Raw genomic sequence first — 72,089 nt, 5'->3', positions numbered from 1 at the left:
CCTCCTCACAATCCTGTTGAAATAGTCCCGTAATGCAGCTGGCGGGAGAGGTATTGGGCGTTTGGGCGGAAGTGCTACGCTTGGAAGCCTACGCCTAGCATGATGGGATTGCTCAAAGCTGGATGGTTACGGCCGTGTAAACGACACGGCCATTTTGGAAAGGTAATTTCGCCATGTCAAAGGGTAGGGTAATCGGTGTTAAGTAATTCTCAGGGGTGACAAAGTCGAATAGTATAAAGGAAAAACACAAGACTGTAGTGAGGAAAGGCATCAAATCAGAAGTGAATGTCTGACAAAAAGCTCATATGTGTAATGTATATGTATGTACATGTAATCGATTAATAGGTCTCCAATAAACAGCTAAAGCAGTCTGTAGCCGAGTCCAAAAATGAATGTAAGGAGTACGAAAGAAATCACATGAACCAAAAAGTAACACATGCAGGAGACCGTTAAAAACACAACATAGAGAGATCTGTAATGTACTTTAGGGGAAACACTTTCCTATGATGTTGTTTGGTTAGCCATTCGCTTGAAGCACACAGTAGAGCTCTAATCCCTTCTGTTTGAGTAATTCCTTGAGTGATTGGCTGCAGGCCATGCTACAATTTGAAAGGAGCAGACCAATTATCGTATTTGTCAATGAAAATAAAACAAAAAAAGTAGAAATTCAAACAATGTTTGAATGTTCTTTTGTACATGAAATTAGTGCTCACATATCTATTCCTGTGCAAAATAATTGACATATGGCACTATTAAGACACATATATTTTAGTGAATGAGAGAAAAAATAAGGAAGCACAACCATTATTGTAAAAATAGTTTAAAAAACATTGTTAATGAGCAAATTGTAATGTATGTAATACTATTCATTTATTGATCCATTTACTATGGACATAGAGAAAGTCTTGTTTTAATGTGATAAAATGCTAAATTTTGCTTCTATTATGATTTTTACATGATTTTTGTGCAGATTTCCTTATTGGTGCTCCAGATTTTCGGGTCTTGGTTGAATTTTGATTTTAGTAGATGCGATAGCATACAACCAATAGGAGGCTCACAGGGTGGATAACGAGTCACATTTACTTTTTAATGTGCTCTGAATTAGCTGGCATGTACGTAGAGCATGGAAGATGGAAAGGTGTATACTAGGGTATATTTGAAACGTTCTAAAGAGCCTGGCCAGAGTTTACATGATAAACGTTGCTAATAAGGGCACCCAGCTGCAAAGCATCTGACCTGTTTCCTGTGCATTATTCCACTCCATATGTGCCTTGCCTCCTAGGACGGTATCCCGTGAAATCATTTCTCCTGATGCTAGGCCTTGGTAGTCCCTATGGGATAGACCCACTGACAACGAACACATGCACTAAACTATTAATAGCTCTACCTCCCACCGATAAAGCTGATGCTATGAAAGAGCATACTCCAGACTCATAGCAGTCATCGCAGCCAACACAATTTACACAACTTGTATACCGAAAATGTAGTAAAACATGTTCACAGTGTATTATTTTATGACCAGATGTCTTACTCTTAGCCCTAAGGAATGTCATTTAATTTAACTTCTATGAATATTTATCACAAACCATCTAAATAAGATTCAAGTTTTTATACCCACTAAAACATGCATGCATTGTGTCACAAGTACATAAATACGAGGGGGCAGATTTACAAGCCCCTTGCGTGACTTTTGCGCTGCAGTTGCGTCACTTTTTTGACGCAACAGCGGCGCAAACAATGCGGCCTATTTACAACGTGACACATCTAGGGAGATGCGTCACGTTGTAAAGCCCTGCGTCACATTATACCTGCGTCACGTATAATGTATGCAGGGGGGCATTCACATGCAGGAAGGCCTCATAAAAGTGACTCAGTGAAATCTACAAGATGTCACTGCGCCACTTTTAGGACGCCACTGCGTCAAAAACTTAGGCCTCAACACGCATTGCTGGAGTTGCGCCGTGCTTGCGACACGACTCTAGCAATGCGTGACTTTTCCGCCAACAGATGCATCAGAATTTCTGATGCATCTGTCAGTCCTTGCGCCATAGTGCGCCGTATTGTAAATAAGGTGCATCTATGGTGGCGCAAGGGTTTCTAAGGGTGGCGCAGGGAAAGTCACGCATCTCTACAGATGCGTCACTTTCTTGTAAATCTGCCCCGAGATGCATAAAACTAAACAGCATGGACAAAAACAATATCAAATGTATATATCACAAGGTAAATTGTGGATCAGATGCTCAAATCCGTCCAGCTGTCTGGTTTTAAGTGGTTGGTGAGGCCTGTTCTCGGAAGCTGAAAGTTTAAATAGCAATTCCCGTGGTGAATGCTGCTCTGGTATTATCCAAACAAGTTGACACAACTAAAATATGTTTCCTGACATTGCGCGCGAGGAACTATTGATCCCTACGCCACCCGAGCAATGATGGAAACCGTAGTTGTCGTTTCAGATGCGCTGACAGAAAACAATATATAAACACGAGTAAGCAATAATCCCAAAACAAAGCCCGTGGGTAAGTCAAATAGCCAACTGCTATTTGATCTAAGGCCTCGGAAGAAAAGGCACTGATGCCCCAAGGACCTATAACTGATCTGACCTCTGGAAAACCGATAACGTAGTCTAGGAGGGGAGTACAATTAACAATAATTCACAATAGTATACCAATAACTTAAACAGCTGCAGCCATATTTAATGAACGTGCTATCTGTTAAGAAAAATGGCGCTGGCCCGCGGTGTGGCGTAAACACACACAGGAGCGCGAGACTCCTGGCGCGTGAACTTTCCTCAGAAACAGTGCGGCCCAGAAACCTCTCCCGGGGAACGAGGTGAAAGGCGGCAGTGCTTCATTTCCACTTTGAGCGAATATCAGCGCGTGGGACAGCCTCGATTCAAAGGTTGAAAGACACTTTATTTTTAGTCCGTTGCTTGCCTTGTGTTCCAGCTCTCAGGGGCTCATAGTGTGCTGAAGTAGTCACTTTTGTCTGGCGTTTCCGCCTGCATACAAAGGGAAAACTAAAAGAATTGTGTAGAGAAAACAACGTGTTCTCAGAGATGAAGCAGGGATGATTCTATATTGCCAAAATAATCTAAAAAAGAAATAACGGTTATTCTCTTGGTCTGTTTTAAGACACGCTGGCATGTGGGTGAGTTGGCAATTGCTTATGCTCTCAGCACGCCCCAAGTAGACACCAGAAAACACTATCAATGCAAATGTTAACTCATACAGGGCCTACTGGTAAATATTATGGGATCGCATTTTCCAGATCGGATGTATGTCGTTACAACGCACACTTTTACAACGCATGCACTTACAACGCATTTTTTACAACGCAACATCCAATACAACGCATTCCATTACATAGCATGACACTACAACGCATGTTTAAAAACTACCTTTACAACGCATTCCATTACATCGCATACTACCTTTACAACACATACCATTACAACGCATAATATTTAATTGCATTAAAGGTAAGTATTGGATAGTATAGGGGTAAAAATTACTATTCTAACTCAAGGGGGTGCAACAGTAGGGTAAGTGTTGGATTGCGTTGTAATGGTATACGTTGTAAAGGTAGTATGCGATGTAATGGGATGCGTTGTAAAGGTAGTTTTTAAACATGCGTTGTAGTGTCATGCGATGTAATGGAATGCGTTGTAGTGGATGTTGCGTTGTAAAAATTTCGTTGTAAGTGTAGTGCGTTGTAATAGTTGCGTTGTAAAGGTTGTTCACCTCCAGATCTAATTCATACCGGGGCAAACCATATTCTGGGCTGTCTTTACCATGCACCATGCACAAACGGAACGCCCAGCTCAAACTGTGAGAGTACAAACAACTGCAGTCCACTATCAGGCTTGTTGGGCCTTATCAGTGATGTGCAGATAGGGTTTTCATGTCATACACCAAGTAATGCACATGAAACAGCTGCTCTGTGTTTTACTGTGCAGGCGGCAACCCGCCTGAACATTTAAAAGGGATTACAGATCCCCTTCGAGGCAGGTGTAGTGAGTGACTTCACCCGCCTGCAAGGGGATGTCCGGGGGTCCATCTGACCCACTTTCCCCCTCAAGAGTGCTACTATCAGGGGGGTCACTGACAGTGCGCCCACTGACAGCTTCTTTGCCTCTGTGCCGTGTCTATAAGACGACACGGGCACAGAGGCATAAGGATTCCCTCATTTGCATGGGTCCACACCCCGTGCAAATGAGGGAATGCCCTCTTGAGACAGTGGTGGTGCTGTATGCACACCAGCGTTTTCAGTATTACAGAAGGGGCCGCACAAGAATCTGCGGACCCCTTCTGTAATACCAAAGTTCCCCTTGGACATGTAAGTGGGCGCAAACACCCGTTGCGTCCCCGTCGTACTTTATGTAATATGATCATACTTTTTTAATTGAAGTAAAGGCTGTTGGAAGTATCATGAATTAAGAGACCAAGGGGGGTAATAATATTTCATGGATCTTGTGCTGTTTTAATGACACGCTTGCTTGTTTTATGGAAAATGTTTACAATTGATGTATGTGTAGCCCAAACTGTCTCTTTAATGGTCATATTTTTATATGCTGAATAAAGATTATTATTAATATGGCCCCTGGCAGCTTGGCGCAGAGCAATCAGGCTTATCATCAGCGGCAATGTGTAAAGTACTTGCTCAGCACACTCATACAGAGACCCGCAGAGATATCACAGCACTCACCACTCACTGAGTGAAAACTCCTTCTGAATCCTTAAAGATCCCAAAAGAGCATGGAGGGGGAAAGCCATCCAGTCCCTGAAGAACACTTAGGGGGAGCATCAAAGTAGTCTCAGGGAGAAGCAGGCTGCAGGGTAACAGGCAGAAAAGCAGTCCAGTTGAGTCCTTTGAGCAACACAGCGGCATCAGGGCAACAAACAGGAAAGCAGTCCAGATGAATGCTTTAAGCAGCACAGCAGTCCTTTTGGCAATGTGCTGATGTGGAGCCAGTAGCAGCTGGTTACAAGTTCCACGCGGTGTCTAAAATCATGGGATCATAGCCCCTGTACTTATACTTTAAATTGTCTTTGTTGAAGAGGTGACTTCAAAAGAAACTGCAGAAGTGCACAATGCTCCCTTTCAACCCCAGCCCTGCCTCCAGACATCAGTAGGGGGTAAACCAGCCCTTTGTGTGAGGGCAGGACACTGCCTATACAAATGTAAGGTGTGAAAGCCCCTTTCTCTCCCATCCCAGGACGATCATCCGTATGCAGATAAATGCAGATGTAAACCTATCACACCCACTTCGGTAACAATGCAATAATGTCTACAGCCCTACCATTGTACCCTGGCTGTTGTGGTTTAAAACAGCAAATAAGACCTGTCAAAATAACCCCTTTTAACAAGCTTAAATCTTCCTCTTAAATATAAATCAGTCACCCCTAAGTAGCCCTCCTCCCCATAAGGCTGGGTGATTTGTATTTAAAAGTAGGGCATTCAATGTTACACATGTCCTTACGATGACAAAGCCTCAAAAGCTATTTTCACTGTATCAAACCTGGCGGTTCCATAGAAAAGGTCTGGATTACAGTTTTGCACTTAATAATGCTGATTTTGGTTAGTAGAAAGTTAGAAATATAAGTAAGACTCTTTATATAGTTATTTTGAATTCCATTTAATTGTAAAAAAGAATTTGTAATAACTATTAAGAAAAAGTTACTTTTGGAAAGTTATGCTTTCCCTGCCCAAAGCCTCTAAAGGCACATTTGCATGAGCTCCAACTGTTACCTGGTAATTTAATGAAGTGTGAAAACTGCCCCAAAGAACGACAAGACCTTGGGTGTTAGGAGAAATGTTTTGCTATGTTGGATTTAGGCAGAGATGTGCACTGTGGGAGTGTTTACTGTAAGGCAAACAGGAGCTGTTGCTAAACTGGGTAGGGTTACTCCTGGAAATGTTTTCTCTATTGGTGAGGGAGGGTCCCAGGAGTCCCCCCTCACAAGCCAGTGCCAGGCATTATTGTGACATCACCCCCAGCAATGGTGGATCGTTCCCGGCGTACAGCAGGCTGGCGTTTCATGATTCCTGAGTCCTGTTGAGCGAGTGCGGCTTTCGTGTTGAAATTTGCCTCGGACCTGCCGCGGAGCGTTTCTCGCTTCTCAGGGTGTCTTTTCCCCTGTTTAGCCATTTGTGACGGTAAGGCTCCCAGGGCGGGTTCGGATGGTGCCCGCAGTAGGTGAGGAGAGGGAGGCTGTTTCGAGCGGCGGCGGCAGCCCCTTTGATCTGCGAGCACAGACGCCTAGTGCTGGGCGTAAAGTCGCAAGCTCCCGCTGATGGTGAAAATCTCCCTGGAGGTTGTGTGGAGATAGGGGAAGCCGGACTCAAGTAGCTGATATAAGATCGTTTGCCTGTTCGATTGCAGACTAAATATGGTGCTACTTTCGAGCGCTTTGTACAGAGTATTTGCAATTTTCACCAACTAAAAATAACATTTAAAAGAGCACAGCGCCCCTTAATTCCACGGCTGCCCTTACCGCAGACTTCAAAGGGTCATCAGTTTGTTTGGTTTGGTCCCGCTTCGTTCCTGGCTGCCATTGTTTATTGACCTACCGTGAACCCTGCAAATGCACCTAACTCTTACCTGATTCCCGGCGCTTCTCCTGGTGTCCCGCTGAGCCCTCCTGCCGCCGCCGCAACTCCATCGCACCGCGGCCGCAGAGTGCAGGACCACAGCCCCCAGGAGCCTCAGCGGCGGAAGTCCGCCAAAGCAGTCAGCGCGCACGGAGGCGCTTAAATTTGAATCTCGCCCACGCGACGTGGGACGGCGCCGGGCTAAGCCCGTGGACCGACGAGACCGTGCCAGGCACAGCACTCTGATCAGACGGACTGCCTTAGGAATACGTCTCACTGTAAGTTGCATCTACACTTTATTGTAGTTATCTGAATACTTGACACAGCTACTATTATGACCACCTGTGTGACGAGCACGTTTTCCGTAGTGGCTGACAGACTGGGAACTACAATGAATGGCACTTTGGACAATTATCTTATCAAGACCCCACTTGCTGGAACAGCCGAGTCTTCCCTAGCAGAGCGTAGACTTGAGCGTAGACGCTCTATTGAAAGCATCAAAACCAGGGCATTGCTCGAGCTTAATCCCACAGCTACTCCTTTAAATGAGTATATTCCTGTACCAGCCCCTGTCGATGATACTCTAAGTACAGAAGGTGTACCACTCCTGTTGAGAGAATGTGTAGTACCCAGTGCTCTTCCCACTGGAATCGTTATTACCAACTCGTTACTTGAACTACCTAGCTCCCCAGGAATTTCGAAAATAGTGTCACCTACCCCTCACAAGTCAAAAAAAACTAAGAAAGTTGTACAATCCGCCAAGCAAGTTCCACCACCTGCTAAGAGGAGACGCAAAGGGATGGAACTCACTAAACAGAGGATGAGCCACACTGAATTCGGGATGAAGGCAATACCCTCCAGTTCTAAAGTTAAATCCACTGTAATTACTAAGGACGCGACCAGATCAGTCATTGTTCCCATACCAGCGTCGACCCCTGCACATATCGAGGGGGAACATAGTACTGAACACTGCCCCAAAGACAATGGGTCTAACATTAAACTTACTAGTAATCTTTTGGACATTTTTGAGCTGATATTGCGTTCTTATACTCTTGCAATTGTGGAGAGACTGGAAAAAATTGAGAATCGACTAGGGAAAATTGAAGCAGACCTGAATAGGAAGTCTAGTCCTACACAATTAGAAGCCCACTCGGAGCCCAACCAGGCCCAAGCCCACCCCTCTGGGGGAAATCTTATTGATAAATCCCGACCATTATTGATTGAAAATGGGCTAGCTGCAAACACAGCTCTAACCAATCTATCATTAGGTGACCCGTCCTCTAGTAGCAATTTAACAAGAGGGCCAGCCCCAGCCTCTAATCTTACTGTGAGCAACTTCACCTCCAACCAGTCAAACGCTCCTGTGCGCAATGTGTTAGCCAATACTATTTGTCATCCTATAATCCCTGTAAACAATAATACTAATGACATGGGTAATTGTTCGGACGGGCCACAGAGACATGAGGAGGGAGGCATGAGGCAGCCCAGAGGGAATCAGTCTAGGGGACCCTTACCGTATCTCCCACCTGAGGCCGCTCCCTATGTTGTGATCCTAACGGGCGTTCCTGAGCTCCCAGTGAATAAGAAAGAGGGTTTCTCCCAACTAAAGAATAAAATAACACACTGGCTGGCACTACATAGGCCAATCGCCAGTAATATCGATGGCGAAATAATCTATGTACGCCGGCTTCAGTGGTTGGGGGGTAGACCCAAAAAAACTGGGGGGGATGTGGTTGTGATAAATTTTAGAGATCAAAACGCAGTACGCCATATCCTGAATTGGCCAGGGGTCAATTCAGTTAGCTCCATTATCCCACGCCCTCTGACTTATTTCTACCCACGCTCTGCAGTATTTTCCCATCAGACTAGGGGTTATACCTTATCTAGCACTAAATTTCCCGACACGTTGAATATCAGGAACCCAGCCAAAATGTCAGAATTCTTTGGGTGGAATACGGTACCTACTAGGCCGGGTTTCCCTGCACATAGGAGCCGGGATTACCCGGCACATTTCACTCCACTGGAAGTATCTAACCGGTTTGACATCTTTAGTGGTTTGGATGCTTGTGATTGAAGCTTACAGCTACCCGGGGAGGAGCCAGCGGGTATGGCAGAGGCCTTGGATAGGACTTCTCCCACCGATTTAAATACACCTGATAGAGATCTCAATTTGATTGGTGTTACTATCAATGTCCCAATTAATTTTGCGCGCAGCATAAAAGTAATTACACAAGGAGATCGTATATACGATACTTCTAATTACGGTCTAAATAATTATGAGATATATGCTGGGGCCACAGGCTCTTCCAAGCCAAGCAACCTTCCAGGGAGGTCAATTCACACTGACCGCCCGGGAGTTGGTAGCGAAATTGAGTCTGGTGAAAAGTTGGATACTAATGGTATAGGAGTCTCTGCAACTGTCCCAAATAATATAACCTGCAATGCGGAGACCCAGTTTCTGGTCTCATGGAATGTGGCTGGTCTAAAAAATAAGCTGATTTCCAGCGACTGGGCTACCTTTATTGATAACTTTATGATAGTTAACATGCAAGAAACATGGGCTTTAGAGCCCCAACACAGAACAGGGTATCTCCACTTTGCAATACCTGCAATGAAAACAAATAGAGGGAGACCCAAGGGGGGACTGACTACCTGGGTAAAGCAGGATGATGGCTTCACTATTTCACAACTTGAAATTAATTCAAGGGATATCCTGGCGGTTAAGCTGAAATCTCCATTGTTTGGTGAGCTTATTATCTTTAACGTGTATGCAAGAGGAAAGCCAGGAGGGAAACCTTCAGAAGTTGTGACGATGTTGGGACACTATGCTAGTATTTGGAGGGGTCGGGCCAATTTGCTATTTTGTGGTGATTTCAACTGCTCCTACGAGCCCCTGGATCAAACAGACTTGGAGCTCACGGAGGCAGAGGACATCTGCTGGCAAATCCCCACCCTCAACCTTACCCCTATCAAACGGTGGACCCAGGCTGCCCTACAACTTAAGACTTTTAGTCTTGAGTATGGACTGAGAGCAGTGAATGGTAGGACACGAGGTGATAGGCAGGGTAATCCAACTTTTAACAACGGATTGTGCACCAGTAGAATCGACTATATACTGGTCAACCTCGAATTTTGGTCCGCCATACTTGATATGACTGTTATACAGCGTATCGAAAGTGACCATAATCCTCTAAGCCTTGAGTTGCAGTTATATAAAGGGCAGGGGTCATTACATGCTGACTTGATAAATGACATCATCATGACAAATGATACCCGGCGGCTTAGATGGGCTGAGTGTCTGGGTAAGCCTGAATCTATTAACATAATGAATGACATGGTAAATGAAGCAACAATCGAAATGCTGGGGCAGTCGAATTTTAAGGATTGCTGCAGTAGGGTAATTCATATTCACTCGACCCTTTTTCTTAAACTTAGTACTTTTTTTAATACCTCCAGGAAAAAGCACCCTGCCAAGGGGAAAAAAAAACAAGCATCATGTTATGATAAAAACTGTAGGCTCGCATATAAATCCTTAGCTGATGCTGTGCGATCCACTGATAGGGAAGTTATAAGGGCGGCAAGGATCCACTATAAAAAGACACAAAATGTGGCGAAAAAAACTTGGGACACTAAATTCTGGGATGAACTACTGGCAGCCAGTCAGTCCAGAGATTTAACGGACTTCTGGCATCTTGTGAGGTGGGGCATGGGGAACCAAAAACCAGCCCCGGTCAATCATGTCCCACCAGAACAATGGGTAATGCACTTTAAGTCCCAGTTTGCCAACGTAAATAATGTCCCGCCACCCGCCCTAGCTTCTCTTAGCCCCTTTTTGCCAGCTACTACGCTAGTGTTCACCAAAAAGGATGTCGAATGTGCCCTCAATCTAATTCCTAAAGGCAGGGCCCCGGGCCTAGACAAAATTCCTGCAGACTTGTTCTTGCATAGTAGATCAGTCTGGGTCCCTTACATCGAATTATTGGCGAACACTCTGGCTAAAGGCACCACGGTGCCAGATATATGGCGGGGAGCCGAAATCATACCAATTTATAAGAAGGGTGATAGAGCTGACCCGGGAAACTACAGGCCAATTAGCCTAATAGCTTGCATTCAAAAAGTTGTGGCTAGAATGGTTCTTCTCAGGGTCCAGACCTGGATTGAGGAATCGGGAATTATGTCCACTTTACAGGCTGGTTTTCGACCCCTGACCAGCACGGTGGACCAAGTTTTTAGATTTTCCACAATATACTGGAAATGGGTGGTTCTGGGGGGAGGCACACTCTATGCAGCCTTTGTTGATTTAAAGGCTGCATTTGACTTAGTACCGAGAGACAGGCAGTGGAGAGCGCTCCATGACCAGGGCATCCCACCTGAACTACTTGCAATTTTGATTACACTACATGAAAATAATTATGCACAGGTCAGGTGGGGTAACCAGAGCCAAGTGACTGACTGAAGGATCACGGAACGCTGCTCACGGAGGGCGCATTGCCACTTGTCTTGATCACGAAGGGTCGTGCCGCTGGTGGGAGCTTCTCCGCAATCGGCGGACAGCCTGCACGCTCCCAGCGTGCACTAGACTCCAGGGCTACCTGTTGGCTTCACCGGGGGACTGCGAGGACCAGCAGCCCCTACATCCAACAGCTGGTGCCTCTTCCCCCGGAGGCCACGCCCCCCTCAGACGCCTACTTACTTTTCGCGACACCCGCTTCGCGGGTGCCGCTCATTTTGTAATCACTCTACCTGCCACAAGGAAGGATCACGGAACGCTGCTCACGGAGGGCGCATTGCCACTTGTCTTGATCACGAAGGGTCGTGCCGCTGGTGGGAGCTTCTCCGCAATCGGCGGACAGCCTGCACGCTCCCAGCGTGCACTAGACTCCAGGGCTACCTGTTGGCTTCACCGGGGGATTGCGAGGACCAGCAGCCCCTACATCCAACAGCTGGTGCCTCTTCCCCCGGAGGCCACGCCCCCCTCAGACGCCTACTTACTTTTCGCGACACCCGCTTCGCGGGTGCCGCTCATTTTGTAATCACTCTACCTGCCACAAGGGAGGATCACGGAACGCTGCTCACGGATGGCGCATTGCCACTTGTCTTGATCACGAAGGGTCGTGCCGCTGGTGGGAGCTTCTCCGCAATCGGCGGACAGCCTGCACGCTCCCAGCGTGCACTAGACTCCAGGGCTACCTGTTGGCTTCACCGGGGGACTGCGAGGACCAGCAGCCCCTACATCCAACAGCTGGTGCCTCTTCCCCCGGAGGCCACGCCCCCTAACTGTCTTATTATAAACTGACCAGCCCCAAACGCAACGCGGGACGCGCGCGGGGAGAAGCGCGGGCGAAGCCCGGGCCAAGGGCGGGCCCGTTTAAGCCCGTTCAAGACCGGGCAGGACTGGACTGGACCACCCCATTTGCAGTTTGTGCTTTAATATTCTGCCATTGTCATTTCACATTAACTTTTTACTATTGGCTTGAGAATATTCATTGTTCCTCACTATCGTAATAATTTTCACGGTACAATGTCCCCGAGAACCACTAGGAACACAGTTAAAAAGCAGGCTCAATCCGCTGGTGAGGTCATTGGCCCAATTGACCAATTTATAACTAAAGCCAACGATGCTATTGAGCAGGGCATTATCCTACTGGATCGGAGGATCTCACAGGACTTGGTGATTGCCAGACGCTCTTCGATGGGCCTACTGGCCACTGCAAAAACCCCCTTACGTCCTGTTGATCTACCTCCTCCAGTGACAGTGCATGCAGAAACGCACACTGTTCCCTGCACAGTGGACCTTTCTGCATCTTTAGACTTGTCTGATTCCCATCTCTTCCTGGAAAAATTTCCTGCTATTTTTGTTACTCAACTAGATAACACCCCCTCTTCCTCAATGGCTAGGGGTATACGAGAAGGAGCAATCCCTAAAAAATCAAAGAGGAAGACAACCACTAAGCTCCCCCATTCCACCATTCCTCCTGTTACAACCATCCCTGCAACTCCTCTTGCCTCTAATTTTCCCCCGCAAAACCCTAACCCTTCATCCCTCCATCATTCTCCTTCACTGTTAAATGTTCAAATAGTGGATTCTATTCCTGCTAATCTGAACATCAGCTGCACCAGCTCAAGTAGCAATTACAGCGGAGGAGATATGGTAAATGGTAATCTTACAATCAATGCATGTAGCAACGACAGCCTATTGCTCACCAGAATTGGCGATCTATTTAAATTTCACTTGGAACCCATAGAAAAGGCCCTACACATGGTTCAGTCTCAACTTACCCAACTGTCCCTTGCACTATCCCAAAGTACAGGAAACAAGAAGGATTCCAATTTGGCGAAAGGCAGGCCCATTACTTCAAACACTCCAAACGCCAAAGCGTTAAAACCTGGAACCTTCGCGCAGAACCCCAATTCTAACAAACAAAAAGTCCCTGAGAAGCCTACTCAAAATTATTCCCTAGCATCTACAAACAAGCCGCAACCACCTCCTAAATCCTCTAACCCTTTACCACCCCGCCCCGTAACCAATCCTAAACCAACAGCACTTTCCCTACCAAACCCTCCTTCTTCCCTTCCCACCTCTACAGCCCCCACTCCCGCTCCTGTTCAATCCAATAATGCTACTGGATTCAACACCATTCCTAATAATCGTAAGAGAAGGATTCCCCCTATCCATCTCCCACCTGAGGCCTCTCCATATGTAGTAATAATGACTGGGGTTCCGGAACTCCCCCCAAACCAAGATGAACCGGTTTGGTCCCTAAAAAATAAAGTAATATTCTGGTTGTCCAACAATAGACCGCTTCCAATCTTTATGGACAACAGAGTTACTACAGTGCGTAGAGTGCCTTGGTTAGGCAACCTACCAAAAAACACACAGGGCGACTGTATTATAGTAAATTTTGAAGATCCAAATACAGTCGAGCATATTTGCTCCTGGGGTGATCAAATCTCTACTGAAGGGATAGCTACCCATAATTTGTCGTATTTCTATCCCCCTAATACACGACGTAACGCAGGTCCTCCGTGGTCCTGGACGAGGGTAGGAAACTGGGGCGGAATCAGAGACCGAAACCAGTGGTTGGGGTATGGCTTTAGCAACCCACCACCAGGCCACTTTAGCAATTGGAGAGGTCCACTACTATCCAATCGATATGATTGCCTGGATATGGTGGACTGACTACCATCTCTACCCATGACAGACAGCAGTTACAACAGCGTCTTTCCTAACCCAAAAGACCCCTGTAAGAGCATTCGGGCGGCTGGCTCCTTCTCGCCATCTTTGTATGGTACCCAGCTTGAGTCTTCCCCTCCCCAGTACACCCTGACCCAACAGCAGTCATCTTCTCCTCACCAGGTCGCGTGTCACACCATGTCAGCTACCCCCGCAGACCCGCTCCCAAATCTACAATCTACTACTCCCCAACCCAGTGAGCCTAAACCCAACCCTCCTCTTTCTGCTATAACCACTCAGTCCCCGTCCCAACTCCCACATTCCTCTGCTGAACCTCAGCCTCCAAATTCTACTTTTTCATCAACCCAGGACCTTCCAATTTTATTCTGGAACGTAGCTGGCTTAAGATCGAAAATCCATCTTCAGTCTTGGGTGGAAGTAACCAACAAATTTAAGTTAATCTGCCTAGAAGAAACTTGGGCAATTGACCCTATTCATATTCAGGGTTTTAAAACATTTCACCTCCCTTCCTTACCGTCCACTCATGGTAGATCCAAGGGCGGCTTAGCCATCTATGTTTCCAACTTAATTCCCTTTACGATCACGGAAGTTCCGTTAGTCTCGTCAATTTCTCAAATCCTCAAAATAGTTCCAGACAATAACTCCTGTTATTATCTCATCAATATGTATAATAACTCTTCACCCAGCGACTGTGTAAAATCTCTGTCGGAAATTACTTTGTATTTACAAGACCAAAAAGCTACGAATCAAGAGTTAAATTGTCATATTGTGTGGGGTGGGGATTTCAATGTGTATTTGTGTAACAATCATAGCAAAGGTATTTGTGGGCTTTTAGACGAGCATGATGTCCCCCTGGCCCACTTCACCCACAGTACAGTGGGTCACGCACTAAACATCTGTATTTTCGCACTAGAACTTGAATTCGCGAACATTTTAGTGTGTCCTGCTGTAGAGTTCAAGACGACTTTTCATGGTAGAGGTGCTACCACAATCATCGATTTTATTTTATGCTCTCAATCCCTAAACAACTGACTGAAGCAATTTACAACTGGCACCGACCCCTCAAGCGACCACTACTCAAATAGCATAACCATAGCATTAAATACTCCATCCTCAGCCTGCCCAAAAACAAGCCTCTTAGCGCAGCACTCTCTGGAGATGAATAAAATTAACGGTTATACTGTTAAGTGGACGATGACCAACCCCACAGAGATCACCAGTAAGATCATCCAAAAAACCCTTCCTTTAATCCACCACTGTCTGGAGACGTCATCTTCCCCCCAGCTGATCCTCTCCAGCTTTGTCAAGATATTAGAAGTCATCAGACAAGAGCTTACCCGTCCCCATAGGACTCACAACAATGATAAGGACTCAAGAGGGTGGTTTGATTCCCGTTGCCGTAAAGCGCAGCGTGCACTGAAAAATGCTCTACACAATCAGACTAGGGACCAGCCCCAAATCGCCTCCTTAAGGAAAAACTATAAGATGGCACAGCAATCCCGTAAACGGGAAATAAAAAATAATCTCTGGGCCCAACTACACCAGAGCACTCTAACCAAGGACTCCACCATGTTTTGGAGAACAGTTAAGGCCCCTTTCCTAGCTGATAAAACCGCGATACAGCATCTAGATGTGGCAGTACCCGCTGATAAATGGGTAGCACACTACTCGCAGATCTTCGGGGACAACCCCTTGACAACCGAGGCTCCCAGACCAGATGCGGAAGCTCCCACTAGCAATAACATCTTCCCTATTGACCTCCACTTCGATCTAGAGGAGATAATCACAGCACTGACTGCCTCAAAGACCGGTAAGGCGCCCGGTCCAGACGGGGTCCCCTTAGACATATTTGTGAGCAATATAGATCTTTGGTCTCCAATTGTCACACAGGTCATGTCTGCAGTTACCCAGATCGGCCTTATTGATTCTTGGTCTACTTCTGTGCTCCTGCCCATTTTCAAAAAGGGAGATCGGGACAACCCAGCCTGCTACAGGCCCATCTCCCTTTTGGATTCCCTAGGTAAGGTTGCTGGCAGACTAATCCTGGAGCGATTAAGGGACTGGGCCACAGAGAATAAGATCTTAACTGACTTACAGTTTGGGTTCCAGGAGGGCCTGGGCACTGTGGAACAGGCCTTAAACCTGACTTTACTCATAGGCAAATACGCTGGGGCCAAAGGCGGTAAACTTCATCTAGTCTATGTGGACTTGAGTTCCGCATTTGATTGCGTAATTCATTCCAAGCTATGGGCGATCCTGAAAAATCTGGGCATAGATCTTGCACTGCTGAATTTTCTCCGAGAGCTATACTCGGACGCAAAAGCTTGTGTGAGATACGGTATCAAAGGGGAGCTTACTGAATCCTTTAACATCGAAAAAGGCGTAAGGCAGGGATGTGTCCTTGCTCCATTCCTATTTAACATCTATACTAATGGACTGGAGCAAGCGATGCTAGCTGATAGCAAAGATCTCCCCTGCATAAGCTCCCGCCCTATCCCTGCATTACTGTATGCAGACGATTCAGTCATCCTAGCAAGGACACCTAATCAACTTCAGACCCAACTAGAAAAATACTGCGAATTTATGTCTTCTCTTGGTCTCAAAGTCAATAAGTCCAAGACTTTCATTATGAATATTGGGAAGAGAGCCCAAAAATGTAAATCTCTCTTTATTGAGAAGACCAGATTAGAAACTGCCACTACCTACCCCTATCTAGGTATCCTTATTGATAACCACCTGTCCTGGAAATCTGCCATATCCAGCAAAAAACTGCAGTTTCAACGCACAACATCTGCACTGACTTCGTTCTCTAGGAAACTGGGTAAGCCCGCTCCTACTGTGCTTTTGAAGATCTACCAAGCTAAATGCATGAGTGTGGCTACATACGGCGCCGGAGTCTGGGGCTATGTGTCCGCAGACGAGCTACAAATTATAGAAAACTACTTTCTGAAATACATATTAGCCCTCCCCCGTAGTGCTCCTACTTTCGGCACCCATGTGGAACTCGGTTGGGAGTATCTGACTGACATCATTAGTTACCAGCCGATTCTACTATGGCATCGTATATGGACTCAGGAGCAATGTCATCTAACTAGGTCACTAATATCTGACTGTCTCACTTTGTCCCATTGGAAAAAGATTCCTTGGCTGTTATATGTTTCAAAATTTTTGACAGATTTGAATCACCCTGCATATTTCACTGACCCTGAATCTCTATTGGACATATCCAGAAAATCTTTGAAAAAGCTATGTGCTGACCACCTAAGCGATCTTCGTTTGTGTTCTGAACTTGTCAAAAAGCCAAATGTTCATTTAACGATGGTCCAATCTTCTTATGGCATTCAACCTTATTTGTCATTTTTTCTGTCAAATTATGAGAGGTATGTTTTAACCAGATTTCGGTTTGATGTATTTTATCGCCTTGTCTCACTGCCTGTGCCCTTAGACTGGTCACGGGAACTAACAAACTGTCCCTGTGACGGTCTTACTCGCCAGTCAACTCTGCACGTAACCTTTTTCTGCGGTTTCTATAAATCCCCGCGGAAACGATGGCTGGTTCCATTGCTCCGACACTTAGGACTGAGAAGATGCAGACCGGCCCTTTTGGCACTTCAATACCTAGACACCCCGTACGTTGCCAAAACCGTAGCCTGCTTTCTCAAAGCCTGCTTGAAAACTCATTCCCAACTATTGGCAACTGTTTCCTAAGATTTTACTGACTACTGTGCTATTATTCTTGTATATAGAGTGTTAGTGTTTACTTGTAAAATGCCTGCCTTCCTTAGCAGCCAATGAGCAAACCGAATTTTTACTGACTACTGTGTTATTATTCTTGTATTTAGAGTGTTAGTGTTTACATGTAAAATGCCTGCCTTCCTTAGCAGTCAATGAGCAAACTGAATTTTTATAATGTTGTAATGTTTTAAATGTACTTTTTATGATTGTAAATTCAATCGAAATAAAGTATAAAGTTAAAAAAAGTGACTGACAGTTTCCCAACGGATAGGGGTGTCCGGCAAGGTTGTGTGCTGGCACCCACACTATTCACACTGTATATAAATAGAGTTATCGAATATTATAAGGACTCTATAACTGATCCGCCCAAACAGAATGGCATCCCCGTCCCCCTTTTGATGTTTGCCGATGACACCCTCCTACTATCCAAGACACAGGAAGGGCTACAGAAGGCAATAGACTGCTTTGAAAAGTTTTGTAACGATTTTGGCCTCTCTGTTAATGTCTCCAAAACTAAATTTATGACAATGCACAGGCATCGGAACATCAGGGGCAGAGTTTATATGAATGGGGAATTGTTAGAGCAGACTGACAGCTTTAACTATTTGGGTATCACATTGGGCTCCAGGTTACAGTGGAAGCCTCATGTGGCCCATTTAGTCTCCAAGCATGCGCAACTTTCTGGCGCATTGTTAAGAGAATTTAAGCTATCAGCCACCAAACCCATAGCCCCAGTATTAAAAATCTATGACTCGAGAGTAAGATCTTCCATGCTGTATGGAGCTGAATTATGGGGGTCGTCTGAAATAGCAGGCTTACAAAAAGCACATAATAGGTTTCTTCGCTGTATCACAGGCCTCCCACAATCTACACCATTAATACCTCTTCGCATGGATTTGGGGTGTCAGAGTCTAGAAAATATTTGTAGATTTAGACCAATTGCCTACTGGAGAAGACTGTGGGTTACCCCTGAATTGAACCACTATGCGTTAGCACTTTTGGAGACGCGTAATATGGATACTGGGGAAAAAATTCCTTGGTTCAGAAAGGTAAAAATCCTTTTAAAGTCCTTAGGAATGGGGGATCTATGGGACAATCCACAGGGGACAATAATTCCTACTAAACAAGAGTTGAAAGAGGCTTACTGGTCACATATATCCCAGGTGGAGTTCCAGTCACACACAAATCCATCACATACCAAGGTTTTTTTGGAGCTGAAACATTCTACTGGGTATGAGATGTACTGGGATTTGATCACATTGCCTCTAGATAGGAAATTATATCATCAGTTCAGGGTAGGTACTCTTCCACTGAACACGGTCACCTGTAATTGGGCTTCCAGTAAAAACGATCAAATGTGCCCTTTTTGTAAAATATATCGTGAAACCATAGCACATATTTTGCTTATTTGCCCAGTATATAAGGCCCCCCGCCTAAGATGGATAAGAGCAGTCTGTATTCAGAAGGGTATTAGGACGGGGATCACTGCACTAAGAATATTTCAATCCGATACTTCTGAAACGATAGTGATAGCCATAGCTAAATTTCTGAAACGGATGTGGCTAATTAGAGCTGGGAAACTGAAAGCCCTCCAGCAGCCCTAAAAGTAATCCAGTATAACGGTGGAATCTCTTGTACTCTTTTAGCTTGTTTTTATGAAAGTCAGTTATTTTTTTTTTATCTGGTCGACTAGGAATACCACTCATGTAGCAAAACTAATCATGTTGCTCCTAGCCTTAGTACCATGAATCTTATATGTATAGTCCAAATTGGAAACACTTGATGATGAAATGTTTTTAAATGTGATTTTTGTAAATGATTGGTGTGCTTTGTTTTTAATATTGTCTTTTATGACATGAAGTCGAAATAAAGACTGTTTTGATTGATTGACATCACTGTGTACTCTTAGAAGAACACTACTGGACCTGTGGAAGACAGAAGAAGGACTACCCCTGCAGTTGAGACTGGGGTGGGCGTAACTCACTTAATTTGCTGTGGCATAGCTACATAAAATATCAGCAAATTTATGCAAGATTTTGCTCAATTATGTGAGGAGTTTAAACCTCTTTAAACACATTTTTCAACACAGAACACACCCTCACATCAAAAATTAGCCCAAGGGTACATTTTGCACTAAGAAAATATTGCTAAATGCAACAGAACACGAACAACAGCAGCCAGCTGCCACTCATGCTCTATTCCTATGTTCAATTCCTCTGTAAATACCCTGGAGAATTGTTAAGATTTTTGATTTGAACTACAATAGATGCTGACATCTTTGTTACTGGGGGATTTTGCATCTGGGTTTTCGACACCCAGGGGAGTGTATGATGGTGTGGTTTGCATGGATTACACTATGTTTTCCTTTCCAGAATGCAATGAAGATTTCAAACTTTGGAGAAAATCAAAGAATATCCTTACATATCTGTCAGGGAAAGATTCAGATCTTGTGGGGACAACAGAAGCCCTACCACCTAGTATTTCCACAAGATGCTAAAGTAAATTATGGACACATCAAACATTTTGCTTGAGGTGTGGGTTGTTGCAGTATTTTGGTCAATGTCAACTCCATGTATTTCTGAAAACTAGACACAAAGGAGAGTTCAGTGTTACTTCTTTTTCATGTATCAAACTACATTTTCTTCTACAGAATGCTCTGCAAACCTCAAACTTGTGCCAAAAACTTCCAATTGTCACTGACTTTCCATAGCAAATGGTTGCAGTATTTGGATTTGAGATGAGCCTGCACCCAATCTGAACAATCATGGGCTTCTCTCAAACAAGAGAAAAGCAGGGGGAATCAAGGATGTGGATTCCCGAATGTCTTCTTACACAGAATACCCTACAAACATCATACCCAATGCTAAAAAAATGATTCCCATTTTCCTTGGGGATGGTTGCAGTATTGGACATGAGGTTAGCAAGCATTTATGGAAAACTCCCACTCCCAAACCTTTCTGAAAACTCGACATCTGGGGTAGTCGACGGAGGTTGATCATACAACTTTCTTAACCAGGGTTGTACGACAGCCCAATGCTGTTAAAGGACAGCCACTCACCAATTGTTTTAAAATGTTTTGTCTGCCAGCTAGTTCACTTTTTGTCCTCCCCACTAGGTTGAGCAGGTTGGGGGTAACTGCCCCCACTTTGCACCCAAAGTGTGCCCGATACAACACCCAATTAATTTATAAAAAGTATTTTCATTGGCATCCGGGGATGCTGAAGGACTTTCTAGGGCGAGGTGTGCGGGCAGCCTAAAGCCAGAACATGCTGGTTCACCACAGATTCCTTGAAAAAAATATTTCCAGCAGAATCTAGTGACCTTTCTGCCCCATGAAGTGGGCAAATTGAGGGGTGAAGCATGCAATCTGTTCACCCTCATGAGGAGAAAGACTGTCGGGGACTTTGGGAACTTTGAAGGGCAGAGAATTTTACCATACTGTGGGGCTGCTTCCCACATAAAAATCCCTGGTGTCTAGTGGGTGGATCATGCTCAAAGAATTTCCCCTTTGCAACAGCACCTCTTGAACTATGAGCAGTGCTCGAGGGATGAGCTGTGACACAGAACACTGCACAAATTGTAACCAGAAGCAGCTGGGAGGGTCCTTCTATGTTCAACAGACGTCAGTGTACCTTACACAATGACTATCATTTTTCAGGAAAAAGCATCAGGTTGCAGGGAAAGGTTTTCCACAGCAGTACAAAATGGGGCCTGGTAAGCGAAGAATTCTAGTGCAAGCTCCATGCTGTTTCTTCATACTTGATGTGAGGACATAACATTTGCATTCTGCACACAGGTAGTGTGAATGACAAGAATGTCTTTTCCTTCGAACAATAAGGGGTTAAATCACATATCAATTCACAGGGCATTCCATCAAACATCTAACGTTCATAGCCTTTCTGAATGTCAAATGATCATAGAGAGAATACAAGCATTGTTGGATTAAGTTTTTTTTTATGGCTGCCTCTTGAATGCAAGTAATTTTTCTGAGCACCTATGATTCAGTAAAGAGTTCCAGAGATCAGTGGTTTGAATGGAGAATACTATTTCTCTGAGTATTAGCCTGAGTCTGAGTCTAGGAGCATACAAGCCAGAGAACTTTGCCACTAATAAACAGGAGCATGTGAGCTAAAATGTCTGGGGATAAGTGGCAGAAATATCTAAACGTTACCCACCTGCTGCAATTCTGGGCTGACAGGGTTGTCTTATTCAAATCTGAATATGGTGGTGTTGCTTATGAGCAGTGTCCTTTGGTATACAAAGCAGTAATAAGAGCAACCTATTTGGGATTCCAGGAAAACAGGCAAGTCCAGATGGCTTAGATGCTTTAAAGTTATAGTTTTCGGCTAAATATGGTCCATACTCTACTGATATCGATGTAGAAATGGCTGAATATCAGCCAAAATCTGTCTACTTTTTTAACAAAATTATTAAAAGTGATTTACATATGCGTTCAGAACATGAATGATGACGCATGTACCACTACAGAGAATGCTGTGACAGAGAAAGTTACCAAGAATAATAAAAGATCTTTAAGATGATGTGTAATGCTCTCAAGAAGAACTTTAGATAAAAGCAATTTATGAATTCAGACCTTACAAGAGGGTTGTAGTGATCACTCCAGGCAGGTAGATGAGATTAAAGAGGATTTATTCAAGTTGGTTACAAGATCAGTAATACCGTAGTATTCAGCCCCACCAGGAGCAGCCAGCAAGGCGTGCAGCCCTTCTTCAACTGTGTTATTCATACACCAACATTCGATGTTACATCATCTCTAGAGTGTTCCACTGTTGAAGCAGTGGATGACATGTAAAGCATAATAACCAAGATACTACATATCCTCCTTTCTTCCAGAAGGAAAACAGAAAAGAGAAATAAAGAATTAGATGTAGAAGCTAGAAGAACAAAATAGAGAGGAGAGTACTAGGGAGAACAGAGCGGAGGATAAAAAGAAAGAAAACAAGCAAAAGTCTTAAAGAAACAGATAAATAACCTGTTTCCCATTCTCGTTTCTATAAATGAGAAAAATAAATAATGAAAAGAAAGAAAAATCATCAATGAGTACTCTCTGTACACCAACTGGCCAGGTAAGTATGTGAGAGAGCAATCCACATCAGGAATAAACAAGAAGACAGAGAAGAGAAATACAAAGGATTACTCATGCTTCCCTGTAATAAAAAAATATTAAGACAATAAAATGTTAACAGCACTGGGTGAAACAGTCTACTAAAACAAGAAGCAATACGTAGAGGATAAACATAACACCCTGTGTACTGAAATCCTGCACCATAGAAATAGGACAAGAACCCAAACTATGCACCCAGTAAGGGTAGAAATAAGCGTGTGCAGGAATGACCTCGAGTGGAGATCTAAATATTGTGCACTGTAGAATAAAACAAACAACCCACACTAGACACCTTAAGTAAGGTAGGAACGGGCACTGCAGTGAAGGTATAAGTCATGTAATGACATGTATACTGTCATGTCCGTGTAAGGACGCACCTCGACTGGAGGTACAATGTTATGCACAAGATGATGGGGAGACCCAAAAAACATACCTCCGGAGAGGTCAAGAGATTGTGCATTGTAAATGCGGTACAGAAGCCACGCAACGTGTGAACCTAGATAGGTGTGTATTGAAACAAAAGAGATAAATACCTTGTGGAGAGGTCAACGTTGTGCACTAGAGTAGCAGGACAAAAACCCTTGCGAGACACCTCGTGTGGAGGCAAGAACAATGTGCACTGTAATGGCGGGACTAAAACCCTTGTGAGACACATCGAGTTGAGGTACAGATTGTGCACTGTGTGAAGGTAAAAACCTTAGACACCCTATGGAGGGTAAAATGTAAACATAACAAGTTACACCTTGACTGGAGGTCAATGTGTATGCACATGAGAATGGGAGAGACCCAACAGACACACCTCACGGAGAGGTCAGACACACCTCACAGAGAGCTCAAGAGACATTGTGCATAGGAAATGCAGGACTAAAGCCTCACAACGTGTGAACCATTTGGTAAAATGTGCACAGTACAACACTGAAGCTATTGTGCACCATTTATTGAGTATTTATAGTTAAGACTCAGGTAGAGGAAAAAACGTTTAAAACTCATCCCTAAACAAAGGAAATCAAAATGTATGTGTGTGTACCAAAATGTCCACAGAAAAGCTCTAATCCAACCTTGGAGGCGAAAATGTTCTTAAAAAAAGATATATTTAAAGTTGCCCAAAACTTACAGAACAGTGAGGCATTGAACACAGAGCTTGAAACAACAGATTACACTTTCCGTGTAAAAGAATTCCAGATCAGCTAAAACAACGAGCACATGACATGTCATTCAAAAATACACAGTACATTTTTTGTTTGATGAGTGCAACTAGGAACAACATTAAATATGCACTAAAAGCAATTAAATACGCACTCTAAACTTATCATAACAAAAATGTCACAAGTGTGCCTGTCACCGCAATCGTGTGAAACAGGCAGTCGAAAGACTCCAAGGAACATGAGACAAGGAAGTTCCATACTGCTCAGACGACGCTGAGCGGAAACCAAAGGGAACTTGCGTGAGTTGTCCTCCAGCAATGCACAAGTGCTCTATTATGAAGTTTATTGTTGCCCTCAACAGTGGACATGCGCTCCAATGTGCACAAAATTCAACAAAATTCAACAAAGTTAAGACCTGTTTGTCGTGTGAGACACAGACCTTCCTTTCTTGTCATGACGTCCGTGTTAGAGCTCAGAGAATCTTCGTTGAAAATGAAACATGTTTGAAGGAAACGTGGTTGGCAATATGGAATCACCTGCCAACTAAAAAATGGCTGCACGTAGGATCACGCCATGCCGGGTGGTTCACGGCATGAGCGTGCTTCAAAGCGCCAAAAAGGAATCACATTTGACGAGGAAGGTCGAACTGAGTTCTGCAAATCCCGTGGTGCAGAGGAGAGAAGAGACTGCACGCGAAACTTAATGCCGGTAAGACTGCACGCTGCCAACAATGCACGCTCACTTTTCAAACCACAAACCAAGCGGTTAAATTAACGGCATTGAAGTGTGGCTTAATATGGGCCTAACAAAATTTTGTCTCTGTTTTTTTTTTAAACGTGAATTCTCACCCGAAATCCAGCTCCGCCTTTGTAGATGGCAATTGTCCAAAATTCATGTGATGGCTCAAGATAGAAGCAGGCACAAAGTTTCAAACGGAACAGGGCTGACAGTAAGGCTCACTGGTTCCAATATATACCACATTTGTTGAATAACACGAGCATGCCCTCATTAAGCTCCTGAAACAGACACATGTGTGCTTCCAAAATCAGTCACAGTGAGGTCACAGTTTTTTTTGTACATCACTCGCTTCTTCAAACTTGGCAGTTAGGATTCTACCACATCCATTAAAATGTCATTGTACAAGGTAAGTAAAACTGCAATGACATCAGCATTTGGCACAAAGTGACACACGGTGATTAAAACAGCAAATCCATAAACAAGAAGCTGTACAAAACACTTCCAGAGCCCATGCAGTATTAAAGTCTATTTTGAGTGCACAGCCACAAATTGAAAACTGGATGCCTTTCACCAAAAAGTACATTTTAACCCCGCACTGGTGGGCGAAAACACAAACAGCCACTGATTACCTTGATTAGTGATGCACTGTATACGTTTCTTGTTGCAGCATAGGCTTTTGTTGTGGCTTTGTAGACTTTAGAAGAGGCGAAAACATAGGCAGCTTGATGACTTATTACCAGCTGATGAGAGTACACGAAAACAAACACAGCCCGCCTGGTCTTGCGTTGTCCGGTGTAGTGGACACAGGTGGGGCAAACAGGCATGTTTGACCGGTTTCTTGTACTTGAGTTGCTTGTTACATGTTTCAAAGTTCATGCTTCTTGGTCCCATCAGCTTTATCTTGACTCCTGTTACTCTGCACGTTGAGTTGAAGAAAAATCCCATCCTCGTCGCCATAAAATTGTAGTGATCACTCCAGGCAGGTAGATGAAATTAAAGAGGATTTATTCAAGTTGGTTATAAGATCAGTAATACAGGTGTATTCAGCCCCACCAGGAGCAGCCCGCAAGGCGCTCAGCCCTTCTTCAACTGTGTAATTCATACACCAACATTCTATGTTACATCATCTCTAGAATGTTCCACTGGTGGAGCAGTGGATGACATGTAAAGCATAATAACCAAGCTACTACAAGGGTCTATAAAAAAGTCAGGAGTAACAATTATGTGCAACAATTATACACATTTTTTTAACTAAGAAGTCAAATAACACGGAGCTCTCCCAATAGGTCTTCAGATAATGCTTTATTTGTCAGTGATGCAGCAAGAAAGCGCACATTTAAACAGGGAAACTTTGGATATTTTTGTTCTACAGAAAATAAGAGAATCTCTTTAGTCAGGCTCATTTGAACTGTGTAAATCAACAGCACTGGTATTTTCTGTATAAATATGGATTTACTGTTAGAAATTGGATTTCTAGTTGGCAGAACTATGCACCCTGTCGAAGGTAGAATCACAGTCTAGGTCAGTGTGAGTGTAGCACACACTTAAAGTTTACCTGTGCTCACCCTCTGAAAGCTTGGCACAGAGCATTCAGCCTAACCTAAAGAGGCAATGTGTGAAATATTTGTACACACAGTAACACAGTTAAAACACCACACACGTACCCAACACCAGTTTAGACAACTATCCAATATGTATCCGAGAAAAAAAAGACCAGAACATTAAAACCCAACATACACAAGTCAAGATATGAATTTTGCAAGATTAGATTGGAAGTCATTAGCCCCAATAGGTCCAACTGGGTCTATCTGATTGCACAAATCCAAAAGTTCAGTCTGACCCCAATGGAGCTCCATTGTATGACACTCTTCTCCACTCAATAAAAGTCTACCACTCTTCATTGAACTCTATGACATTTTACTCCTCTCTATCCCCAAACACTCCACTGTCCAATTCTACACTCCCTTGCACAAAACCTTATTCCACTATACCACACTTTTCTATACAGCACAGCACTGAACTCTACTGTACGAGAATCTACTCCATTTTATTACAGTTTACTACCTACGCTATGTCAGTACACTCCATCCCATGCCACTTTACCCTAAGACACAACAATACATTATATTGTACTTTATGCTATACTACATTACACCACTCCACTCAACTCTGCTCCTGTGCACTAGTCTTTGCCTCACTCTACGCTACTATATAACAATTCACTCTAGGCAGCTCCACTGTTTCACACACTACTGTACACTATGCAATTCCACTATACAACACTCTACCATGCTGTATGCCGTTCTCCAACACTTTACTCCTTCTATACTCCTTCACTCTACTGTACAGAACTGTACAATATTATATGCCTTTGTACAATTCTCCACTCTACTCTACAATAATATAGTCCGCTGTTAGACCTGGCACCATTGGCGTGAGTCTCCCTTCCATTTTTTGCTGTTGCCTCTTATGTTTTTGCTGGTTTTAGATGCTTTTGGGCACTGTGCCACTGCTGTTCAGTGCCACAGTGCAAGTGCTCCCTATTGTAAATTGATGAATGGATTAGTGACTCCATGATTGACTTATTTGGTTGACCTGTCAGGCCCTAGTATAGTGCACTGCGTGTGCCCAGGGCGTGTGAATCAAAAGCTGCTGGTGGGCTTGCAGCACTGATTATGCCAACCATGGGAGCAGCTTGTAAAGTGTGTCTCAGGCCTGCCATTGCAGAGCCTGTGTGCAGTCTGGTACTGCCATGTTGACTGGGCAAGTGCACCCACTTGCCAGTCCCTAAACTTTCCCTTTTATACATATTAGTCACCCCTAAGGTAGGCCCAAGGGTAGGGTGCATTGTAGGTAAAAGGTAGGACATGCCCTGATGTGTGTGGCATGTCCTAATAGTGAATTACAGCCATTTTCGTTTTTCACTATTGCAAGACTAACTGTTCCCCATAGGCCAGAATGGGCAGTTTGATTAGAACATCTTATAATCCTAACTGACTCAGGGAACTAGGTAGAAATTCGAGTTTAGTATGCCTGAACTAAGAATGATAAAATACATCTTTTAGTGAAGTTGGTTATAACATTCTGTGTTTGAAAATACCACTTTTAGAAAGTAGGTATTTCCTTGCCTAACTATCCAAGCCTGCCTCTGCTAGGCTGTGTATTCCTTGTCTGGAGATTGAGTGACAGGGGCTGGGGGATTCCTGGAGACAGGGCGAGTCAACACAGGGCTGAATAGAGAGATCTACATGCAGATGGGAGGGAGGAGGGCACCTGGGACCTGAATAGGGCTGTGCCTTCCCTCCACAATGCTGGCTCCACCTCCTGTTGTGCGTCTGATGTCCCTGGCCTACACTGTGAAAGGAAAGAAGGAGTCTTATCAACAAAGTGCTCCAGGACTGACCATAACTGGTTTGGACTAGGCAAAGGCCTCTCTGCCTTCAGAGAACAAAGGGAAAATTAGTATAAATATTGGGACCCAGACCCAAGAACTTTAGATCACTTTTGGGAATCAAGACAAAGCTTTGCTGAGGAGAAGAACCAGGAAGCTGAAGGAAGAGACTACCCCTGTGCTGAGTGTTTGGGATTTGGCATGCAGTGGTTGCTTCATTGCCAAAGAAAGGAGAATAGGACTGAGTGTGCTTTTTATCAACTTGAGGAAGAATCTCCAAGGGCTTGAACTAGAGCTTGCTTCCTGCCTGAAGTCTCGGTGATACAAGACTTCACCAACCAGCTCCCCCCTGAATTCCCTTGCAGGAAATTGAAGTGCCTGCTGTTGTGCTGCGCCTTCTGAGATACTGTGTGTTGCCGGGAGCTGGAAGCGCGATGCAACGACAAGAAGCGTGTCGCCGCCGCAGCAGCTGTCGTCGCATCGCTGAAGAAGTGAGCTGCCGCTGTCATCATCGCATCGCCGAAGCGCGGCGCATCACCAGAGAAGTGGGACGCCACCACAGAGGTCGCCGTCACATCCCCGGAGAAGTGCGTCGCAAGGGCCTGTCGTGACTGCAAAGATCATCGAGTCGCCACACGGCCGTCGGGCGTGCACGCATCGCATCAACGTCGCATTGTAACCAAGACGCCATTTTGTCGCATTGCACCGGAGAAGAGTATCGCATCGAGGTGCTATCTTGTTGCATCGTACCGTAGAGCAATAAGAAACCGTTGCATCACCTCCCCACACAGTAAGGAAGCGAGCATCCACTCCCCTGCGCAGCAGTAAGGAACCGACGCATCCACTCCCCTGCGTGTAAGGAACTGACGCATCACCTTCCCTGTGACCCTTTTGTTTTCTTTGCGTTACGCATTCAAGGTACATTGAGAGTAAAGTGTTGCATTTACAACTTGAGAGAACTGAGCTATTTTATAACATTTTAAAGTCTATTTTTGAGTACAGTATTGTGGATTTTTGTCGTTTGGTCTTGTGTTAAGTCTATATGAAAATACTTATTTTTATAATACACCCTGTGTGGTGTCCATCTGTAGTGTTGTCACTGTAATACTGTATGTGTTCACAAATGCTTTACACACTGCCTCTGAGATAAGCCTGCCTGCTCGTGCCAAGCTACCAAGGGGGTGAGCAGGGGTTATTTTAGGAGTGTAGCCCCTTACCCTGACTAGATGCAAGGGTCCCTATTTGGTCAAAGGTACCTACCTCTGCCAACTAGAGACCCCCAAATCTAACATCCGCTATAGGCCATATTACGCAACTCTTTGTATGCCTCTGCATCCCACTTTATTCCACTCTACTCTGACACAATATCAACACTAATCCACTGTATGCCACGCCACTCTATGCCACTCATTGCCATTGTACTCTATAGCACTGTATTCAAATCCACTCTATCACACTCTACGAAACTGTACAGTACTGTACACCACTCAATGCGACAAATACCATCTAGACTGTATGCCACTCTACTCTACGATTGTCTATGATGGAACAGGTAGTGCAAAATGTTGAATACCTCCTCTATTTTTGCTTGAAAATACTAATTATATAATCTATTAATTTTAATATTATTAAATGAGTGTTACATGTACACTAATCAACATTATTAACACTAAAATACACATGGGATTTGCTAATTGCATGGCTAAAAAACTCTTATAACTAAAATCTGTACGCATATTAACAATAGTATATGTGGTAATAGAATACTGCATGATATATATTTCTTTGTGATGTTGCACCCTTGAGGAGGATCGAAAAAGGTGAATATAATTGCTTTAAATGTCGCTATATGCTAGATAAATACAAGCACATAGGGGGATTAGCAAGGGGTTAACATTAGGATCACCATTTCTATGAATTAATTATTCATTTGTGTTTGTTTTGCTGAAGTTGGCGTTTGGGCCTAAATCCAATATGGCTGCTGACACCACACGCAGAAGTGGCCACTGTCTCATGAGGCGCGAAGTGAGCTGCGCATGTGCAAGAAATCTCCTAAACCTCGTAGCGACCTTTGCACAAAGTGTCCCCGTTCAAGGAGACGAAACGGGATACTCGCCAAGACACCCGAAAAATCAACCTTACAGAAAACCGGAACAAGCCGATACTTCGCTAACCAATGACCTCACCCCTCAAACTGTACTGAAAATCTTGGAATAATAGTCGTACGATCTCAACCAGCCAATCACGACTGTTCTAAAGTTTAAATTTGTATCTTCTATGACTTGTTTTATTATAAAAAGGCTAGTAGAATAGGGAGGGCGCGAAAGATGATCTCTCTTTCTTTCATTCATCATTTTTCCACGTTCGTTGTGATGCCTTTTCTGAAGATCCAGATGCTGCCTGACCGCTTGATGACTGCAAACGTTTTCTAAAAATCCACGGGCTATGATATATGCTTGCACGATTTCTGGTCCTTTGATAAATTGGGACTGTAGCGTGCTGAGCAGAGGACTTTGAGCTATGGCCTGATTTTCGGACAATTTACGACAAATTATGGATATGCAGAGCCAATAAATTAGAGGGCTTCAAATAGCCAGATTAGGTAAATATGATGTTCTGTGATTTATTTGAATTGATCTAAAATTCTAAACTTTGGCGATATAAAAGCAAATATAAATCATTATGAAAATTTAGATAAACAGATATTGATTAACAAGAAATACGAGTTTGTGGTTTATTAAGGGAAATAAGGATTCTGAGTCTTAAATGTGTTTTAGCTGGTTCTAAATCACCATTAACCAATCCAACTAAAATGGTCCATTGACCAGGTGGGTGGAGTGCCTTGATGTGTGAGACTAGGGATCTATTGGTGAAGGATATTAATGTATATTTTGTAAAGTAACTTTTCTCTCCCTATAGGTTATATAAGATATTTCCCCCACATGTCCAGCGCTTGAATTACTCAACCCTCCTGTGTGTGCAGACTCGTGAGAGAGACGTATGAGTGTTGGTGTTATGGGCCCCACCAATGACTGCGTGTGTGAATGAGCTAGTGTGACGTTGGGTCTGCGACGCAGGGAGGGTATCCGTAAATGTTTCTCCCCATATTCCAGTCTCTCGCTGGATCAGTTTTTCTGGTAGCAGTATGATGGTTTTTATTGTTTTGGTTTGGTGATTATTGCTTGTAAATTGCTTATTGATTATTGATTGTGGAAAGTATTGGTTTATGTATTAACACTCCATGTTGAGTCGCGTCGAGTTCTGTGTTGTTTGACGGCTTCTGGGATGTAGGAAGTCGGAAGTTTGTAACGGTTCCGTTGTAGAGCCGATGTAAGCGCGGCTCTCGGGAAAGACGGAATTGTTGTTGCCCTGCAGGTACACGGGGAAAACGTGAAACGATTGGAGTTGCACGACGCATTGTCTGGGTTCGATTCGGTAACATCGTTGTGTGTTGCCATTAGGGACATTTTCTGTATGAGAGAAATGTATGGTAGCGAAGGTCACCTGTGAAATTTTGGTCTTAGGTACCAGGAGTACAAAAGGCACTCTGATTACACTTATCACTGGAAAGGTAATAGGTGTTCCCTAAGCCTGCTAGAAGGATAAAGTAGAGGGAAGTGCTACTTTATTAACGAGTGTCATAATTCTGTAGTAGGACAGACTGTTCGCTGTTCTCAGGAAAGACAGAATTCTGTGTGAATGAACTACATTTTTCCGTATGAAAGTGCGTGAATGGAACAGCATTCAGGTTAATTGTAAAACTCTGGTTTTATTTCTCAGGAGCAGAGCGTCTCCAACTAGGTGTCTTAATTCTAGAGAAATGGTTAGCTGATGCTTGTTAGAAGGGTAAAGTAGAGGGATGTGCTACTTTATCAACGGAAGTAACGATTCCGTAATAGGGCAGAGGTAAGCGCTGTTCTCGGGAAAGACGGAGTTCTTGTAAGAAAGGTCATTAACTATACTTTGGTTAGCGAAACAGATAATGGTGGTGTTTTTATGTCGTTACTAACAGATTTGTAAGTCAGAAGAACGTAAGGAAGTTTACCGATAAATTTTGTAAAGGAGGGGTCAGCAGAAGCAGGAGTAGCGAGAAAAGCTGACGTCAGAAAGACCGCGCTGGGATTGGCCAGTCAGTAAGAAACGTAGGCGCTCCTGATTGGTGCGTTAGTGTATGCCGCGCTGAGAGTGGAGAATTACAGAAGTGACATAGACGCTCCGGATTGGTGCGTTAGTGTGAGTCGCGCTACGATTGGTTAAAACAACAGAATAGTCGTAGGGAAATCTAGCGATACACGGAAGAGAAAATGATGTATTACGATCCACCAGAAAAATAGAAAAAGTCCTGGTTTGGAGAAATAAAGAGCTTATTTAAAAAAGATAAACCGATTGTGACTAGAGAGGGACAGTTGCTTCCCCCACCAAAATCGCCTGCATTCTATATGGTTGCGAAATACGGATATCATACTTGTATCTGGTTGGATAATTGGGCAAAGTTTACAAAAGATGATGGAGTTTTAGCATTTCCAGAACATGGTTCATTTAATTTAGCAGTTTTGAGAAATTTGAGAGAAAAAATGATGAATCTAGAACCGAGACCTAGACCAACACAGTTTGAGGCATTGACAGAATGGGAAGATGAGATGTATGACAGAGAACGACAGAGGATTCCCGGAAGGTACAAATATATGTTTGGTAGATCATATGGACAGGAGAATGATGACAGAATGAGGAGATGGTGAAGCGCAAATATGACTAAGGGTTTGTTTCCCATAAGAAATGCTGAAGAAATTAGCAATAGAAAATGTATGGAAAAGAGAAATAATATTGAGTCAAGAGGGTATGGTGTGCACGAATCGGAGGATGATGTTCTTGACGACATGTTTTATAAAAATCCACCCCCTTATCAATCAAAATCCACATTATTGACACCAAGTGCCCCAATGAGAGAGACTTCAAGATATATCAAATTTGAATCAGTATCACAAGAAACAGAAAGAAACAATCCCTTTAAAGAAATAGAGCAAACACAACATGGTAAATTAGGTAATGAAAATTCAGCTGAACTAGCGAAGACCACTTTAGAATTAACTGAGAAAATTAGGGAATTAACAAAAAATGTGGAAGCCGTAACCGTTCCAGTAACTATAGGACCTGTAATGCCTATTTTTGATAAACAGAAGGATAGTGAGCATTGTCTGACGATTCCTTATAACAGTAATAAACAAAATGAGAGACTAGAGAAAATTGCAGACGAGAACCCATGGAGACAAACAACAGGTATTCCAGAACAAAGTACGCCTAAAAATTTGACAGTAAATCAAAGTCTAGTGGATAGAATAATAATGACAACAGAATCAGTCCCAGGATCACCAAAGAGATTAGCACAACAAACTACTGAGAAAGATAGTGTAGGGCCTACATCAGATGAATTAAGTGAATGGCTAAGGAGTTTGCAGCAGAAAGATAAAGAATCCCAATCTATAGATGTGGCCAAGCTGAAGATTGTTTTGGAAGAATTAATAGTAGGGACTATCCCCACGGAAAAGTTAAAAGCCTATCAGGATGAAGAATTACTATTTTTATGTAAAAGTATAACCTGGAGAGCAAGAAATCTACATGAGAGACTAGAAGGAGTGGCAAATGAAATGGGTATAGACTTCGAAAAGGTAAAAGCTTTACAAAAACCATACAGAGTAGATCTTTCTGAAAAAGATATTGAAAATCTGAATACCACAGGAAGAACAACTCAAAGACATAATCATTTTGTTAAGAAAATGGGGAGATGTAGATAAATGGAAGAGTAGGTGGTTCCGAAAACGAGATGATGCCTCGGACAAAACGTTTGCAGCTTTCCCCGTAAGAGAAAAAGAAAAGGTAGTAACAGAATGTCCTATGAGAGAAATTCCAGGAGGAGGATATGTACATGTCCCTTGGACTAGACAAGATATTTTGTCATTTACCAATGATTTCCCTCGACTACGCGAAAAGCCAGTCGAATGGTATAGGCAAGTGGATAGGTTTGTAAAGTTATCAAATGTTTTATGGATTGATTTAAATAGTCTTTTTGACATAATAGTACCAGCAGATTTATGAACAGAGTGTAAAATAATGATGAATTGGCCTACACCAGAATACCCTAGAGTCCCAAAAACAGGTGCCCCTGATCCAGAAGTGATGAAAAAATATGAACAAGTAATTACCTTTCTGAAAAACAAAGTACCTCCCAAGGAGACTGATTGGGTAAAATTTGACAGGACTCATCAGGAAACTAAGGAATCAGTACATGCTTATTATGAGAGGTTGATCCTGCCTTTAAGCAGTTCAGTGGTGATGAAAATTTGAGTGAAAAGGATTTAAGTTACTTTGTACACCGATTTGTGTATGGGCTGCGTCCAGAAATAGGTGAAATGATTAAGCAGCATACAGTGGACTGGCAAAATAAGAAAATAGATGAAGTACTGAGACATGCCAAATATTTTAGTGATGAAATTGAAGCCAAACAGCGTAAGTTAAAAGAAAAAGCTATGTGGGCACAGGTAAAGGTGGCAGAAAGACAGGAAGCTCAATTAATTGAACAGGCAAATGGTGCAAATATGAAACCTAAATTTAATGTTGGAAAGGGAAAGGGACAATTTAATATAGAAGAAGCCAAAAAGAAGTGGCCATGGCATAATTGCGGAAGAATAGGGCACTGGAAATCCAAGTGCAAATTTCCCCCGAGTACTAATGGTGATAATGCATCATTGAATTCGCAGGTGCAGAAAGAGGTGAGTTGTCAACCACAGCGACAACAGCAGGTTGTTGCCCAACAGAATCAGGCGCCAAAACCGCCTTTTCCACAGAACGTAAATCCTCAGAAATACAGTAATGAGACAGGATTCTACAACGAAGAACAGGTAACTAAGCTACCGCGCACTAGTGCTGTGTCGCAGTATTGGCTACAACACGATGAGAGTGAGTCAGAAGAAAGCTATTGACGGTGCCAAGGGGAGGAAGAAGAGTGCGTACTTGGCGCAACTCTAGAAGTAGACCAGACAGGCCCTTTTGTCGATGGAAAGGTAAATGATGAAAATATTACTTTCCTAGTAGATACTGGTGCTACTCGTTCAACTGTCAGGTCAGCTGATGTTAAAAACCTTCCTCTCTCGGATGAAACAATCCAAGTAGTTGGGGTATCCAACAGACAGATTAAAACATATCTCACTGAACCAGTAAAAGTTAACATAGAGAAATGTTCTGAAATGCACCGCTTTGTCGTGTGTGATTCAAGCCCTGTAAATTTGTTGGGAAGAGATTTATTGTGCAAAATGAATTGCACCATATTTTGCACTCCCGATGTTATAGCATTTGAGACCCCTGATGAAGATGTACTATATAAAATGACTATGGCTAATATGGAACCTGAGATTACTGAGGCATTTGCTGTATTTAACCCTGAAGAACTACCGAAGGAACTGAAAAAGACAGTAAAGGCAAAAGTCTCGGATTTCACAGGAGAAGATGTAGGATTAATGAAAAATGTGGATCCTATAAAAGTGACTATAAAAGAAGGAATAAGTTACCCAAATATTCCTCAGTATAAATTGAAACCCAAAATAATTGAAGGAGTTACTCCTATAATAGAGAAAATTATTAAACAAGGTATTTTGTGAGAAATAATGAGTAGTCCATGTAACTCACCAATTATGGGCCTGAAAAAGCCTAATGGAACGTTCAGAATTGTGCAAGATTTGAGAAAAATCAACAAAATAGTTGTGTCATGCTGTCCTATTGTACCAAATCCATCAGTGATTTTGAATCAGATTCCACACGATGCAGAATGGTACACAGTAATTGACCTGTGTCATGCTTTCTTTTCCATCCCATTGCATCAAGACAGTCAGCAGATTTTTGCATTCCGGTTTGGCGAACGTATTTTGGCATGGTGCCGAATCCCATAGGGGTATACAGAGAGCCCCTCAATATTTAACCAGATATTGAAAAAGTCCTTAGAAGATCTAGAGATGTCCGAGAGCTCAGTACTAGTCCAATACATTGACGACCTGCTTGTGGCGTCAAAAACACGAGAAGCATGTGTAGTGGATACCATAGCATTGCTAAATCATCTAGTAGATGAAGGACTTAAAGTATCCCCAACGAATTTGCAATTCTGCCAGAAAGAATTACAATATTTAGGCCATAAAATTGAAAAAGGACTGAGGAAAATAACAGCAGAAAGAATCAAGATAATAAAAGGAATGAGCGCACCAATGATGCAAAGAGAAGTGAGAATGTTTCTTGGAATGGTAGGATATTGTCTTCAGTGGATAAGTAACTTTTCCCTGATTGCAAAACCTTTGGTACGCCTGACAAGAAGTGATGTAAAAGATCCCATTGAATTGAATAAAGAAGAGTTAACAGCCTTTAAACAATTGAGAGACAGTTTGTGTGAGGCACCAGCACTTGGTATGTCTGATTATGAAAAGGAGTTTGAACTATACTGCAGCGAGAGGAATGGATGTGCACTCTCTGTATTAATACAGAAACATGGAAAACTGAGAAGACCAATTGCATATTTTTCAGCTATACTTGACCCAGTAGCTGTAGCATTACCTGGTTGTCTGAAAGCAGTGGCTGCCACCTGTAAAAGTCTAGAACAGAGTGAAGGAATTGTGATTGGATATCCTGTGCGAGTGTTTGTACCTCAAGATGTGGCAATCCTTTTAACAAGGAGTCGCACTCAGTTCATGACGCATAGTCGGCTGACTAAATATGAAAAAGTCATATTAGGTGCAACAAATGTGAGCCTTGTAAGATGTCTGAATGTGAATCCTTCAACATTATTGCTGGATGCTGAGAATGTGGAAATCAGAGATGATGTGGATCATGACTGCTTGGATGTGCTTGATTTCTGTACCAAACCACGACCGGATATAAAAGATGTACCTTTGACAGAAAGTAACTATGTGATGTTTGTGGATGGATCATGCTTGAGAACAGACGAAGGAACTCTGAGTGCAGCATATGCAGTGTGCACAGTTGCAGCAGTAATGGAAGCATCTTATCTAAAGGGAGTAAAGTCAGCCCAAGTTGCTGAGCTATTTGCTATAACCAGAGCATGTAAGTTGGGAAAGAATGTGAGAGTGACTGTGATAACTGATAGTCAGTATGGCTTTGTTGTTGTGCATGATTTTGGCCAAATTTGGTCAAAGAGAGGATTTTTGAGTGAAAAATGGCCCTTTTTTTGGCAAAGTGACTAGCTGTAGTTTTTTAACCCTAGCCCTGCCGGCACCTAGGGAAACCTAGCAAACCTATACATTTTTGAAAACTAGACACCCAGGGGAATCCAGGGTGGGGTGACTTGACTGCCTCCCACCATGGTCTGTTACCCAGAATCCCTTGCAAACGTAAAAAATTGACAAAAAAAACACATTTTCCCCACATTTCTGTGATGGAAAGTTCTGGAATCTGCGTGGATCCACAAATTTCCACCCACCCCGCGTTCCCCAAAGGCCTACGAGAAAAATGGTACCTCACTTGTGCGGGTCGGCATAGTGCCCGCGACAAGAAACGGCACAAAACGCAACGTGGTCACACCTCAATTTTGCAGTGGAAAATTACCCCTTTTTGGCAAAGTGACTAGCTGTAGTTTTTGAACCCTAGCCCTGCCGGCACCTAGGGAAACCTAGCAAACCTATACATTTTTGAAAACTAGACACCCAGGGGAATCTAGGATGGGGTGACTTGACTGCCTCCCACCATAATCTGTTACCCAGAATCCCTTGCAAACGTAAAAAATTGACAAAAAAAACACATTTTCCCCACATTTCTGTGATGGAAAGTTCTGGAATCTGCGTGGATCCACAAATTTCCACCCACCCCGCGTTCCCCAAAGTCCTACGAGAAAAATGGTACCTCACTTGTGCGGGTCGGCCTATTGCCCGCGACAGGAAACGGCGCAAAATGCAACGTGGTCACACCTCAATTTTGCAGTGAAAAATGACCCTTTTTTGGCAAAGTGACTAGCTGTAGTTTTTGAACCCTAGCCGTGCCGGCACCTAGGGAAACCTAGCAAACCTATACATTTTTGAAAACTAGACACCCAGGGGAATCCAGGATGGGGTGACTTGACTGCCTCCCACCATAGTCTGTTACCCAGAATCCCTTGCAAACGTAAAAAATTGACAAAAAAAACACATTTTCACCACATTTCTGTGATGGAAAGTTCTGGAATCTGCGTGGATCCACAAATTTCCACCCACCCCACGTTCCCCAAAGTCCTACGAGAAAAATGGTACCTCACTTGTGCAGGTAGGCCTAGTGGCCGCCACAGGAAACGGCGCAAAACGCAACGTGGTCACACCTCAATTTTGCAGTGAAAAATGACCCTTTTTTGGCAAAGTGACTAGCTGTAGTTTTTGAACCCTAGCCCTGCCGGTACATAGGGAAACCTAGCAAACCTATACATTTTTGAAAACTAGACACCCAGGGAAATCCAGGAAGGTGTGACTTGACTGCCTCCCACCAAGGTCTGTTACCCAGAATCCCTTGCAAACATAAAAAATTGTCAAAAAAACACATTTTCCCCACATTTCTGTGATGGAAAGTTCTGGAATCTGCGTGGATCCACAAATTTCCACCCACCCCACGTTCCCCAAAGTCCTACGAGAAAAATGGTACCTCACTTGTGCGGGTCGGCCTATTGCCCGCGACAGGAAACGGCACAAAATGCAACGTGGTCACACCTCAATTTTGCAGTGAAAAATGACCCTTTTTTTGCAAAGTGACTAGCTGTAGTTTTTGAACCCTAGCCCTGCCGGCACCTAGGGAAACCTAGCAAACCTATACATTTTTGAAAACTAGACACCCAGGGGAATCCAGGATGGGGTGACTTGACTGCCTCCCACCATAGTCTGTTACCCAGAATCCCTTGCAAACGTAAAAAATTGACAAAAAAAACACATTTTCCCCACATTTCTGTGATGGAAAGTTCTGGAATCTGTGTGGATCCACAAATTTCCACCCACCCATTGTTCCCCAAAGTCCTACGAGAAAAATGGTACCTCACTTGTGCAGGTCGGCCTAGTGCCCACGACAGGAAACGGCGCAAAACACAACGTGGTAACACCTCAATTTTGCAGTGAAAAATGACCCTTTTTTGGCAAAGTGACTAGCTGTAGTTTTTGAACGTAGCCCTGCCGGCACCTAGGGAAACCTAGCAAACCTATACATTTTTGAAAACTAGACACCCAGGGGAATCCAGGATGGGGTGACTTGACTGCCTCCCACCATGGTCTGTTACCCAGAATCCCTTGCAAACGTAAAAAATTGACAAAACAAAAACACATTTTCCCCACATTTCTGTGATGGAAAGTTCTGGAATCTGCGTGGATCCACAAATTTCCACCCACCCCGCGTTCCCCAAAGTCCTACGAGAAAAATGGTACCTCACTTGTGCGGGTCGGCATAGTGCCCGCGACAAGAAACGGCACAAAACTCAACGTGGTCACACCTCAATTTTGCAGTGGAAAATTACCCCTTTTTGGCAAAGTGACTAGCTGTAGTTTTTGAACCCTAGCCCTGCCGGCACCTAGGGAAACCTAGCAAACCTATACATTTTTGAAAACTAGACACCCAGGGGAATCCAGGATGGGGTGACTTGACTGCCTCCCACCATAGTCTGTTACCCAGAATCCCTTGCAAACGTAAAAAATTGACAAAAAAACACATTTTCCCCACATTTCTGTGATGGAAAGTTCTGGAATCTGCGTGGATCCACAAATTTCCACCCACCCCGCGTTCCCCAAAGTCCTACGAGAAAAATGGTACCTCACTTGTGCAGGTCGGCATAGTGCCCGCGACAGGAAACGGCGCAAAACGCAACGTGGTCACAACTCAATTTTGCACTGGAAAATGACCCCATTTTGGCAAAGTGACTAGCTGTAGTTTTTGAACCCTAGCCCTGCCGGCACCTACGGAAACCTAGAAAACCTATACATTTTTGAAAACTAGACACCCAGGGGAATCCAGGATGGGGTGACTTGACTGCCTCCCACCATAGTCTGTTACCCAGAATCCCTTGCAAACGTAAAAAATTGACAAAACAAAAACACATTTTCCCCACATTTCTGTGATGGAAAGTTCTGGAATCTGCGTGGATCCACAAATTTCCACCCACCCCGCGTTCCCCAAAGTCCTACAAGAAAAATTGTACCTCACTTGTGCAGGCCGGCCTAGTGCCCGCGACAGGAAACGGCACAAAACACAACGTGGTCACACCTCAATTTTGCAGTGAAAAATTACCCTTTTTTGGCAAAGTGACGAGCTGTAGTTTTTTAACCCTAGCCCTGCCGGCACCTAGGTAAACCTAGTAAACCTATACATTTTTGAAAACTAGACACCCAGGAGAATCTAGGATAGGGTGACTTGACTGCCTCCCACCATGGTCTGTTACCCAGAATCCCTTGCAAACGTAGAAAATTGACAAAAGAACACATTTTCCCCACATTTCTGTGATGGAAAGTTCTGGAATCTGTGTGGATCCACAAATTTCCACCCACCCCACGTTCCCCAAAGTCCTACAAGAAAAATGGTACCTCACTTGTGCGGGTCGGCCTATTGCCCGTGACAGGAAACGGCGCAAAATGCAACGTGGTCACACCTCAATTTTGCAGTGAAAAATGACCCTTTTTTGGCAAAGTGACTAGCTGTAGTTTTTGAACCCTAGCCCTGCCAGCACCTAGGGAAACCTAGCAAACCTATACATTTTTGAAAACTAGACACCCAGGGGAATCCAGGATGGGGTGACTTGACTGCCTCCCACCATGGTCTGTTACCCAGAATCCCTTGCAAACGTAAAATATTGACAAAAAACACATTTTCCCCACATTTCTGTGATGGAAAGTTCTGGAATCTGCGTGGATCCACAAATTTCCACCCACCCCGCGTTCCCCAAAGTCCTACGAGAAAAATGGTACCTCACTTGTGTGGGTCGGCCTAGTGCCCGCGACAGGAAACGGCGCAAAACGCAACGTGGTCACACCTCAATTTTGCAGTGAAAAATGACCCTTTTTTGGCAAAGTGACGAGCTGTAGTTTTTGAACCCTAGCCCTGCCGGCACCTAGGGAAACCTAGCAAACCTATACATTTTTGAAAACTAGACACCCAGGGGAATCCAGGATGGGGTGACTTGACTGCCTCCCACCATGGTCTGTTACCCAGAATCCCTTGCAAACGTAAAATATTGACAAAAAAACACATTTTCCCCACATTTCTGTGATGGAAAGTTCTGGAATCTGCGTGGATCCACAAATTTCCACCCACCCCGCGTTCCCCAAAGTCCTACGAGAAAAATGGTACCTCACTTGTGCGGGTCGGCCTATTGCCCGTGACAGGAAACGGCGCAAAATGCAACGTGGTCACACCTCAATTTTGCAGTGAAAAATGACCCTTTTTTGGCAAAGTGACTAGCTGTAGTTTTTGAACCCTAGACCTGCCGGCACCTAGGGAAACCTAGCAAACCTATACATTTTTGAAAACTAGACACCCAGGGGAATCCAGGATGGGGTGACTTGACTGCCTCCCACCATAGTCTGTTACCCAGAATCCCTTGCAAATGTAAAAATTGACAAAAAAAACACATTTTCCCCACATTTCTGTGATGGAAAGTTCTGGAATCTGCGTGGATCCACAAATTTCCACCCACCCCGCGTTCCCCAAAGTCCTACGAGAAAAATGGTACCTCACTTGTGCGGGTCGGCCTATTGCCAGCGACAGGAAATGGCGCAAAATGCAACGTGGTCACACCTCAATTTTGCAGTGAAAAATGACCCTTTTTTGGCAAAGTGACTAGCTGTAGTTTTTTAACCCTAGCCCTGCCGGCACCTAGGGAAGCCTAGCAAACCTATACATTTCTGAAAACTAGACACCCAGGGGAATCCAGGATGGGGTGACTTGACTGCCTCCCACCATAGTCTGTTACCCAGAATCCCTTGCAAACGTAAAAAATTGACAAAAAAAACACATTTTCCCCACATTTCTGTGATGGAAAGTTCTGGAATCTGCGTGGATCCACAAATTTCCACCCACCCCGCGTTCCCCAAAGTCGTACGAGAAAAATGGTAACTCACTTGTGCGGGTCGGCATAGTGCCCGCGACAAGAAACGGCACAAAACGCAACGTGGTCACACCTCAATTTTGCAGTGGAAAATGACCCCTTTTTGGCAAAGTGACGAGCTGTAGTTTTTGAACCCTAGCCGTGCCGGCACCTAGGGAAACCTAGCAAACCTATATATTTTTGAAAACTAGACACCCAGGGGAATCCAGGATGGGGTGACTTGACTGCCTCCCACCATAGTCTGTTACCCAGAATCCCTTGCAAACATAAAAAATTGACAAAAAAAACACATTTTCCCCATATTTCTGTGATGGAAAGTTCTGGAACCTGCGTGGATCCACAAATTTCCACCCACCACGCGTTTCCCAAAGTCCTACAAGAAAAATTGTACCTCACTTGTGCGAGTCGGCCAAAGCAACGTGGTCACACCTCAATTTTGCTGTGAAAAATTACCCTTTTTTGGCAAAGTGACGAGCTGTAGTTTTTTAACCCTAGCCCTGCCGGCACCTAGGTAAACCTAGTAACCCTATACATTTTTGAAAACTAGACACCCAGGGGAATCCAGGATAGGGTGACTTGACTGCCTCCCACCATGGTCTGCTACCCAGAATCCCTTGCAAACGTAGAAAATTGACAAAAAAAACACATATTCCCCACATTTCTGTGATGGAAAGTTCTGGAATCTGCGTGGATCCACAAATTTCCACCCACCCCGCGTTCCCCAAAGTCCTACGAGAAAAATGGTACCTCACTTGTGCGGGTCGGCCTAGTGCCCGCGACAGGAAACGGCGCAAAACGCAACGTGGTCACACCTCAATTTTGCAGTGAAAAATGACCCTTTTTTGGCAAAGTGACGAGCTGTAGTTTTTGAACCCTAGCCCTGCCGGCACCTAGGGAAACCTAGCAAACCTATACATTTTTGAAAACTAGACACCCAGGGGAATCCAGGATGGGGTGACTTGACTGCCTCCCACCATGGTCTGTTACCCAGAATCCCTTGCAAACATAAAAAATTGACAAAAAAAAACACATTTTCCCCACATTTCTGTGATGGAAAGTTCTGGAATCTGCGTGGATCCACAAATGTCCACCCACCCCGCGTTCCCCAAAGTCCTACGAGAAAAATGGTACCTCACTTGTGCGGGTCGGCATAGTGCCCGCGACAAGAAACGGCACAAAACGCAACGTGGTCACACCTCAATTTTGCAGTGGAAAATGACCCCTTTTTGGCAAAGTGACTAGCTGTAGTTTTTGAACCCTAGCCCTGCCGGCACCTACGGAAACCTAGCAAACCTATACATTTTTGAAAACTAGCCACCCAGGGGAATCCAGGATGGGGTGACTTGACTGCCTCCCACCATAGTCTGTTACCCAGAATCCCTTGCAAACGTAAAAAATTGACAAAAAAAACACATTTTCCCCACATTTCTGTGATGGAAAGTTCTGGAATCTGCGTGGATCCACAAATTTCCACCCACCCTCCGTTCCCCAAAGTCCTACGAGAAAAATGGTACCTCACTTGTGCAGGTCGGCCAAGTGCCCGCGACAGGAAACGGCGCAAAACGCAACGTGGTCACACCTCAATTTTGCAGTGAAAAATGACCCTTTTTTGGCAAAGTGACGAGCTGTAGTTTTTGAACCCTAGCCCTGCCGGCACCTAGGGAAACCTAGTAAACCTATACATTTTTTAAAACTAGACACCCAGGGGAATCCAGGATGGGGTGACTTGACTGCCTCCCACCATGGTCTGTTACCCAGAATCCCTTGCAAACGTAAAAAATTGACAAAAAAAACACATTTTACCCACATTTCTGTGATGGAAAGTTCTGGAATCTGCGTGGATCCACAAATTTCCACCCAGCCCACGTTCCCCAAAGTCCTACGAGAAAAATGGTACCTCACTTGTGCGGGTCGGCATAGTGCCCGCGAAAAGAAACGGCACAAAACGCAACGTGGTCACACCTCAATTTTGCAGTGGAAAATGACCCCTTTTTGACAAAGTGACTAGCTGTAGTTTTTGAACCCTAGCCCTGCCGGCACCTAGGGAAACCTAGCAAACCTATACATTTTTGAAAACTAGACACCCAGGGGAATCCAGGAAGGTGTGACTTGACTGCCTCCCACCATGGTCTGTTACCCAGAATCCCTTGCAAACATAAAAAATGGACAAAAAAAACACATTTTCCCCACATTTCTGTGATGGAAAGTTCTGTAATCTGCGTGGATCCACAAATTTCCACCCACCCCGCGTTCCCCAAAGTCCTATGAGAAAAATGGTACCTCACTTGTGCGGGTCGGCATAGTGCCCGCAACAGGAAACGGCGCAAAACGCAACGTGGTCACACCTCAATTTTGCAGTGAAAAATGACCCTTTTTTGGCAAAGTGACGAGCTGTAGTTTTTGAACGTAGCCCTGCCGGCACCTAGGGAAACCTAGCAAACCTATACATTTTTGAAAACTAGACACCCAGGGGAATCCAGGATGGGGTGACTTGACTGCCTCCCACCATGGTCTGTTACCCAGAATCCCTTGCAAACGTAAAAAATTGACAAAACAAAAACACATTTTCCCCACATTTCTGTGATGGAAAGTTCTGGAATCTGCGTGGATCCACAAATTTCCACCCACCCCGCGTTCCCCAAAGTCCTACGAGAAAAATGGTACCTCACTTGTGCGGGTCGGCATAGTGCCCGCGAAAAGAAACGGCACAAAACGCAACGTGGTAACACCTCAGTTTTGCAGTGAAAAATGACCCTTTTTTGGCAAAGTGACTAGCAGTAGTTTTTTAACCCTAGACCTGCTGGCACCTAAGGAAACCTAGCAAACCTATACATTTTTGAAAACTAGACACCCAGGGGAATCCGGGATGGGGTGACTTGACTGCCTCCCACCATGGTCTGTTACCCAGAATCCCTTGCAAACGTAAATAATTGACAAAAAAAACACATTTTCCCCACATTTCTGTGATGGAAAGTTCTGGAATCTGCGTGGATCCACAAATTTCCACCCACCCCACGTTCCCCAAAGTCCTACGAGAAAAATGGTACCTTACTTGTGTAGGTCAGCCTAGTGCCCGCCACAGGAAACGGCGCAAAACGCAACGTGGTCACACCTCAATTTTGCAGTGAAAAATGACCCTTTTTTGGCAAAGTGACGAGCTGTAGTTTTTGAACCGTAGCCCTGCCGGCACCTAGGGAAACCTAGCAAACCTATACATTTTTTTAAACTAGACACCCAGGGGAATCCAGGATGGGGTGACTTGACTGCATCCCACCATGGTCTGTTACCCAGAATCCCTTGCAAACGTAAATAATTGACAAAAAAAACACATTTTCCCCACATTTCTGTGATGGAAAGTTATGGAATCTGCGTGGATCCACAAATTTCCACCCACCCCGCGTTCCCCAAAGTCCTACGAGAAAAATGGTACCTCACTTGTGCGGGTCGGCATAGTGCCCGCGACAGGAAACGGTGCAAAACTCAACGTGGTCACACCTCAATTTTGCAGTGAAAAATGACCCTTTTTTGGCAAAGTGACTAGCTGTAGTTTTTTAACCCTAGCCCTGCCGGCACCTAGGGAAACCTAGCAAACCTATACATTTTTTAAAACTAGACACCCAGGGAAATCAAGGATGGGGTGACTTGACTGCCTCCCACCATAGTCTGTTACCCAGAATCCCTTGCAAACGTAAAAAATTGACAAAACAAAAACACATTTTCCCCACATTTCTGTGATGGAAAGTTCTGGAATCTGCGTGGATCCACAAATTTCCACACACCCCGCGTTCCCCAAAGTCCTACGAGAAAAATGGTACCTCACTTGTGCAGGTCGGCATAGTGCCCGCGACAGGAAACGGCGCAAAACGCAACGTAGTCACAACTCAATTTTGCACTGGAAAATGACCCCATTTTGGCAAAGTGACTAGCTGTAGTTTTTGAACCCTAGCCCTGCCGGCACCTACGGAAACGTAGAAAACCTATACATTTTTGAAAACTAGACACCCAGGGGAATCCAGGATGGGGTGACTTGACTGCCTCCCACCATAGTCTGTTACCCAGAATCCCTTGCAAACGTAAAAAATTGACAAAACAAAAACACATTTTCCCCACATTTCTGTGATGGAAAGTTCTGGAATCTGCGTGGATCCACAAATTTCCACCCACCCCGCGTTCCCCAAAGTCCTACAAGAAAAATTGTACCTCACTTGTGCAGGCCGGCCTAGTGCCCGCGACAGGAAACGGCACAAAACACAACGTGGTCACACCTCAATTTTGCAGTGAAAAATTAGCCTTTTTTGACAAAGTGACGAGCTGTAGTTTTTGAACCCTAGCCCTGCCGGCACCTAGGTAAACCTAGTAAACCTATACATTTTTGAAAAATAGACACCCAGGAGAATCTAGGATCGGGTGACTTGACTGCCTCCCACCATGGTCTGTTACCCAGAATCCCTTGCAAACGTAGAAAATTGACAAAAAAAACACATTTTCCCCACATTTCTGTGATGGAAAGTTCTGGAATCTGTGTGGATCCACAAATTTCCACCCACCCCACGTTCCCCAAAGTCCTACAAGAAAAATGGTACCTCACTTGTGCGGGTCGGCCTATTGCCCGTGACAGGAAACGGCGCAAAATGCAACGTGGTCACACCTCAATTTTGCAGTGAAAAATGACCCTTTTTTGGCAAAGTGACTAGCTGTAGTTTTTGAACCCTAGACCTGCCGGCACCTAGGGAAACCTAGCAAACCTATACATTTTTGAAAACTAGACACCCAGGGGAATCCAGGATGGGGTGACTTGACTGCCTCCCACCATAGTCTGTTACCCAGAATCCCTTGCAAACGTAAAAATTGACAAAAAAAACACATTTTTCCCACATTTCTGTGATGGAAAGTTCTGGAATCTGCGTGGATCCACAAATTTCCACCCACCCCGCGTTCCCCAAAGTCCTACGAGAAAAATGGTACCTCACTTGTGCGGGTCGGCCTATTGCCAGCGACAGGAAACGGCGCAAAATGCAACGTGGTCACACCTCAATTTTGCAGTGAAAAATGACCCTTTTTTGGCAAAGTGACTAGCTGTAGTTTTTTAACCCTAGCCCTGCCGGCACCTAGGGAAACCTAGCAAACCTATACATTTCTGAAAACTAGACACCCAGGGGAATCCAGTATGGGGTGACTTGACTGCCTCCCACCATAGTCTGTTACCCAGAATCCCTTGCAAACGTAAAAAATTGACAAAAAAAACACATTTTCCCCACATTTCTGTGATGGAAAGTTCTGGAATCTGCGTGGATCCACAAATTTCCACCCACCCCAAGTTCCCCAAAGTCCTACGAGAAAAATGGTACCTCACTTGTGCAGGTCGGCCTAGTGCCCGCGACAGGAAACGGCGCAAAACGCAACGTGGTCACACCTCAATTTTGCGGTGAAAAATGACCCTTTTTTAGCAAAGTGACTAGCTGTAGTTTTTGAACCCTAGCCCTGCCGGCACCTAGGGAAACCTAGCAAACCTATACATTTTTGAAAACTAGACACCCAGGGGAATCCAGGATGGGGTGACTTGACTGCCTCCCACCATGGTCTGTTACCCAGAATCCCTTGCAAACGTAAAATATTGACAAAAAAACACATTTTCCCCACATTTCTGTGATGGAAAGTTCTGGAATCTGCGTGGATCCACAAATTTCCACCCACCCCGCGTTCCCCAAAGTCCTACGAGAAAAATGGTACCTCACTTGTGTGGGTCGGCCTAGTGCCCGCGACAGGAAACGGCGCAAAACGCAACGTGGTCACACCTCAATTTTGCAGTGAAAAATGACCCTTTTTTGGCAAAGTGACGAGCTGTAGTTTTTGAACCCTAGCCCTGCCGGCACCTAGGGAAACCTAGCAAACCTATACATTTTTGAAAACTAGACACCCAGGGGAATCCAGGATGGGGTGACTTGACTGCCTCCCACCATGGTCTGTTACCCAGAATCCCTTGCAAACGTAAAATATTGACAAAAAAACACATTTTCCCCACATTTCTGTGATGGAAAGTTCTGGAATCTGCGTGGATCCACAAATTTCCACCCACCCCGCGTTCCCCAAAGACCTACGAGAAAAATGGTACCTCACTTGTGCGGGGCGGCCTATTGCCCGTGACAGGAAACGGCGCAAAATGCAACGTGGTCACACGTCAATTTTGCAGTGAAAAATGACCCTTTTTTGGCAAAGTGACTAGCTGTAGTTTTTTAACCCTAGCCCTGCCGGCACCTAGGGAAACCTAGCAAACCTATACATTTCTGAAAACTAGACACCCAGGGGAATCCAGGATGGGGTGACTTGACTGCCTCCCACCATAGTCTGTTACCCAGAATCCCTTGCAAACGTAAAAAATTGACAAAAAAAACACATTTTCCCCACATTTCTGTGATGGAAAGTTCTGGAATCTGCGTGGATCCACAAATTTCCACCCACCCCACGTTCCCCAAAGTCCTACGAGAAAAATGGTACCTCACTTGTGCAGGTCGGCCTAGTGCCCGCGACAGGAAACGGCGCAAAATGCAACGTGGTCACACCTCAATTTTGCAGTGAAAAATGACCCTTTTTTGGCAAAGTGACTAGCTGTAGTTTTTGAACCCTAGCCCTGCCGGCACCTAGGGAAACCTAGCAAACCTATACATTTTTTAAAACTAGACACCCAGGGGAATCCAGGATGGGGTGACTTGACTGCATCCCACCATGGTCTGTTACCCAGAATCCCTTGCAAACGTAAAAAATTGACAAAAAAAACACATTTTACCCACATTTCTGTGATGGAAAGTTCTGGAATCTGCGTGGATCCACAAATTTCCACCCAGCCCACGTTCCCCAAAGTCCTACGAGAAAAATGGTACCTCACTTGTGCGGGTCGGCATAGTGCCCGCGAAAAGAAACGGCACAAAACGCAACGTGGTCACACCTCAATTTTGCAGTGGAAAATGACCCCTTTTTGACAAAGTGACTAGCTGTAGTTTTTGAACCCTAGCCCTGCCGGCACCTAGGGAAACCTAGCAAACCTATACATTTTTGAAAACTAGACACCCAGGGGAATCCAGGAAGGTGTGACTTGACTGCCTCCCACCATGGTCTGTTACCCAGAATCCCTTGCAAACATAAAAAATGGACAAAAAAACCACATTTTCCCCACATTTCTGTGATGGAAAGTTCTGTAATCTGCGTGGATCCACAAATTTCCACCCACCCCGCGTTCCCCAAAGTCCTATGAGAAAAATGGTACCTCACTTGTGCGGGTCGGCATAGTGCCCGCGAAAAGAAACGGCGCAAAATGCAACGTGGTCACACCTCAATTTTGCAGTGAAAAATGACCCTTTTTTGGCAAAGTGACGAGCTGTAGTTTTTGAACGTAGCCCTGCCGGCACCTAGGGAAACCTAGCAAACCTATACATTTTTGAAAACTAGACACCCAGGGGAATCCAGGATGGGGTGACTTGACTGCCTCCCACCATGGTCTGTTACCCAGAATCCCTTGCAAATGTAAAAAATTGACAAAACAAAAACACATTTTCCCCACATTTCTGTGATGGAAAGTTCTGGAATCTGCGTGGATCCACAAATGTCCACCCACCCCGCGTTCCCCAAAGTCCTACGAGAAAAATGGTACCTCATTTGTGCGGGTCGGCATAGTGCCCGCGACAAGAAACGGCACAAAACTCAACGTGGTCACACCTCAATTTTGCAGTGGAAAATGACCCCTTTTTGGCAAAGTGACTAGCTGTAGTTTTTGAACCCTAGCCCTGCCGGCACCTAGGGAAACCTAGCAAACCTATACATTTTTGAAAACTAGACACCCAGGGGAATCCAGGATGGGGTGACTTGACTGCCTCCCACCATAGTCTGTTACCCAGAATCCCTTGCAAACGTAAAAAATTGACAAAAAAAACACATTTTCCCCACATTTCTGTGATGGAAAGTTCTGGAATCTGTGTGGATCCACAAATTTCACATTCCCCAAAGTCCTACGAGAAAAATGGTATCTCACTTGTGCAGGTCGGCCTAGTGCCCGCGACAGGAAACGGCGCAAAACGCAACGTGGTAACACCTCAATTTTGCAGTGAAAAATGACCCTTTTTTGGCAAAGTGACTAGCTGTAGTTTTTTAACCCTAGACCTGCTGGCACCTAAGGAAACCTAGCAAACCTATACATTTTTGAAAACTAGACACCCAGGGGAATCCGGGATGGGGTGACTTGACTGCCTCCCACCATGGTCTGTTACCCAGAATCCCTTGCAAACGTAAATAATTGACAAAAAAAACACATTTTCCCCACATTTCTGTGATGGAAAGTTCTGGAATCTGCGTGGATCCACAAATTTCCACCCACCCTGCGTTCCCCAAAGTCCTACGAGAAAAATGGTACCTTACTTGTGTAGGTCAGCCTAGTGCCCGCCACAGGAAACGGCGCAAAACGCAACGTGGTCACACCTCAATTTTGCAGTGAAAAATTACCCTTTTTTGGCAAAGTGACGAGCTCTAGTTTTTGAACCGTAGCCCTGCCGGCACCTAGGGAAACCTAGCAAACCTATACATTTTTGAAAACTAGACACCCAGGGGAATCCAGGATGGGGTGACTTGACTGCATCCCACCATGGTCTGTTACCCAGAATCCCTTGCAAACGTAAAAAATTGACAAAAAAACACATTTTCCCCACATTTCTGTGATGGAAAGTTCTGGAATCTGCGTGGATCCACAAATTTCCACCCACCCCGCGTTCCCCAAAGTCCTACGAGAAAAATGGTACCTCACTTGTGCGGGTCGGCATAGTGCCCGCGACAGGAAACGGTGCAAAACGCAACGTGGTCACACCTCAATTTTGCAGTGAAAAATGACCCTTTTTTGGCAAAGTGACTAGCTGTAGTTTTTTAACCCTAGCCCTGCCGGCACCTAGGGAAACCTAGCAAACCTATACATTTTTGAAAACTAGACGCCCAGGGGAATCCAGGATGGGGTGACTTGACTGCCTCCCACCATAGTCTGTTACCCAGAATCCCTTGCAAACGTAAAAAATTGACAAAACAAAAACACATTTTCCCCACATTTCTGTGATGGAAAGTTCTGGAATCTGCGTGGATCCACAAATTTCCACACACCCCGCGTTCCCCAAAGTCCTACGAGAAAAATGGTACCTCACTTGTGCAGGTCGGCATAATGCCCGCGACAGGAAACGGCGCAAAACGCAACGTGGTCACAACTCAATTTTGCACTGGAAAATGACCCCATTTTGGCAAAGTGACTAGCTGTAGTTTTTGAACCCTAGCCCTGCCGGCACCTACGGAAACCTAGAAAACCTATACATTTTTGAAAACTAGACACCCAGGGGAATCCAGGATGGGGTGACTTGACTGCCTCCCACCATAGTCTGTTATCCAGAATCCCTTGCAAACGTAAAAAATTGACAAAACAAAAACACATTTTCCCCACATTTCTGTGATGGAAAGTTCTGGAATCTGCGTGGATCCACAAATTTCCACCCACCCCGCGTTCCCCAAAGTCCTACAAGAAAAATTGTACCTCACTTGTGCAGGCCGGGCTAGTGCCCGCGACAGGAAACGGCACAAAACACAACGTGGTCACACCTCAATTTTGCAGTGAAAAATTACCCTTTTTTGGCAAAGTGACGAGCTGTAGTTTTTGAACCCTAGCCCTGCCGGCACCTAGGTAAATGTTGGACTTGGCCCTTCTGGCAGGTTCACCCCTGGACTTTTTGGCTTTTTATTGGTGACTGGGTATGGTGATTGTTTGGTCTCTGCGCACTTTCCCTGTGTCCCAGGGTAAAGTGCGTGCGTGCTCTGAGTGCATGTGGTGAGATAGGCCTGCCCTCCCATAGGAATGCATGGGGAATGTATGTGTCCCTAGTAGTTCCTGATGCGTGGGGTGTGCAGGCCCGAGTTTGGTATGTGCGGACTCGTGGGAGTGAATGCTGCGCGATGATGTGTGCGGCGTGCATGTACCTAGTGTGGAAGTGCCACTTCTAGAAGTGGGCACTTCTGTGTGCAGTGTGTCTGTCGCGTGATTGGCTGGTCATGTCATGTGACGGGCTAGGGATTCCCCAGTGTCAGGATGAGTCACCCAGTGGTGAATGGGGAGATCAGCAGCTAGATGGGTGGGAGGAGTCCACCTGGGTCCTGAATAGGACAGGGTTTTCCAAACACAATGCTGGCCCCGCCCCCTGTGGTGCGACTGACGACCCTAGCCCTTCCAGTGAATAGAGTGAGGGGCTGAGCACATCAAGGGTGCTCCCCAACCAGCTGTGACTGGTTTTCCCCCTCACCCTGACCCCAGAACAAAGGGTTTGCATGTATAAAAATGGGGCTGTGTCCCCACAGAAACTGTTCTCTGCCAGGATCTTACCTGAGGGGGGCTGCTGCTGCTGTTGGACCAGAGGACCGCCACTTGGACTACCTCCCTGCCTGGAGGCCCAGTGAGCTGGCTCTGGGTCCAGCCTTGCCCCCCCCACCCCTGCCTTGCTGCCTGCAAGGGAGAACTTTGCTGATTTTGGGATTATTTGGCCCTAAAGCGCTGGGAGCACTTATTGTGTCCCGAAGCGCCTAGAAACGCTTTGATTTGCCTATAGCGCTAGGAGCGCTCTATTGTGGCCCCAGCAGCGCTGAGCTGCAATATTTAGCGAAGGAACCCCGGCGTGGGATTCCCCGCTTGTCTGCCGTGTCCAAGGCGGGTGCCTACCCCGCTTATTGGTAAATTAATATCCCTAGCGGGTGCCCACCCCGCCAGGGACCTTGCCGTAGTGAATTTCACCCCCCCTCGCGGGTGCCCACCCCGCGTCACCACGATCGCAAATCACCGCTGCAGCCCGGCTCCGGACGACAGGAAGTCAGGCAGAGTTCTGGTGACGTGGGCGGGGCCTCGCCTCAAGCCGGAAGTCGACGGGAGCCCACCCCGTGCTCCGGTGAGCGAAGGAAGCCGCTGGGAAAGGAGAGAGAGCCCCCGAGGAGCGGGAGCTCCCTTGTGCCGGCCGCCACCTACGAGCGCGACGCCATCCCGGAAGACCCTGCCGGGAGCCTCGCCTGTTCCCCCGTGAAGTCCTGGTCCCAGGAGAGGGACCGGGCGAAGAGGAAGCCCCGCAGCGCGACAGGAGCAAGCCGGTGAGTCGCGCAGGGCTGGGAGGCTCCGTGGGGGAGTGCGAGTAGTGCCAGTCCTCCCAGATCAGCTTCTGGCCTGAGCGGGACCGCCGCTGCGGGCCGCTCCACCTGTGGGGCATTTTGGTTGTGCCTGAGCGAGGCCCTTGGTCTTCTGTTGTGCCTGAGCGAGGCACTTGGACATTTCAGGTACCGGGCGGCCCCGGAAGGCAGCGGGCCGCCCCGATATTGCTTGGGCCTATATTTGTTAAAGAGCCCCCGAGACTCCAACAAGGGGCACATTGTTTCTTGAGCCACGGAGGCTCTAGGGGGGCATTCCTAGTTGTTTGAGCCCACGAGGCGCCTCCATGGTCGGAGGACACCCCGAGCCCAGAGAGGGCTCAGGAGGCACGCCGGTGCCAGGTTCCTTTCCCCCAGCTGCCCAGCACTTAGTGGGCAGCTGCCACGTTTAGGTTGTGCCCCGGTACACTTTGGCTGGCGCAGCTTGCGCAGCCTTGCCCCTGACATTGGGACACAGGGCGTCCTTGCCCCTTCAAGGCCAGTTGGCCCAGGGACTGCCACAGATAGTGGCTAATGTGAGTTTTGCGCTATTGTTCCTTTCCATGCACCTCTGAATGTGTTTTTATGCGTCATGTGCCTTGTCCTTACACCGCTGAATGTATTTTAGGCATCATGTGTTTTCCTTCCCTACACCTCTGAATGTTATGCATCATGTGTTTATGTGCTTAGACCCCTACAGGTATTGTGATACTTAGGTGGTTGTTTTCTCCCTAGTACAGGTGGTGCCAGTGAGGTCCTGATTCCCTGCGCAATACTGTCCTAAGGTGGTTAGGGTTGCGTAGGTGGTACTTACCTGATACCAGTAGTGACTGGTTGTGTGCTAGGTGTAATTTTGTGCAACAGTAAGTTTATTTCCTATGTTCCAAGTGCTATTCCTACAAAGTGCTAATTCCTGACAGTGGTCCATGTGGCCCTGTCCCCTGTATATATAATCCCTTGTAAATTCTGCCCGTGCCTGTTGGCACATTGTAGAGTGTGTGTGTTTATCTAATGTGTTGTGTATAATACAAAGGCTATTTTTATAGAATACCTTGTGTGGAGTTTCCTTTGTGGTGGGCCTTGGGTGTTGTTGCTGGGTGCGCGCGCAAACGCTTTACACATCGCCTCAGGGATAAGCCTGTCTGTTCGTGCCAAGCTACCAAGGGGGTGAGCAGGGGTTATCTTTGGCGTGTAACTTCCTTGCCCTGACTAGAGTGGTGGTTTCTGTCTGGCTTTGGCGCAAGCCCTAGCCAACCAGAAATTCCATTTCTAACAGTAAACCTAGTAAACCTATACATTTTTGAAAACTAGACACCCAGGAGAATCTAGGATAGGGTGACTTGACTGCCTCCCACCATGGTCTGTTACCCAGAATCCCTTGCAAACGTAGAAAATTGACAAAAAAAACACATTTTCCCCACATTTCTGTGATGGAAAGTTCTGGAATCTGTGTGGATCCACAAATTTCCACCCACCCCACGTTCCCCAAAGTCCTACAAGAAAAATGGTACCTCACTTGTGCGGGTCGGCCTATTGCCCGTGACAGGAAACGGCGCAAAATGCAACGTGGTCACACCTCAATTTTGCAGTGAAAAATGACCCTTTTTTGGCAAAGTGACTAGCTGTAGTTTTTGAACCCTAGACCTGCCGGCACCTAGGGAAACCTAGCAAACCTATACATTTTTGAAAACTAGACACCCAGGGGAATCCAGGATGGGGTGACTTGACTGCCTCCCACCATAGTCTGTTACCCAGAATCCCTTGCAAACATAAAAATTGACAAAAAAAACACATTTTCACCACATTTCTGTGATGGAAAGTTCTGGAATCTGCGTGGATCCACAAATTTCCACCCACCCCGCGTTCCCCAAAGTCCTACGAGAAAAATGGTACCTCACTTGTGCAGGTCGGCATAGTGCCCGCGACAAGAAACGGCACAAAACGCAACGTGGTCACACCTCAATTTTGCAGTGGAAAATGACCCCTTTTTGGCAAAGTGACTAGCTGTAGTTTTTGAACCCTAGCCCTGCCGGCACCTACGGAAACCTAGCAAACCTATACATTTTTGAAAACTAGCCACCCAGGGGAATCCAGGATGGGGTGACTTGACTGCCTCCCACCATAGTCTGTTACCCAGAATCCCTTGCAAACGTAAAAAATTGACAAAAAAAAACACATTTTCCCCACATTTCTGTGATGGAAAGTTCTGGAATCTGCGTGGATCCACAAATTTCCACCCACCCTCCGTTCCCCAAAGTCCTACGAGAAAAATGGTACCTCACTTGTGCAGGTCGGCCAAGTGCCCGCGACAGGAAACGGCGCAAAACGCAACGTGGTCACACCTCAATTTTGCAGTGAAAAATGACCCTTTTTTGGCAAAGTGACGAGCTGTAGTTTTTGAACCCTAGCCCTGCCGGCACCTAGGGAAACCTAGTAAACCTATACATTTTTTAAAACTAGACACCCAGGGGAATCCAGGATGGGGTGACTTGACTGCCTCCCACCATGGTCTGTTACCCAGAATCCCTTGCAAACGTAAAAAATTGACAAAAAAAACACATTTTACCCACATTTCTGTGATGGAAAGTTCTGGAATCTGCGTGGATCCACAAATTTCCACCCAGCCCACGTTCCCCAAAGTCCTACGAGAAAAATGGTACCTCACTTGTGCGGGTCGGCATAGTGCCCGCGAAAAGAAACGGCACAAAACGCAACGTGGTCACACCTCAATTTTGCAGTGGAAAATGACCCCTTTTTGACAAAGTGACTAGCTGTAGTTTTTGAACCCTAGCCCTGCCGGCACCTAGGGAAACCTAGCAAACCTATACATTTTTGAAAACTAGACACCCAGGGGAATCCAGGAAGGTGTGACTTGACTGCCTCCCACCATGGTCTGTTACCCAGAATCCCTTGCAAACATAAAAAATGGACAAAAAAAACACATTTTCCCCACATTTCTGTGATGGAAAGTTCTGTAATCTGCGTGGATCCACAAATTTCCACCCACCCCGCGTTCCCCAAAGTCCTATGAGAAAAATGGTACCTCACTTGTGCGGGTCGGCATAGTGCCCGCAACAGGAAACGGCGCAAAACGCAACGTGGTCACACCTCAATTTTGCAGTGAAAAATGACCCTTTTTTGGCAAAGTGACGAGCTGTAGTTTTTGAACGTAGCCCTGCCGGCACCTAGGGAAACCTAGCAAACCTATACATTTTTGAAAACTAGACACCCAGGGGAATCCAGGATGGGGTGACTTGACTGCCTCCCACCATGGTCTGTTACCCAGAATCCCTTGCAAACGTAAAAAATTGACAAAACAAAAACACATTTTCCCCACATTTCTGTGATGGAAAGTTCTGGAATCTGCGTGGATCCACAAATTTCCACCCACCCCGCGTTCCCCAAAGTCCTACGAGAAAAATGGTACCTCACTTGTGCGGGTCGGCATAGTGCCCGCGAAAAGAAACGGCACAAAACGCAACGTGGTCACACCTCAATTTTGCAGTGGAAAATGACCCCTTTTTGACAAAGTGACTAGCTGTAGTTTTTTAACCCTAGCCCTGCCGGCACCTAGGGAAACCTAGCAAACCTATACATTTTTGAAAACTAGACACCCAGGGGAATCCAGGAAGGTGTGACTTGACTGCCTCCCACCATGGTCTGTTACCCAGAATCCCTTGCAAACATAAAAAATGGACAAAAAAAAACATTTTCCCCACATTTCTGTGATGGAAAGTTCTGGAATCTGTGTGGATCCACAAATTCCCACCCACCCCACATTCCCCAAAGTCCTACGAGAAAAATGGTACCTCACTTGTGCAGGTCGGCCTAGTACCCGCGACAGGAAACGGCGCAAAACGCAACGTGGTAACACCTCAATTTTGCAGTGAAAAATGACCCTTTTTTGGCAAAGTGACTAGCAGTAGTTTTTTAACCCTAGACCTGCTGGCACCTAAGGAAACCTAGCAAACCTATACATTTTTGAAAACTAGACACCCAGGGGAATCCGGGATGGGGTGACTTGACTGCCTCCCACCCTGGTCTGTTACCCAGAATCCCTTGCAAACGTAAATAATTGACAAAAAAAACACATTTTCCCCACATTTCTGTGATGGAAAGTTCTGGAATCTGCGTGGATCCACAAATTTCCACCCACCCCGCGTTCCCCAAAGTCCTACGAGAAAAATGGTACCTTACTTGTGTAGGTCAGCCTAGTGCCCGCCACAGGAAACGGCGCAAAACGCAACGTGGTCACACCTCAATTTTGCAGTGAAAAATGACCCTTTTTTGGCAAAGTGACGAGCTGTAGTTTTTGAACCGTAGCCCTGCCGGCACCTAGGGAAACCTAGCAAACCTATACATTTTTTTAAACTAGACACCCAGGGGAATCCAGGATGGGGTGACTTGACTGCATCCCACCATGGTCTGTTACCCAGAATCCCTTGCAAACGTAAATAATTGACAAAAAAAACACATTTTCCCCACATTTCTGTGATGGAAAGTTATGGAATCTGCGTGGATCCACAAATTTCCACCCACCCCGCGTTCCCCAAAGTCCTACGAGAAAAATGGTACCTCACTTGTGCGGGTCGGCATAGTGCCCGCGACAGGAAACGGTGCAAAACTCAACGTGGTCACACCTCAATTTTGCAGTGAAAAATGCCCCTTTTTTGGCAAAGTGACTAGCTGTAGTTTTTTAACCCTAGCCCTGCCGGCACCTAGGGAAACCTAGCAAACCTATACATTTTTGAAAACTAGACACCCAGGGGAATCCAGGATGGGGTGACTTGACTGCCTCCCACCATAGTCTGTTACCCATAATCCCTTGCAAACGTAAAAAATTGACAAAACAAAAACACATTTTCCCCACATTTCTGTGATGGAAAGTTCTGGAATCTGCGTGGATCCACAAATTTCCACATACCCCGCGTTCCCCAAAGTCCTACGAGAAAAATGGTACCTCACTTGTGCAGGTCGGCATAGTGCCCGCGACAGGAAACGGCGCAAAACGCAACGTAGTCACAACTCAATTTTGCACTGGAAAATGACCCCATTTTGGCAAAGTGACTAGCTGTAGTTTTTGAACCCTAGCCCTGCCGGCACCTACGGAAACCTAGAAAACCTATACATTTTTGAAAACTAGACACCCAGGGGAATCCAGGATGGGGTGACTTGACTGCCTCCCACCATAGTCTGTTACCCAGAATCCCTTGCAAACGTAAAAAATTGACAAAACAAAAACACATTTTCCCCACATTTCTGTGATGGAAAGTTCTGGAATCTGCGTGGATCCACAAATTTCCACCCACCCCGCGTTCCCCAAAGTCCTACAAGAAAAATTGTACCTCACTTGTGCAGGCCGGCCTAGTGCCCGCGACAGGAAACGGCACAAAACACAACGTGGTCACACCTCAATTTTGCAGTGAAAAATTACCCTTTTTTGGCAAAGTGACGAGCTGTAGTTTTTGAACCCTAGCCCTGCCGGCACCTAGGTAAACCTAGTAAACCTATACATTTTTGAAAACTAGACACCCAGGAGAATCTAGGATAGGGTGACTTGACTGCCTCCCACCATGGTCTGTTACCCAGAATCCCTTGCAAACGTAGAAAATTGACAAAAAAAACACATTTTCCCCACATTTCTGTGATGGAAAGTTCTGGAATCTGCGTGGATCCACAAATTTCCACCCACCCCGCGTTCCCCAAAGTCCTACGAGAAAAATGGTACCTCACTTGTGCGGGTCGGCCTATTGCCAGCGACAGGAAACGGCGCAAAATGCAACGTGGTCACACCTCAATTTTGCAGTGAAAAATGACCCTTTTTTGGCAAAGTGACTAGCTGTAGTTTTTTAACCCTAGCCCTGCCGGCACCTAGGGAAACCTAGCAAACCTATACATTTCTGAAAACTAGACACCCAGGGGAATCCAGTATGGGGTGACTTTACTGCCTCCCACCATAGTCTGTTACCCAGAATCCCTTGCAAACGTAAAAAATTGACAAAAAAAACACATTTTCCCCACATTTCTGTGATGGAAAGTTCTGGAATCTGCGTGGATCCACAAATTTCCACCCACCCCAAGTTCCCCAAAGTCCTACAAGAAAAATGGTACCTCACTTGTGCAGGTCGGCCTAGTGCCCGCGACAGGAAACGGCGCAAAACGCAACGTGGTCACACCTCAATTTTGCAGTGAAAAATGACCCTTTTTTGGCAAAGTGACTAGCTGTAGTTTTTGAACCCTAGCCCTGCCGGCACCTAGGGAAACCTAGCAAACCTATACATTTTTGAAAACTAGACACCCAGGGGAATCCAGGATGGGGTGACTTGACTGCCTCCCACCATGGTCTGTTACCCAGAATCCCTTGCAAACGTAAAATATTGACCAAAAAACACATTTTCCCCACATTTCTGTGATGGAAAGTTCTGGAATCTGCGTGGATCCACAAATTTCCACCCACCCCGCGTTCCCCAAAGTCCTACGAGAAAAATGGTACCTCACTTGTGTGGGTCGGCCTAGTGCCCGCGACAGGAAACGGCGCAAAACGCAATGTGGTCACACCTCAATTTTGCAGTGAAAAATGACCGTTTTTTGGCAAAGTGACGAGCTGTAGTTTTTGAACCCTAGCCCTGCCGGCACCTAGGGAAACCTAGCAAACCTATACATTTTTGAAAACTAGACACCCAGGGGAATCCAGGATGGGGTGACTTGACTGCCTCCCACCATGGTCTGTTACCCAGAATCCCTTGCAAACGTAAAATATTGACAAAAAAACACATTTTCCCCACATTTCTGTGATGGAAAGTTCTGGAATCTGCGTGGATCCACAAATTTCCACCCACCCCGCGTTCCCCAAAGACCTACGAGAAAAATGGTACCTCACTTGTGCGGGGCGGCCTATTGCCCGTGGCAGGAAACGGCGCAAAATGCAACGTGGTCACACGTCAATTTTGCAGTGAAAAATGACCCTTTTTTGGCAAAGTGACTAGCTGTAGTTTTAACCCTAGCCCTGCCGGCACCTAGGGAAACCTAGCAAACCTATACATTTCTGAAAACTAGACACCCAGGGGAATCCAGGATGGGGTAACTTGACTGCCTCCCACCATAGTCTGTTACCCAGAATCCCTTGCAAACGTAAAAAATTGACAAAAAAAACACATTTTCCCCACATTTCTGTGATGGAAAGTTCTGGAATCTGCGTGTATCCACAAATTTCCACCCACCCCACGTTCCCCAAAGTCCTACGAGAAAAATGGTACCTCACTTGTGCAGGTCGGCCTAGTGCCCGCGACAGGAAACGGCGCAAAATACAACGTGGTCACACCTCAATTTTGCAGTGAAAAATGACCCTTTTTTGGCAAAGTGACTAGCTGTAGTTTTTGAACCCTAGCCCTGCCGGCACCTAGGGAAACCTAGCAAACCTATACATTTTTTAAAACTAGACACCCAGGGGAATCCAGGATGGGGTGACTTGACTGCATCCCACCATGGTCTGTTACCCAGAATCCCTTGCAAACGTAAAAAATTGACAAAAAAAACACATTTTACCCACATTTCTGTGATGGAAAGTTCTGGAATCTGCGTGGATCCACAAATTTCCACCCAGCCCACGTTCCCCAAAGTCCTACGAGAAAAATGGTACCTCACTTGTGCGGGTCGGCATAGTGCCCGCAACAGGAAACGGCGCAAAACGCAACGTGGTCACACCTCAATTTTGCAGTGAAAAATGACCCTTTTTTGGCAAAGTGACGAGCTGTAGTTTTTGAACGTAGCCCTGCCGGCACCTAGGGAAACCTAGCAAACCTATACATTTTTGAAAACTAGACACCCAGGGGAATCCAGGATGGGGTGACTTGACTGCCTCCCACCATGGTCTGTTACCCAGAATCCCTTGCAAATGTAAAAAATTGACAAAACAAAAACACATTTTCCCCACATTTCTGTGATGGAAAGTTCTGGAATCTGCGTGGATCCACAAATGTCCACCCACCCCGCGTTCCCCAAAGTCCTACGAGAAAAATGGTACCTCACTTGTGCGGGTCGGCATAGTGCCCGCGACAAGAAACGGCACAAAACTCAACGTGGTCACACCTCAATTTTGCAGTGGAAAATGACCCCTTTTTGGCAAAGTGACTAGCTGTAGTTTTTGAACCCTAGCCCTGCCGGCACCTAGGGAAACCTAGCAAACCTATACATTTTTGAAAACTAGACACCCAGGGGAATCCAGGATGGGGTGACTTGACTGCCTCCCACCATAGTCTGTTACCCAGAATCCCTTGCAAACGTAAAAAATTGACAAAAAAAACACATTTTCCCCACATTTCTGTGATGGAAAGTTCTGGAATCTGTGTGGATCCACAAATTTCCACCCACCCCACATTCCCCAAAGTCCTACGAGAAAAATGGTACCTCACTTGTGCAGGTCGGCCTAGTGCCCGCGACAGGAAACGGCGCAAAACGCAACGTGGTACCACCTCAATTTTGCAGTGAAAAATGACCCTTTTTTGGCAAAGTGACTAGCTGTAGTTTTTTAACCCTAGACCTGCTGGCACCTAAGGAAACCTAGCAAACCTATACATTTTTGAAAACTAGACACCCAGGGGAATCCGGGATGGGGTGACTTGACTGCCTCCCACCATGGTCTGTTACCCAGAATCCCTTGCAAACGTAAATAATTGACAAAAACAACACATTTTCCCCACATTTCTGTGATGGAAAGTTCTGGAATCTGCGTGGATCCACAAATTTCCACCCACCCTGCGTTCCCCAAAGTCCTACGAGAAAAATGGTACCTTACTTGTGTAGGTCAGCCTAGTGCCCGCCACAGGAAACGGCGCAAAACGCAACGTGGTCACACCTCAATTTTGCAGTGAAAAATGACCCTTTTTTGGCAAAGTGACGAGCTCTAGTTTTTGAACCGTAGCCCTGCCGGCACCTAGGGAAACCTAGCAAACCTATACATTTTTGAAAACTAGACACCCAGGGGAATCCAGGATGGGGTGACTTGACTGCATCCCACCATGGTCTGTTACCCAGAATCCCTTGCAAACGTAAAAAATTGACAAAAAAAACACATTTTCCCCACATTTCTGTGATGGAAAGTTCTGGAATCTGCGTGGATCCACAAATTTCCACCCACCCCGCGTTCCCCAAAGTCCTACGAGAAAAATGGTACCTCACTTGTGCGGGTCGGCCTATTGCCAGCGACAGGAAACGGCTCAAAATGCAACGTGGTCACACCTCAATTTTGCAGTGAAAAATGACCCTTTTTTGGCAAAGTGACTAGCTGTAGTTTTTTAACCCTAGCCCTGCCGGCACCTAGGGAAACCTAGCAAACCTATACATTTCTGAAAACTAGACACCCAGGGGAATCCAGGATGGGGTGACTTGACTGCCTCCCACCATAGTCTGTTACCCAGAATCCCTTGCAAACGTAAAAAATTGACAAAAAAAACACATTTTCCCCACATTTCTGTGATGGAAAGTTCTGGAATCTGCGTGGATCCACAAATTTCCACCCACCCCACGTTCCCCAAAGTCCTACGAGAAAAATGGTACCTCACTTGTGCAGGTCGGCCTAGTGCCCGCGACAGGAAACGGCGCAAAATGCAACGTGGTCACACCTCAATTTTGCAGTGAAAAATGACCCTTTTTTGGCAAAGTGACTAGCTGTAGTTTTTGAACCCTAGCCCTGCCGGCACCTAGGGAAACCTAGCAAACCTATACATTTTTTAAAACTAGACACCCAGGGGAATCCAGGATGGGGTGACTTGACTGCATCCCACCATGGTCTGTTACCCAGAATCCCTTGCAAACGTAAAAAATTGACAAAAAAAACACATTTTACCCACATTTCTGTGATGGAAAGTTCTGGAATCTGCGTGGATCCACAAATTTCCACCCAGCCCACGTTCCCCAAAGTCCTACGAGAAAAATGGTACCTCACTTGTGCGGGTCGGCATAGTGCCCGCGAAAAGAAACGGCACAAAACGCAACGTGGTCACACCTCAATTTTGCAGTGGAAAAATGACGCATTTTTGTCAAAGTGACTAGCTGTAGTTTTTTAACCCTAGCCCTGCCGGCACCTAGGGAAACCTAGCAAACCTATACATTTTTGAAAACTAGACACCCAGGGGAATCCAGGAAGGTGTGACTTGACTTCCTCCCACCATGGTCTGTTACCCAGAATCCCTTGCAAACATAAAAAATGGACAAAAAAAACACATTTTCCCCACATTTCTGTGATGGAAAGTTCTGTAATCTGCGTGGATCCACAAATTTCCACCCACCCCGCGTTCCCCAAAGTCCTATGAGAAAAATGGTACCTCACTTGTGCGGGTCGGCATAGTGCCCGCAACAGGAAACGGCGCAAAACGCAACGTGGTCACACCTCAATTTTGCAGTGAAAAATGACCCTTTTTTGGCAAAGTGACGAGCTGTAGTTTTTGAACGTAGCCCTGCCGGCACCTAGGGAAACCTAGCAAACCTATACATTTTTGAAAACTAGACACCCAGGGGAATCCAGGATGGGGTGACTTGACTGCCTCCCACCATGGTCTGTTACCCAGAATCCCTTGCAAATGTAAAAAATTGACAAAACAAAAACACATTTTCCCCACATTTCTGTGATGGAAAGTTCTGGAATCTGCGTGGATCCACAAATGTCCACCCACCCCGCGTTCCCCAAAGTCCTACGAGAAAAATGGTACCTCACTTGTGCGGGTCGGCATAGTGCCCGCGACAAGAAACGGCACAAAACTCAACGTGGTCACACCTCAATTTTGCAGTGGAAAATGACCCCTTTTTGGCAAAGTGACTAGCTGTAGTTTTTGAACCCTAGCCCTGCCGGCACCTAGGGAAACCTAGCAAACCTATACATTTTTGAAAACTAGACACCCAGGGGAATCCAGGATGGGGTGACTTGACTGCCTCCCACCATAGTCTGTTACCCAGAATCCCTTGCAAACGTAAAAAATTGACAAAAAAAACACATTTTCCCCACATTTCTGTGATGGAAAGTTCTGGAATCTGTGTGGATCCACAAATTTCCACCCACCCCACATTCCCCAAAGTCCTACGAGAAAAATGGTACCTCACTTGTGCAGGTCGGCCTAGTGCCCGCGACAGGAAACGGCGCAAAACGCAACGTGGTAACACCTCAATTTTGCAGTGAAAAATGACCCTTTTTTGGCAAAGTGACTAGCTGTAGTTTTTTAACCCTAGACCTGCTGGCACCTAAGGAAACCTAGCAAACCTATACATTTTTGAAAACTAGACACCCAGGGGAATCCGGGATGGGGTGACTTGACTGCCTCCCACCATGGTCTGTTACCCAGAATCCCTCGCAAACGTAAATAATTGACAAAAAAAACACATTTTCCCCACATTTCTGTGATGGAAAGTTCTGGAATCTGCATGGATCCACAAATTTCCACCCACCCTGCGTTCCCCAAAGTCCTACGAGAAAAATGGTACCTTACTTGTGTAGGTCAGCCTAGTGCCCGCCACAGGAAACGGCGCAAAACGCAACGTGGTCACACCTCAATTTTGCAGTGAAAAATGACCCTTTTTTGGCAAAGTGACGAGCTCTAGTTTTTGAACCGTAGCCCTGCCGGCACCTAGGGAAACCTAGCAAACCTATACATTTTTGAAAACTAGACACCCAGGGGAGTCCAGGATGGGGTGACTTGACTACATCCCACCATGGTCTGTTACCCAGAATCCCTTGCAAACGTAAAAAATTGACAAAAAAAACACATTTTCCCCACATTTCTGTGATGGAAAGTTCTGGAATCTGCGTGGATCCACAAATTTCCACCCACCCCGCGTTCCCCAAAGTCCTACGAGAAAAATGGTACCTCACTTGTGCGGGTCGGCATAGTGCCCGCGACAGGAAACGGTGCAAAACGCAACGTGGTCACACCTCAATTTTGCAGTGAAAAATGACCCTTTTTTGGCAAAGTGACTAGCTGTAGTTTTTTAACCCTAGCCCTGCCGGCACCTAGGGAAACCTAGCAAACCTATACATTTTTGAAAACTAGACACCCAGGGGAATCCAGGATGGGGTGACTTGACTGCCTCCCACCATAGTCTGTTACCCAGAATCCCTTGCAAACGTAAAAAATTGACAAAACAAAAACACATTTTCCCCACATTTCTGTGATGGAAAGTTCTGGAATCTGCGTGGATCCACAAATTTCCACACACCCCGCGTTCCCCAAAGTCCTACGAGAAAAATGGTACCTCACTTGTGCAGGTCGGCATAATGCCCGCGACAGGAAACGGCGCAAAACGCAACGTGGTCACAACTCAATTTTGCACTGGAAAATGACCCCATTTTGGCAAAGTGACTAGCTGTAGTTTTTGAACCCTAGCCCTGCCGGCACCTACGGAAACCTAGAAAACCTATACATTTTTGAAAACTAGACACCCAGGGGAATCCAGGATGGGGTGACTTGACTGCCTCCCACCATAGTCTGTTACCCAGAATCCCTTGCAAACATAAAAATTGACAAAAAAAACACATTTTCCCCACATTTCTGTGATGGAAAGTTCTGGAATCTGCGTGGAGCCACAAATTTCCACCCACCCCGCGTTCCCCAAAGTCCTACGAGAAAAATGGTACCTCACTTGTGCGGGTCGGCCTATTGCCAGCGACAGGAAACGGCGCAAAATGCAACGTGGTCACACCTCAATTTTGCAGTGAAAAATGACCCTTTTTTGGCAAAGTGACTAGCTGTAGTTTTTGAACCCTAGCCCTGCCGGCACCTAGGGAAACCTAGCAAACCTATACATTTCTGAAAACTAGACACCCAGGGGAATCCAGGATGGGGTGACTTGCCTGCCTCCCACCATAGTCTGTTACCCAGAATCCCTTGCAAACGTAAAAAATTGACAAAAAAAACACATTTTCCCCACATTTCTGTGATGGAAAGTTCTGGAATCTGCGTGGATCCACAAATTTCCACCCACCCCACGTTCCCCAAAGTCCTACGAGAAAAATGGTACCTCACTTGTGTGGGTCGGCCTAGTGCCCGCGACAGGAAACGGCGCAAAACGCAACGTGGTCACACCTCAATTTTGCAGTGAAAAATGACCCTTTTTTGGCAAAGTGACGAGCTGTAGTTTTTGAACCCTAGACCTGCCGGCACCTAGGGAAACCTAGCAAACCTATACATTTTTGAAAACTAGACACCCAGGGGAATCCAGGATGGGGTGACTTGACTGCCTCCCACCATAGTCTGTTACCCAGAATCCCTTGCAAACGTAAAAAATTGACAAAAAAAACACATTTTCCCCACATTTCTGTGATGGAAAGTTCTGGAATCTGCGTGGATCCACAAATTTCCACCCACCCCACGTTCCCCAAAGTCCTACGAGAAAAATGGTACCTCACTTGTGCAGGTCGGCCTAGTGCCCGCGACAGGAAACGGCGCAAAACGCAACGTGGTCACACCTCAATTTTGCAGTGAAAAATGACCCTTTTTTGGCAAAGTGACTAGCTGTAGTTTTTGAACCCTAGCCCTGCCGGCACCTAGGGAAACCTAGCAAACCTATACATTTTTGAAAACTAGACACCCAGGGGAATCCAGGATGGGGTGACTTGACTGCCTCCCACCATGGTCTGTTACCCAGAATCCCTTGCAAACGTAAAATATTGACAAAAAAACACATTTTCCCCACATTTCTGTGATGGAAAGTTCTGGAATCTGCGTGGATCCACAAATTTCCACCCGCCCCGCGTTCCCCAAAGTCCTACGAGAAAAATGGTACCTCACTTGTGTGGGTCGGCCTAGTGCCCGCGACAGGAAACGGCGCAAAACGCAACGTGGTCACACCTCAATTTTGCAGTGAAAAATGACCCTTTTTTGGCAAAGTGACGAGCTGTAGTTTTTGAACCCTAGACCTGCCGGCACCTAGGGAAACCTAGCAAACCTATACATTTTTGAAAACTAGACACCCAGGGGAATCCAGGATGGGGTGACTTGACTGCCTCCCACCATAGTCTGTTACCCAGAATCCCTTGCAAACATAAAAATTGACAAAAAAAACACATTTTCCCCACATTTCTGTGATGGAAAGTTCTGGAATCTGCGTGGATCCACAAATTTCCACCCACCCCGCGTTCCCCAAAGTCCTACGAGAAAAATGGTACCTCACTTGTGCGGGTCGGCCTATTGCCAGCGACAGGAAACGGCGCAAAATGCAACGTGGTCACACCTCAATTTTGCAGTGAAAAATGACCCTTTTTTGGCAAAGTGACTAGCTGTAGTTTTTTAACCCTAGCCCTGCCGGCACCTAGGGAAACCTAGCAAACCTATACATTTCTGAAAACTAGACACCCAGGGGAATCCAGGATGGGGTGACTTGACTGCCTCCCACCATAGTCTGTTACCCAGAATCCCTTGCAAACGTAAAACATTGACAAAAAAAACACATTTTCCCCACATTTCTGTGATGGAAAGTTCTGGAATCTGCGTGGATCCACAAATTTCCACCCACCCCACGTTCCCCAAAGTCCTACGAGAAAAATGGTACCTCACTTGTGCAGGTCGGCCTAGTGCCCGCGACAGGAAACGGCGCAAAATGCAACGTGGTCACACCTCAATTGTGCAGTGAAAAATGACCCTTTTTTGGCAAAGTGACTAGCTGTAGTTTTTGAACCCTAGCCCTGCCGGCACCTAGGGAAACCTAGCAAACCTATACATTTTTGAAAACTAGACACCCAGGGGAATCCAGGATGGGGTGACTTGACTGCCTCCCACCATGGTCTGTTACCCAGAATCCCTTGCAAACGTAAAATATTGACAAAAAAACACATTTTCCCCACATTTCTGTGATGGAAAGTTCTGGAATCTGCGTGGATCCACAAATTTCCACCCACCCCGCGTTCCCCAAAGTCCTACGAGAAAAATGGTACCTCACTTGTGCGGGTCGGCATAGTGCCCGCGACAGGAAACGGTGCAAAACGCAACGTGGTCACACCTCAATTTTGCAGTGAAAAATGACCCTTTTTTGGCAAAGTGACTAGCTGTAGTTTTTTAACCCTAGCCCTGCCGGCACCTAGGGAAACCTAGCAAACCTATACATTTTTGAAAACTAGACACCCAGGGGAATCCAGGATGGGGTGACTTGACTGCCTCCCACCATAGTCTGTTACCCAGAATCCCTTGCAAACGTAAAAAATTGACAAAACAAAAACACATTTTCCCCACATTTCTGTGATGGAAAGTTCTGGAATCTGCGTGGATCCACAAATTTCCACCCACCCCGCGTTCCCCAAAGTCCTACGAGAAAAATGGTACCTCACTTGTGCGGGTCGGCCTATTGCCAGCGACAGGAAACGGCGCAAAATGCAACGTGGTCACACCTCAATTTTGCAGTGAAAAATGACCCTTTTTTGGCAAAGTGACTAGCTGTAGTTTTTGAACCCTAGCCCTGCCGGCACCTAGGGAAACCTAGCAAACCTATACATTTCTGAAAACTAGACACCCAGGGGAATCCAGGATGGGGTGACTTGCCTGCCTCCCACCATAGTCTGTTACCCAGAATCCCTTGCAAACGTAAAAAATTGACAAAAAAAACACATTTTCCCCACATTTCTGTGATGGAAAGTTCTGGAATCTGCGTGGATCCACAAATTTCCACCCACCCCACGTTCCCCAAAGTCCTACGAGAAAAATGGTACCTCACTTGTGTGGGTCGGCCTAGTGCCCGCGACAGGAAACGGCGCAAAACGCAACGTGGTCACACCTCAATTTTGCAGTGAAAAATGACCCTTTTTTAGCAAAGTGACGAGCTGTAGTTTTTGAACCCTAGACCTGCCGGCACCTAGGGAAACCTAGCAAACCTATACATTTTTGAAAACTAGACACCCAGGGGAATCCAGGATGGGGTGACTTGACTGCCTCCCACCATAGTCTGTTACCCAGAATCCCTTGCAAACGTAAAAAATTGACAAAAAAAACACATTTTCCCCACATTTCTGTGATGGAAAGTTCTGGAATCTGCGTGGATCCACAAATTTCCACCCACCCCACGTTCCCCAAAGTCCTACGAGAAAAATGGTACCTCACTTGTGCAGGTCGGCCTAGTGCCCGCGACAGGAAACGGCGCAAAACGCAACGTGGTCACACCTCAATTTTGCAGTGAAAAATGACCCTTTTTTGGCAAAGTGACTAGCTGTAGTTTTTGAACCCTAGCCCTGCCGGCACCTAGGGAAACCTAGCAAACCTATACATTTTTGAAAACTAGACACCCAGGGGAATCCAGGATGGGGTGACTTGACTGCCTCCCACCATGGTCTGTTACCCAGAATCCCTTGCAAACGTAAAATATTGACAAAAAAACACATTTTCCCCACATTTCTGTGATGGAAAGTTCTGGAATCTGCGTGGATCCACAAATTTCCACCCGCCCCGCGTTCCCCAAAGTCCTACGAGAAAAATGGTACCTCACTTGTGTGGGTCGGCCTAGTGCCCGCGACAGGAAACGGCGCAAAACGCAACGTGGTCACACCTCAATTTTGCAGTGAAAAATGACCCTTTTTTGGCAAAGTGACGAGCTGTAGTTTTTGAACCCTAGACCTGCCGGCACCTAGGGAAACCTAGCAAACCTATACATTTTTGAAAACTAGACACCCAGGGGAATCCAGGATGGGGTGACTTGACTGCCTCCCACCATAGTCTGTTACCCAGAATCCCTTGCAAACATAAAAATTGACAAAAAAAACACATTTTCCCCACATTTCTGTGATGGAAAGTTCTGGAATCTGCGTGGATCCACAAATTTCCACCCACCCCGCGTTCCCCAAAGTCCTACGAGAAAAATGGTACCTCACTTGTGCGGGTCGGCCTATTGCCAGCGACAGGAAACGGCGCAAAATGCAACGTGGTCACACCTCAATTTTGCAGTGAAAAATGACCCTTTTTTGGCAAAGTGACTAGCTGTAGTTTTTTAACCCTAGCCCTGCCGGCACCTAGGGAAACCTAGCAAACCTATACATTTCTGAAAACTAGACACCCAGGGGAATCCAGGATGGGGTGACTTGACTGCCTCCCACCATAGTCTGTTACCCAGAATCCCTTGCAAACGTAAAAAATTGACAAAACAAAAACACATTTTCCCCACATTTCTGTGATGGAAAGTTCTGGAATCTGCGTGGATCCACAAATTTCCACACACCCCGCGTTCCCCAAAGTCCTACGATAAAAATGGTACCTCACTTGTGCAGGTCGGCATAGTGCCCGCGCCAGGAAACGGCGCAAAATGCAACGTGGTCACACCTCAATTTTGCAGTGAAAAATGACCCTTTTTTGGCAAAGTGACTAGCTGTAGTTTTTTAACCCTAGCCCTGCCGGCACCTAGGGAAACCTAGCAAACCTATACATTTTTGAAAACTAGACACCCAGGGGAATCCAGGATGGGGTGACTTGACTGCCTCCCACCATGGTCTGTTACCCAGAATCCCTTGCAAACGTAAACAATTGACAAAAAAAACACATTTTACCCACATTTCTGTGATGGAAAGTTCTGGAATCTGCGTGGATCCACAAATTTCCACCCACCCCGCGTTCCCCAAAGTCCTACGAGAAAAATGGTAACTCACTTGTGCGGGTCGGCATAGTGCCCGCGACAAGAAACGGCACAAAACGCAACGTGGTCACACCTCAATTTTGCAGTGGAAAATGACCCCTTTTTGGCAAAGTGACGAGCTGTAGTTTTTGAACACTAGCCGTGCCGGCACCTAGGGAAACCTAGCAAACCTATACATTTTTGAAAACTAGACACCCAGGGGAATCCAGGATGGGGTGACTTGACTGCCTCCCACCATAGTCTGTTACCCAGAATCCCTTGCAAACATAAAAAATTGACAAAAAAAACACATTTTCCCCATATTTCTGTGATGGAAAGTTCTGGAACCTGCGTGGATCCACAAATTTCCACCCACCACGCGTTTCCCAAAGTCCTACAAGAAAAATTGTACCTCACTTGTGCGAGTCGGCCAAAGCAACGTGGTCACACCTCAATTTTGCAGTGAAAAATTACCCTTTTTTGGCAAAGTGATGAGCTGTAGTTTTTTAACCCTAGCCCTGCCGGCACCTAGGTAAACCTAGTAAACCTATATATTTTTGAAAACTAGACACCCAGGGGAATCCAGGATAGGGTGACTTGACTGCCTCCCACCATGGTCTGCTACCCAGAATCCCTTGCAAACGTAGAAAATTGACAAAAAAAACACATTTTCCCCACATTTCTGTGATGGAAAGTTCTGGAATCTGCGTGGATCCACAAATTTCCACCCACCCCGCGTTCCCAAAAGTCCTACGAGAAAAATGGTACCTCACTTGTGCGGGTCGGCCTAGTGCCCGCAACAGGAAACGGCGCAAAACGCAACGTGGTCACACCTCAATTTTGCAGTGAAAAATAACCCTTTTTTGGCAAAGTGACGAGCTGTAGTTTTTGAACCCTAGCCCTGCCGGCACCTAGGGAAACCTAGCAAACCTATACATTTTTGAAAACTAGACACCCAGGGGAATCCAGGATGGGGTGACTTGACTGCCTCCCACCATGGTCTGTTACCCAGAATCCCTTGCAAACATAAAAAATTGACAAAAAAAACACATATTCCCCACATTTCTGTGATGGAAAGTTCTGGAATCTGCGTGGATCCACAAATTTCCACCCACCCTACGTTCCCCAAAGTCCTACGAGAAAAATGGTACCTCACTTGTGCAGGTCGGCCAAGTGCCCGCGACAGGAAACGGCGCAAAACGCAACGTGGTCACACCTCAATTTTGCAGTGAAAAATGACCCTTTTTTGGCAAAGTGACGAGCTGTAGTTTTTTAACCCTAGCCCTGCCGGCACCTAGGGAAACCTAGCAAACCTATACATTTTTGAA

The sequence above is a fragment of the Triturus cristatus genome, chromosome 10 (genome assembly GCF_964204655.1).
Source record: "Triturus cristatus chromosome 10, aTriCri1.1, whole genome shotgun sequence".
NCBI classification, from domain to species: Eukaryota; Metazoa; Chordata; class Amphibia; order Caudata; family Salamandridae; genus Triturus; species Triturus cristatus.
Note: the sequence above shows the minus strand (reverse complement) of the source record.